The 72,089-nt window shown below is 38.3% G+C and overlaps 4 protein-coding genes and 1 non-coding gene across 5 annotated transcripts; 2 read left to right on the forward strand and 3 right to left on the reverse strand.

Annotated features, from left to right (window-relative positions):
* Nucleotides 1-9,345: 9,345 nt before the first annotated feature.
* LOC136152452 (keratin-associated protein 13-2-like) lies at nucleotides 9,346-9,843 on the reverse strand. Its single transcript, XM_065913754.1, has one exon. The coding sequence runs from the start codon at nucleotides 9,841-9,843 to the stop codon at nucleotides 9,346-9,348; it is 498 nt and encodes a 165-aa protein (XP_065769826.1).
* A 13,741-nt stretch (nucleotides 9,844-23,584) lies between these two features.
* On the reverse strand, nucleotides 23,585-23,691 carry LOC136152559 (U6 spliceosomal RNA). Its single transcript, XR_010660235.1, has one exon. It is a non-coding gene; the product is annotated as a U6 spliceosomal RNA (small nuclear RNA).
* An 8,653-nt stretch (nucleotides 23,692-32,344) lies between these two features.
* On the forward strand, nucleotides 32,345-32,866 carry KRTAP13-1 (keratin associated protein 13-1). The gene has a single exon (XM_065913742.1). The coding sequence runs from the start codon at nucleotides 32,360-32,362 to the stop codon at nucleotides 32,864-32,866; it is 507 nt and encodes a 168-aa protein (XP_065769814.1). The 5' UTR covers nucleotides 32,345-32,359.
* Nucleotides 32,867-65,081: 32,215 nt separating this feature from the next.
* LOC136152427 (keratin-associated protein 13-1-like) lies at nucleotides 65,082-65,552 on the reverse strand. Its single transcript, XM_065913724.1, has one exon. It carries the CDS (start codon nucleotides 65,550-65,552, stop codon nucleotides 65,082-65,084), a length of 471 nt encoding a protein of 156 aa, XP_065769796.1.
* Nucleotides 65,553-69,757: 4,205 nt separating this feature from the next.
* Nucleotides 69,758-70,315, forward strand: LOC136152437 (keratin-associated protein 13-1-like). The gene has a single exon (XM_065913738.1). It carries the CDS (start codon nucleotides 69,806-69,808, stop codon nucleotides 70,313-70,315), a length of 510 nt encoding a protein of 169 aa, XP_065769810.1. The 5' UTR covers nucleotides 69,758-69,805.
* Nucleotides 70,316-72,089: the final 1,774 nt, after the last annotated feature.

Here is a 72,089-nt window from a genome sequence, read left to right on the forward strand (position 1 = left end):
GATCTCGTTATCTGGAGGGTGGTATAGGAGCTCAGACCCAGCTGTCTGACAGAACATTTCTGACTCTTTTGTCTTATTACTGGGCTTGAGCCTGACGACTCTGTACCAGTTCCATTCGCATTTTGGGAAGGAGTCACTGCTGATAATCTAGTCATGACTAACTAAAAACACTCACCGTTCAGGATTCATGTGCCTAATAACAGTCAGGAATCCTTAGGACAGCATCAGTTCTTCATGGTTTTAGCAGCTTGGAGGCAATGAGCCTTCATTCTCTACTCATGTAGGCAGGATTTCAAAGTTAAAGGAACAAAGACAATAACTTACGGTATGCATTTGTTTCAAATTTTAAGACCCTTAGTAAGTAGTTTTCTGTTTGACATCCCCAACAGAATCATGATAGTGGCATAACTGATACTGTTACCCCCAAGAATAGAATCTGGTAAGTTAGAGGGTGCCAGGTGGAACTTGGTTCCCTTTCTTTCATCAGCTACTATAGTGATTTATGTAGAATTATACAAAGTAGTGTCTCAATAGGTAAGAATGCTTTTAAGGAAGGCTTGCACATTTTTAGGCTGTTTTGCTCTCATACAATATAGAAATCAGTGAATATTTAGGCAAAACAATATATTAAATTAGTTACAAGTAAACTTTGGAATGCACATTTATTTTTCTTCATATTTGAGAAAGCAGTAGTTGCTTTGCTTATGCTTGAAATAGTGATGCTCTTTGAATATATTTTGTATCTCAGTAATGCAGACCAAAGTCTACTGTATGCTGCTTCTTGCTAAAAGAGACTGATATGTTGACACAATTAGTGTCAACATATATGATATTTGATAGTGCCAAATATATGATAATCACACCATACATCAAGGAAAATGGGCTTAGAAGACAAAGATGACTGAGACTCAATACCTCTCTTAAAATCAAAACCTAAAGCCTCCTAATTATGCAATTCTCATAGTTGGTACTCATAATAACTCAATGAATTAACTAGTATTGTTTTCACTTTGCAGAAAAATGCATATTGATATGTTAAACAATGTATACAAAGTATTTTAATAAAACACTTTATAAAACTAGGTTAGACAAAATCTCTCTGCCTTCAAATATTTCATTACCCATATCTTATTTGTTGTGGTTCCCAGGCAGCTCAGTGGTAAAGAATCCACCTGTCAATGCAGGAGACACGAGTTCAATCTGTGGGTTGGGAAGATCCCCTGGAGAAGAAAATGGCAACACACTCCAATATTCTTGCCTGGCAGATCCCATGGGCAGAGGGGCCTGCTGGGTTACAGTCCGTGTACATGACTCAGTGACTAAAGTCACTTAGTGACTAGTGTACATGTATACAACTTAGTGACTAGTACACAACTTAGTGACTAGTACACAACTTAGTGACTAGTACACAACTTAGTGACTTGTACATGTCCATGTATAAGTCCATGTACACGACTTAGTGGCTCAAATCACCATCACCAGCACTGTCTGTTGTTAAGTCACAATAACTAGCAATAAGCTAACAAATGCTGAGAATCAAATGCGTGACATAGATGTGTCCAACGTTTATTACTCAGCTCTTTAGCACTTAAGAACCCCTCTAAAGTAGGATTAAAACGCAAAAGAGGACAATGCTATCCCAGGCAAAGTGCTAAACCACACACCAAAAGGTACTGGGTGGAAAAGGAAAAGCAAGCCATTTTAGAAGTCACATCACATACTTGTCTAGAATTTGAAAGTGAAAAACTTGCTGAGTAGAATTCCATCTTGTGACTTCAGTAAAGACAGGCTTGTACAAAGCATTCCTCCCCATGTGTTGACAATTGATTAAGACAACATTTCCACATCACTCTCCCAGAATGAGGCCTGCAGCTCCTGAGGATGTGCTAAATGTGGTTTGACTGTTTGTTTTTCCTGTGTTACCTTGTGCAATAATAGACCGTGAAAAATCACCCTAAAATTGTTGAAGCAAAAGCATTTTTCAAATTTGGTTTATATGCTGGAGAAGATGAACAATCAATGACACTATTTCACCTTGCAATATCATGGGACAGAGAAAGTGTAGTCCCTTGGAATCAATTCTATAGTCAAGACATTAACCTCTGTGGTCATTTGCCCAGCAGGAAGAGTAAACTGTTAAAAACACAGAATCAGCTGCTATTCACTTTTTATGATTATAAGTGTAATATCAGCTTCCTCTTCAATTACACGACTGGAGTTATTTTGCTGGCAAAGTACCAAAAAGGGTGTATATCAAAAGAAAATTTAGTTATTATCCCTTTGCAGAAATTCCCTGGAATAAGAGTAATAGCTCATTCCTTCCCTAGTGGCTCAGATGGTAAAGAATCCACCTGCAATATAAGAGGCCCTAATTTGATCCCTGGGCCAGGAATATCTGGAGAAAGAAATGGTTACCTACTCCATGTTCAGAATCCCATGTTCAGAGGAGCCTGTAGGGCTGCAGTCCACAGAGTCTCAAAGAGTTGGATGCAACTGAGCAACATCATGCACAAGTTTTGATTAAAATTAATTTTGACTAAAAATTACAGTATTATCTGAACCTAAGAACTTAGAAAAACTCATGTTGTGTCTCTTTCGTCTCTGACATGGAGAAGAGAGGGACAGAAACAATAATTCTTCCCTCTTCATTTGGAAATTCAGATATACTTGCACACGTGATTTTGAGCAGACTCCTCTGGCCATGGGATTCTCCAGGCAAGAATACTGGACTGGGTTGCCATGCCCTCCTCCAGGGGATCTTCCTGACCCAGGGATCAAACCCAGATCTGCACTGCATGCAGATTCTTTACCACTGAGCCACCAGGGAAGCCCATATGTGTATCGTTCTATGTAATTATATTTTATGTCTGTGTGCTTAGTCACTCAGTCATGTCCGACTTTGTGTGACCCCATGGACTGTAGCCCACCAGGCTCCTCTGTCTGTGGGGATTCTCCAAGCAAGAATACTGGGATGGGTTGCTGTTTCCTTCTTCAGGAGATCTTCTCAACCCAGGAATCAATTCCAGGTCTCCTCCATTGCAGGCAGATTCTTTACCAACTGAGCCACAAGGGAAGCTCCAAATCTACCTAAAGCAATCCTACATCTAGCCACAGTCTTTTAAGTTGAAAATTTAGTGTATGTTTCACAGGAAAATGAGTATTTTTTAAAACCCAGCATATTCAAAAGACATACCAGAGTATGTACATTAATGGCAATTTTGGTGCCACTGAGTTAAATCTCCACAATCTTTTGTCATTTTCTACTTGCTGTAAGGATCTACTTCATTACAAAAAATCAGCCTTAAAATAAAACATCACTAAGATTTAATAACTTCCAAATTAATTAATCAGATGGAAGAGTTAATGGACAAAGACTACTTTTCTCTAGGTAGATGCTACTTATCCTATTATAGGGGGTGTCTTAGAATAAGTCCAGTTGATCCAGGGAAAATGTCATAGTCCAGTAAGAGACTGTTCATATTTGATGACAGAAGCTTGTGTAGTCTCTGCAGAAAAAAATGAGGTCATGCAGCAGTTTGCTGCCTTCTTGATCTCTTCCTTCTTTATTAGACTGCTAATTGCCACTGAATGAGTCCCCAGTCACATAAATAAGCACATTGATTTTGCAACCCAACAAAAACATAAGCCCCCCCAATGATTTTTGCATATTAAATGTAAAGGTTTATCATTGACATCTCATTACCCCAGACCCAAAGTTCAAGTCTTTTTAAGCATCAGAGTTGCTTCTGTCTCTATTCCTGGACCGGTACGGTTGAGCAATCACACTTTTAATTATTATGCAGTCTCTTACTTCTCACTGCCCCCATTTCACACTTCAATTAAAAAAAAAATATATATATATATATATAGCAGGTTTCCTCCCCAAACCTAACATTATATTCTTTCAAGCAATTGTGTCATTGTTTATGCAGTGGCTCTTCCTGAAGATCTCTTCACATCCACCCTTCCCACCAAGATAATGAGAGACAATCTGTCTCTCTCACGAGATGTGAACTAACTCTTGGAAGGCAAAGGTCATAGTCTTCTCTAAGTTCTCTAGTGCATTTTTCATTGGAGAACTCTAGCGCAAAGTTAAAGTTCAAAACATATTTAGTGAGCTGAGTTCAGAACAAAGACCTGATGTCAGTGTATCAAAGAGCATTAGAGGTGGGACAGTTGTGAATGAGAAGAGTGAGCTGGAAAGGCAAGTGCCCCATGTCACTCTGAGCTTTTATGTTGCCACTGATAGATTGCAATCTTCTCTTACACACTCTGTCACCATCATCCAAGCAAGTCACCCATCCAATGTTACCTGGTACCTAGAGGGGAGATATCACTGGATATCTCTTTCTTCTGTCTTGGGCTGTTCTGAGTTTTAGACAATTCTCTCCACCCAACACTGCTCAGAGGGCCTGATGACTTCTTTACTTGAGGTTAAGTTCAGTTCAGTTGCTGAGTCGTGTCCGACACTTTGTGACCCCATGGACTGCAGCATTCCAGGCTTCCCTGTCCATCACAAACTCCAAGAGCTTGCCCAAATTCATGTCCATCAAGTCACTGATGCCATCAAACCATCTCGTCTTCTGTTGTCTCCTTCACCTCCCGCCTTCAATCTTGCCCAGCATCAGGGTCTTTTCCAATGAGACAGTTTTTCACATCAGATGGCCAAAGTATTGGAGATTCAGTATTGGTATCAGTCCTTCCAATGAATATTCAGGATGATTTCCTTTAGGATTTATCGGCTAGATTTCCTTGCAGTCCAAGGGACTTTCAAGAGTCTTCTCCGATACCACAGTTCACAGGCATCAATTCTTTGGCACTCAGGTTTCTGTACGGTCCAACTCTCACATCCATACATAACTACTGGTAAAACCATAACTTCAACTAGATGGATCTTTGTCGGCAAAGGAATGTCTCTGCTTTTTAATATGCTATATAGGTTGATCATAGCTTTTCTTCCAAGGAGCAAGCATCTTTTAGTTTCATGGCTGCAGTCACCATCTGCAATAATTTTGGAGACCAAAACAAAATAAATAAAGTCTGTCACTGTTTCTATTTTTTCCCCATCTATTTGCCATGAAGTGATGGGACCAGATGCCATGATCTTAGTTTTTTTTAATGTTGGGTTTTAACTGAACATTTACACTCTTCTTTCTCACTTTCATCAAGAGGCTCTTTAGTTCTTCTTCACTCTCTGCCATAAGGGTGGTGTCATCTGCATATCTGAGGTTATTGGAGGTTACTGGTATTTCTCCCAGCAATCTTGACCTCAGTGTATGCTTCATACAGCCCGGCATTTCACATGATGTACCCTGCATACAAGTTAAATAAGCAGGGTGACAATATACAGCCTTGATATACTCCTTTCCCTATTTGGATCCAGTCTGTTGTTCCATGTCCAGTTCTAACTGTTGCTTTCTGATCTGCATACAGATTTCTCAGGAGGCAAGTCAGGTAGTCTGGTATGCCCATTTCTTGAAGAATTTTCCACAGTTTGTTGTGATACACACAGTGAAAGGCTTTGGCATAGTCAATAAAGCAGAAATAGATAGTTTTCTGGAATTATCTTGCTTTTTCTATGATTCAACAGATGTTGGCAATTTGATCTCTGGTTCCTCTACCTTTTCTAAATCCAGCTTGAACATTTGGATGTTCATGGTTCACATACTGTTGAAGCCTGGCTTAGAGAATTTTGAACATTACTTTACTAGTCTGTGAGATGAGTGCAATTGTTCGGTAGTTTGAACATTGCCTTTCTTTGGGATTGGAATGAAAACTGACCTTTTCCAGTTCTGTGGCCACTACTGAGTTTTCCAAATTTGCTGACATATTGAGTGCAGCCCTTTCATAACATCATCTTTTAGGATTTAAAATAGCTCAAGAGGAATTCCATCACCTCCACCAGCTTTGTTTGCAGTGATTCTTCCCAAGGCCCACTTGACTTTGCATTCCAGGATGTCTGGCTCTAGGTGAGTGATCACACCATCATGATTACCTGGGTCATGAAGTTCTCTTTTTATAATTCTTCTGTGTATTTTTGCCACCTCTTCTTAATATCTTCTGCTTCTGTTAGATCCATACCATTTCTGTCCTTTATTGTGCCCATCTTTGCATGAAATGTTCCTTTGGTATCTCTGATTTTCTTGAAGAGATCTCTAGTCTTTCCCATTCTGTTGTTTTCCTCTATATCTTTGCACTGATCACTGAGGAAGACTTTCTTATCTCTCCTGGCTATTCTTTGGAATTCTGCACTCAATGGGTATATCTTTCCTTTTCTCCTTTGCCTTTAGCTTCTCTTCTTTTCTCAGCTATTTGTAAGGCCTCCTCAGACAACCATTTTGCCTTTTTGCATTTCTTTTTCTTGGGGAAGGTCTTGATCACTGCCTCCTGTACAAGGTCCTGAACCTCCATCTATAGTTCTTCAAGCACTCTATCAGATCTAATCCCTTGAATCTCTTTGTCACTTCCACTCTATAAACATAAGGGATTTGACTTGGGTCATACCTGAATAGTCTAGTGGTTTTCCCTACTTTCTTCAGTTTAAGTCTGAATTTTGCAATAAGGAGTTATTGCATGATCTGAGCCACAGTAAGCTCCTGCTTTTCTTTTTACAGACTCTGTAGAGCTTGTCCATCTTTGGCTACAAAGAATATAATCAATCTGATTTCATTATTAACCACCTGGTGATGTCCATTCAATCTGATTTCAGTATCGACCATTTGGTGATACATCACCATTTGGTGATGTCCATTCAATCTGATTTCAGTATCGACCATTTGGTGATACGACCAATGGTGATACCATTTGGTGATGTCCATGTGTAGAGTCTCCTCTTGTGTTGTTGGAAGAAGGTTTTTGCTACAACCAGTGCATTCTCTTGACAAAACTCTGTTAGCCTTTGACCTGCTTCATTTTGTAGTCTAAGGCTCAAGGTATCTCTTGACTTCCTACTTTTGTATTCCAGTCCTCTATGATGAAAAGGACATTTTTTGGGGGGGTGTTAGTTCTAGAATGTCTTGTATGTCTTCACAGAACAGTTCAACTTCAGCTTCTACAACATTACGGGTTGGGGCATAGATTTGGATTACTGTGATATTGAATGACTTTCTCTGGAAACAGACAGAGATCATTATGCCATGTTTGAGATTCTAACCAAGTACTGCATTTTGTACAGTTTTGGGGGCTACACTCCATTTCTTCTAAGGAATTCTTGTCCACAGTAGTAGACAAAATGTTCATCTGAGTTAAATTCTCCCTTTCCAGTCCATTTTAGTTCACTGATTCCTAAAATGTCGATGTTCACTCTTGTCATCTCCTGTTTGACCACTTCCAGTTTACATGGATTCATAGGCCTAACATTCTAGGTTCCTATGCATCATTGCTCTTTACAGCATCAGACTTTACTTCCATCACCAGTCACATCCACAGCTGGGCGTTTTTCATTTTGGCTCTGTCTCTTCATTCTTTCTGGAGTTTTTCCTCCACTTGTCCAGTAGCATACTGGGCACCTACCGATATGGGAGTTCATCTTTCAGTGTCATATCTTTTTGCCTTTTTATACTGTTCATGGGGTTCTCATGCTTGAGGTTAGAAGCTTCTAGTTCAATTAGGTTTGTTGAATGTGTTCCTAAGGCCTTCTCATGGGCCACATGACTGTGATCCCTTTGAATTTGTTTTCTCAGTGGTGTCTTTAGTCCACATGTTACTCATTCCACTTTACTAGAAGAGAAATTCTTTCTCAAGGCCAATGCCAAGAATTCAGACTCACGGGATCTTTTTGTCTTACTAATAAAAAATCTAAATTCCTGTTTATACAAAAGTCAATGAGTAATTCTGCACTTAGATGACACATTGCATTAATTATAACTCTTTGGATGTGAGTAACAGAAATCTTATTTTATTTTAATTAGTTTAAACCAAAAGAAGAATTTATTGGCCAATATAATCAAAGTGCATAAAAGACAAGTAAATCTGACTTAAAGGATGCTGGAAACAGAGGCTTCTGGCTCAGCAGAAACTTTTGTGTCCCCCTTCTCTGGTTTTTCTTTTTCTTTTTTTTTTAATTTTCTGTCTCTTGAGAAGATTCCCCTGCACAGAGGACCTGGTTCCCACATTCCTTTTCTTAACCATGATCATTTTCAGTATAGGAGAAAAGAGGCCCTCTTTTCCCAGATTCACTTAAAAAAAGTTTGAGGAAGAAGGAAAACAAATTAATAAACACTCATAGCACATGATTGGAGCAAATGGCAATGATAGTTATTTTCCCACTCATGATGAGTTATTGCTAAATGTGTTATGAAAAAAGTTGTAACTGAATTCTGACCCTACATTTAAACTCTGAGACAAACAACTTGCTCAAATTAAAATAAATTCAAAGTGTTCCCTGTCTCAGATCCAAGTAGACCTCCCTCCCTCTCTCTTTCACACAAACACACCTAATAATTCATTTCCCGTATATTTAAAGACAACCATAGTGGCAACCCACTCCAGTAATCTTGCCTGGAAAATCCCATGGACAGAGGAGACTGGGGGGCTACGGTCCATGGGGTCACAAAGAGTTGGACACGACTGAAATGACTTTGCACACATGTACATAATGTCCTTCAACCCATGGTACTTTATCTTTTCTCTTTTTCAAACCGATGTATCAGATTTATACAAATATTAGATACAATATATTTTATAAATATTTCATCAGCATGAGTGACATCTTCTGGACAAACTCTAAATCAGTTCTGATTTGAAAATGTAAAATCAAGATCAAATATGGTTGTCAGCACAAGGTGTCCTCCTTGAAAGCACAATGAGAATATTCGCTCCATTATGAGCACACTTTCAATTTAAAAAAGAAAAAAAAAAACCTCTCTACCAGATTTGATAATGGAAGACATGCACACTTATTAGCCCTTAGGCAGTGGAATGCACAAAGAATTTCCCATACAGCAGTCCTGACACCATTTCCTGGGGGAATACAAATCCATTCCTAGGGAAAGGACTTTGAGGGTTTGGAGCCCCAAAGAGATTATAAATCAAACTTAAAACCAATAAAGAACAATGAAAATATCAGATGCAAGAGTGAATGAGTTTATTAGGGGAAGCAAACCTGGATTTCCATGCATTTTGTAAGAAAAGTTTAATTCTGAATCAATCGTTTCAACAAAATTACAGACTTGAACTCAATACTTTGGTCATTAATTTCACTGAAAGAATTAGTCAGTCAGTCAGTGCTTGACACTAGAGAAAAGATGAGATGCTGATGGTGAGAGGGTTTAGCTAGTATTTTTGAAAGAGGCTATGAGAGTTTTAAGTAGAGACTGAAACATTTTGCTCAGAAGTCCTGGAAATTCAACAAGTTGATCTACAGAAGGTTGATCTACAGATTGGCCTATAGTAAGAGGACTGGCAGCTCCTAGAAGCCAAGTAGGCTGGGTGGTAGAACCTGGATCCACAGCTCAGGGAAGGGAAGCCATGAATTCCATAACCCAGCGGTCTGAAGACTATGGATCCACAGCCCGCTGAGGAGGAACTTCTGGATCCATAGCCCAGAGAGCAGCAGCTTCTAGATCCGTAACCCAGGGAGCAGCCTCTAATGGACCCACATCTGGGAGCACCAGAATAAGTTATCTGGAAGGGGCTGCAGAGCATGGGGGTCCTTGGGCGGTAGCAGGACGTTTGACAGGGGTTGAACGCCACACAGGTGGGCCGGCAGGTCCTGGGAGAGCAGAAATCAGTGCTATAGACCAGGTTGCTGGGGAAGGAGGAGCCACGGCAGGAGGCTGGGTAGCACAGGTGGAACCCGAGGGAGCGGGAGGAGAAGTTTCCAGAGCAGCACTTGTAGGACATGTTGACAGGAGATGTGAGATCAGCTGAGTTGCACAGAGGACACTCTCTGAGCTTCAATGTCATGACCTGGACTTCGAGTGTGTATATATATATACTCTTAGACCTGGATGCATCACTGTGAAGATGGTCCCTCCTCCTTGCTCACCGTTTCAGAGAAGCATACCTCCCTAACTTATTGCTTAAATGTATCATGTCTTCACATAATTATGCTTTAATCACACTGATATACTTAGAAAGAAATTACTCAGTTTATTTCCTCTGGAAATTGATGTGACTTGACTTCCAAAATTATAGGTCATCACATCTCCACATAGCCCCTCCCCCTTCTTATCCACTGTGCAGTTATGCCCTGGTCCTACCAGGTAAACTTACACACCTTTTCCTTCACTTCCAGTAGGTTATTGTTCAAAATAGTTTCATGTCTTCTTCAAAGACATATGATAAGGATTTCTCCAAATACTAACTATATTCAATGGTCTTACCAATCTATCAGTTGGAACTTTTTTTCTATTTCTAATTCATATAATTTCTAAAGAATATGAAAAATAATATGTATACATACACATATGTGTATAACTGAATCACTTTTTCTGTACACTTGAAATTAGCAGAACATTTTAAGTTATGCTTCAGTAAAAATCCATGTAATTCTTGATATCCATTAATTTGGCTTAATTAAACCAATTCATTGGCAAAATTCTCATCCTACCTTTTCTGTGATACCCTTGACTTTCTCACATCTGAGTTCATGATCAGAATTAAGGGATATAGACAGCCATCCTTGGTGTTCAGGTTGGTTGGTTTAAAAAGAATGGAAGTTTAAAACATTTCCTTAGATGATATTCTTTTAAGAAACAATAAATATAACTCTTTGGGAGAGGTTTTGAATAGAAGTATTTGCTAGACTTGAACACCTTCATGTACTGTCTGATACATCTGTCTTGTAGTAAAGTTCCAGGGAAGGTTAACATTTTCTGCAACAACTAACTTGAAGTATAAGAGCTACATGAGTCTTTACCATCCTCTGATCAACCTACACATAAAAAAATATTGTCTTAGAGAGGTTTAATAACTTTCCTTTAATAACTCAGTGTCTGAAAAAAAGTTGAGTTTGGACCTTGATCTCCGTATACTGAGTTAAGATTCAAACACTGCAAAGATAAAAGCAAATTCAACTTTAACCTGTCTCATAAATGAATCTACTAAACTTTCTTACATTAAGATATAAATGCCTGATAAAGACGTATTTACTTCTCCTAAGGATACTTGCATTGAATAGTATCCAAGAGTAGAGTTCCATGTATCCCTCGTCTTTATATGTTTAAAGTATATTTGACTTTTCTAGAACAAGAAAGAGAAAAAAATCCTGTGCAATCTATACTTAGATTAATGGGCAAAAAAGAAAGAAAAAGAGCTTTTATAAATCTGGTGTGTTCCCATTTGTCTTCTTTTGAATCTAACATTTTATTTGGTTGAACTAAGGGAAATGGCATTCACAGCTGTCATTGAAAAGAAAGCTCCCTAACTACCTGAAAATTAAGTTGCTTTATTCCAAAGCATGCTGCTTCAGAGCACTTAGTTACTTTGTTTTATGATTATCTCTCCCATGCAGAATCCAAAGTGTGGTATGCATCACATGAAGTGCCCTTGTGCAATACTTAAACCATCACTCTGATTCACAGAAGTAAAATAAGCTATGCTTTATGAATGGATACCTATTAAATTTGTTCAAGATGTATGTGTCACCCTCAACACATGGGATTCCTTATTGTGCCAGCCTTTAACTTCTTTGGGATGGATAATATTTATCTCTTTCTATGAATAGCTGGCTTCTGCTTAAAAAAAGAGATGTTCTAATATGCATATGTTCTTGCTTTTCCAGGCCAACTCTCTGTGTTTGGGAATTAAAATGAAAATGACTCAGGAATAAGTCAATTCCAATTAACATTCCCTCAACCCATTCCTAATAGGTTAACAATTTTCATTAGAGTTATTTGTGTACATTGTACAAGTGCTAATTATTAACTCATAAATGCTAATAAATGTGCCCCTCTGAAAGTCAGAAAAGGCAAAACAAACTAGAGTAGGTTTCATAGTTTGGAAGTACATCCTGGAACTAATAAAATACTCTGGGTGCTTTGTATACACAGGCAAATGTTTAAGAGAAGAAAAAAAATCACCCTCTGGATAAATCAGAGGGAAAATGCAATATTGGAAAACTTTTTTTTGAGAAATACAGAAATAGCAACATTACACAGAATAGAACACATTTTAGAGTACCCACTAGTCATAAGTAGCTTATGATCTGAATGACTTAAATAGTAATGGTTTTTCTAAGTATTAAAAATGACAGTCTCTTTTGCAATGTGTTTTCAGACATTTTTGAATACCTTTCCTCTACTAGGCAGTAGTAGAAAGAATGGAAATCCATGTGCTCCATCCTATACTTTTTTCCTTCCTGTCCACTTTTTCTCTGCATCCTCAGAACTGCTTTTTCTAGACCTAAGGGATCTTTGCACTGCCCCTTTGCCAAAGGCTCTTCTTCCTAACAAATAACATGATGTTTTTAAAAAATTTTATAAAGTTTTTTATTTCTTTGTTTCCAATTTTTGTTCATCTTATTTCTTTTATTTATTTTTTTTTTTTTTATAATTTTTTGGGCCATATCAAGAGGCATATGGGATCTTATTTCCTGACCAGGAGTGGAACCCTGGCCCCCTGCAGTGGAAAGGTAGAGTCTTCACCACTGGACAACCAGGGAAATCCCTTCACTAACATTTTACTTTCCAAACGTTCTTACCAGAGGGTGATTGCCTGTTAGGCACTATTGCTAGGTATGGGCTGAAAGATCATTTCTGGGTAAAGAACTTGAGATAAACCACTTGCTTTTCCAGAGGGCATTCTGCTTCATTGTTAGAATTCTCCTTAGTAATAGTACTCCTCTTGTATGACTACAGTTTTTTACTGCTTTGGATTGACCCAGTTTACATCTTCAGAACTGCACCATCCATAATTTTTAAATGAAATGAAAAGGCCAGGGTAGCTGGTTTCTAAAGGGTTCTGCTTACAGACCTCTCTGATTTTTTACACTTGCATTTACCCACTGAAAAATAACAAAACATCTTTAAAGAAATAAAATAATGCTAATATAACTGCCCTCTTTCAGAGGTTCATTCAAATCAAGTTTTATTGCCTATATTCATTTAAAAAAATTTTTAAAGAGAACAGCATCTTTTGAGTCTTATTAAGCTTGATGGCTTCAAAATAGAATACATGCTCCAGTTGAACAGACACCCTGCTTGACTTACCACCACTTTTTATGGACATGCACGGCCACGGTTCCACCTCACTTCCCCTTCGTGCCACATTGAGCAGTGTGTGACTAACGGGGCAGAAGATGGTGATAGGTTTCACCTTGTATTTGAAGGGAAGATCAATCCCTGGGTGCTGGATGAATCATTTAACTGGTAGAGGTGAGTGGAGGTCTTCCATCTTCAGTTTGCTTGTCAGTTAATAAACACTTCTGACTCTTTTAAGAGGGTCGAAAAATATCTAACTTCTGTTTCCAAAACTTAGTTCTCAAATCCCCATCTTGAAAAATTTTAAAGATGGATGTAATCTGGAAAAAAAATTCTTAAGAGGCCAGAAAAAGAATCCAGTTTCATATTCAACTCTACGTTGTTCTGTTGTTGTTTGTTTTTGTTTGAATTCAGTACCGTGAGCAAAGCAAAAGCAGAGAACAGCAGCTGGAAGCATCCACCTACAGCACAGCAGGGTGGAAACTCAGGCAGGGTTTCTATGCTGCAACCTTGATAATTCTTTCTTAAATAAACCTTGGTCTTTTCTCTTGAGGCCTTCAACTCACTGGCGGAGGCTCACCCATGTTATGAAAGGTAATCTGCTTTACTCAAAACCTACTGATTTACACGTTAATCACAGAAACATCTGGGTTGGTGTTTGGCAAACGACTGGACACCATATCCTAGCCAAATGGAAACCTTAAGGTTAGCCATTACAGATGGCTATTGAGGCATTCAACAATGCTTGCAAATCAAGTGTTACCAGGCATCAAAGTATTTGCAAACAATGCTTTCCTTAGAAAAATGCAATTATTTGTCTCTGTACTATATTCTCTTTTTGTTAATTTAGTATTTGCTTGTTTAAGCAATACTGGTAATATGGACCCTGTGGAAGTCTCCATATCTTTTGGTCATCTGAATCAAGTTATATTTAAAATTTCAAGATTTAAAACCTCAACTGCACTTGAAAAAAATATGAGATTTTTGATACAAATGTGTTACAAAGGTAAAGCACCATATGGGAAAGACAACCATATTGTTTACACATTTAAGAAAGAATGCTTCAAAATATTCACTAATAAGTGCTGCTAACAACATCTCTGACTCGATGGACATGAGTTTGAGCAAGCTCTGGGAGTTGGCGATGGACAGGGAAGCCTGGTGTGCTGCAGTCCATAGGGTCTCAAAGAGCTGGACACGACTGAGTGACCCAACTCAACTGAAATGTAAACTAAATCTACATATACTCTAAACCTCATCATAATAATGAAGCTTGTGTATTTATTTACCAAAAATCACAAATTAATTTCCCATAATTTTGAAATGTTTATTTGAACAGTTTTAAAAACTCATGACTTCGAAACATGAGACTGTAAATCTTTCTTATATAGGAAGACACATTTGTTAGGATACATCAGTACTTCCCTGGTGGCTCAGACGGTAAAGCATCTGCCTACCATGCAGGAGACCTGAGTTCAGTCCCTGGGTCAGGAAGACACCCTGGAGAAGGAAATGGCAACCCACTCCAATATTCTTGCCTGGAAAATCCCATGAATGGAAGAACCTGGTAGGCAGTCCATGGGGTCCCAAAGAGTTGGACACAACTCAGTGACTTCACTTTCACTTAAAGTTGTAAACTGTATTTGCCAATTCCTGTAGGATGTGAATTTTCAGTCACCATACTTGCGATTATTAACCTTTTAACTATGACATCACTGAAATAATTATGCTTAAGTCCTGTAAGCAGTGGGAAAGCCCTGGAGAGTTCTTTGAAACTAGAAATATACAGGTAAGCATTTTTGGTTCTTAAATTAAAAGGCAAGTAAAATAGATTTGATAGTCTAATCAACTTTTTTAACACAATGCAGAATCTCAATTTTCTCTCTTAATGAAATAACACTAGCAAATGATAGCTTTCTAGGAGGTAGTCCATAGGGTCGAAAGTGAATAATACTTAATAAGCACTTTATACAGGTCAGACATTGTTTTAAGCTATTCATCTAATGAATAAGGAATCTTATTTAACACACAGATGAGCAGAGACTATACGCCATCACAGCTTTATCTGAGTCTACACTCTTAACTGTGTACTGTCTCAGTAACAAGGAAGATGAATAAGGGAGGTGGGGAGGGTCAGAAGTAAAAGTTTTGAGGCAAGTTAAAAAGTGAAGAAATATTAGAAGGACATAGTCAGAAATATAAGAATAATTTGCTGGTGGCTCCAATGGTAAAGAATCTGCCTGCAATGCAGGAGACCCAAGTTCGGTCCCTGGGTCAGAAAGATACCCCGGAAAAGGAAAGCGGCAACCCACTCCAATGTTCTTGCCTGAAGAATTCCAAGGACAGAGGAACCTGGAACCCTACAGTCCAAGGTGTCGCAAAGAGCCGGACACTACTGAGTGATTAACACTTTCACTTTCAAGTTTGGGGAATGCTCAGGGTCTATTTTTTGGTTCCTCTTATCCACTCTGTAGAAAGTATATTTTAATTACACTGTAGTCTGTGTGTGATTGAACCAAACCAAAAAAACCACCAACTAAAATCTGCTACAACTTCATGCCACCCTAGACTTCAATGACACCAAAAATGTTGTATATTCCTTAAAAGAAAAAAACAAAATCTTCCATCTGATTCTCTAATCTTTTAGAGATTCTCAAATCTTTCCTGAATGTATTCCTTTTCTTGTGATTCAAATGAACTCCATAGAGTTGAACTTCAGAACCACCTCAAATAATGGTACTCATGAAATCTTTCTAGCTTTTTTCTGACAAGATCTCCTTGGTTCAAATATATTCATCAGCTTCACACGTTTTTTGTGTTGAACCTGAAAATTATTTTAATTTCTAATTTACGTGACATAGACTATGAGCATGCAAAAGTTATAAAAGAGACAAATTCAGGATTACTAATAATCAGAAGCAAGTTCACAGAGGAGAAAGCATAGAAACAAATACTAAGATGTTGAAAAAAAATTAATCCAAAAAGTATTTCTGGGTAAAAAGAGATAAAAAGCAAAAAAAAAAAAAAAAGAAGAAGAAGAAGAAGGGATACAGATTAGCATAGAGATTAGATGGAAAGGAAAGAAAGTAGAAGATTCAAAGTGTAGTAAACGAACAAATCAACAAAAAAAATCAACCACTTGCCAGAAATTCTACATTTTAAAGTAATTTAATCATCCTAAGAAATATATGCCATTATCACTCACATTTTCCAGGTATAGAAGCAGATACAAACAAAATTTAGCAAATTACATAAGTCTGCATCTTATAAGTAAAAGAATTAAGTTTTAAATTCAGGTTTATTTTATTCCAAATTCTACTCTTTTCACTTGTCATTAATTTACTCATTCACTCTATTCATTTCATTTGCTTTCATGAGTTTCTTACCCTGAATAAGTATTTCATAAGCTTTGAGAAAGCTTTGATGTATAGATACATAAACAATAGAGCCAAAGAGTAAAGTCTGGATTTACTCATTTGCTCTATTTACTCATTCTTCAGGCAAGATTACTGGTAGCCATTCCCTTCTCCAAGGGATCTTCCCAATCCAGAGAAGGAACCCAGGTCTCCTGTATTGCAGGCAGGTTCTTTACTTTTCTTTTCCACCAGGAAAGCCCAAAATCTGAGTTATTAGTACCAAATCCATTCCCACATTCTCCCAAACTCTGACTCTGTTAGGAGCCTGCAATATATTTCTGGATGACTTAGGTTAAATCTGGATTCTGCTTCTTTGAGATAACACTTAGGTCTCAAATGGGACAGCTAGTGCAAAAGAAAGGTCTTTCCTCAGCATATTCCTTAAGTTGCAGTCATTGCTTTACCTCACAAGGGATGAGGAAAAGCTAATTATTTTGGGGACTTCTAAAAAATATCTTGCTTGGGGCTCCAAGTTTGGATAGAGACCAAGAGAGGAAAACAGAGAGAAAAGACAGATAATTAAAATCCAGCTATAACAATGACTTCAATATCTGGGGCACCTGGCTTGTAAATTCTGCAGAAACTCTAGGCCTTGAAGCTACAGGATATTCCTTAGAGGAAGCAGGATCACTGTATGTTAATACCAAATAAAACTAAGGACACTCAGAGGCCACTGAAATACCTAAGTAGAAGCCTAATCCTCACTTTTATGCTAATTTAAGCAAATTATCATCAAGCAGGTTTGAATTTTTCTATTCTTTTATTACATCTTAGAAAGAGATGGTTCAGAAAGTGGGTAAAATAAATTGTGTTCTGAGACAGGGAGAGGAAGAAATGGGAGATAGAGGTAGGAGGGAAAATTGTGTGTTGGGGGGGAGAGGGAGAAAGAGTATTTCATAAGAATTAATTTGAAGATTTCTAGTTGCTTAGCTTGAATTACTGGTGAATTAAAAAGCTCTGGTTAGTGATATAAGGTGGATTTTGAAGGTTTAATATCCTGGAAATTGATAAGCAGCTCCTGAGCTAGCAGAACTGAAATTTTCTTAGTAATAAAGTTATAAGAAATTAGTTCTATGAGATCTTGGAAATGTGTCATGCTGACTTGTAGACCTCTGAGCACATACACAGCAGTGGCCACGGGACTGGAAAAGGTCATTTTTCATCCCAATCCCTAAGGACAATGTCAAAGAATGCTCAAACTACCACATAATTGCACTCATCTCACACATAAGTAAAGTAATTCTCAAAATTCTCCAAGCCAGGCTTCAGCAATATGTGAACCATGAACCTCCAGATGCTCAAGTTGGATTTAGAAAAGGCAGAGGAACCAGAGATCAAATTGCCAACATCTGCTGGATCATCAAAAAGCAAGAGAATTCCAGAAAAAATTCTACTTCTGCTTTGTTGACTATGCCAAAGACTTTGACTGTGTGGATCATCACAAACTGTGGAAAATTCTGAAAGAGATGGGAATACCAGACCACCTGACCTGCCTCTTGAGAAACGTGCATGCAGGTCAGGAAACAACAGTTAGAACTGGACATGGAACAACAAGCTGGTTCCAAATCGGGAAAGGAGTACATCAAAGCTGTATATTGTCACCCTGCTTATTTAACTTATTGCAGAATACATCATGAGAAACACTGGGTTGGATGAAGCACAAGTTGGAATCAAGATTGCCAGGAGAAATATCAATAACCTCAGATATGCAGATGACACCACTCTTATGGCAGAAAGTGAAGAGGAACTAAAAAGCCTCTTGATGAAAGTGAAAGAGAAGAGTGAAAAAGCTGGCTTAAAACTCGACATTCAGAAAACTAAGATCATGGCATCTGGTCCCATCACTTCATGGGAAATAGATGGGGAAACAATGGAAACAGTGGCAGACTTTATTTTGGGGGGCTCTAAAATCACTGCAGATTGTGACTACAGCCATGAAATTAAAAGACACTTGCTCCTTGGAAGAAAATTTATGACCAATAGCATATTAAAAAGCAGAGACATTACTTTGTCTACAAAGGTCCATCTAGTCAAGGCTATGGTTTTTCCAATGGTCATGTATGGATATGAGTTGGACTATAAAGAAAGCTGAGCACCAAAGAATTGATGCTTTTGAACTATGGTGCTGGAGAAGACTCTTGAGAGTCCCTTGGACTGCAAGGAGATCCAACCAGTCCTTCCTAAAGGAGATCAGTCCTATATAGTCATTGGAAGGACTGATGTTGAAGCTGAAACTCCAATCCTTTGGCCACCTGATGCAAAGAGCTGACTCATTTGAAAAGACCCTGATGCTGGGAAAGATTGAGGGCACGAGGAGAAAGGGATGACAGAGGATGAGATGGTCGGATGGCATCACCGACTCGATGGATATGAGTTTGGGTAAACTCTGGGAGTTGTAGATGGACAGGGAGGCCTGGTGTGCTGCAGTCCACGGGGACACAAAGAGTTGGACACGACTGTGTGACTGAACTGAACTGAACTCAGCACACACTGGTTGGGAATAGGTGAACCCTCCTCTCCTGGAGAAACAGTAGGACTGTCAAGGAGGCCCTGTCGATCCCTCGAAATGACAATGGTCCCATATCCACAGCCCAGAGACTATAAGCCACAAAGTCTATAGTCACAAGCTCACGGTCTCATCTTCTAGATAGACCAATGAGGAAAGGTGCGCATAAGTGGGCGCAGGATAGCTGGAAGGTTCCCTGTGGACAAAAGAAGCTTGGCAGACACTAGGTATAGATAGTCTACTGTAGTTGCCTAGTTCTTGAGAAGGGGGGACCCCCTCCTTTGATAGTAATTCTAACTTGATCATTTCTGTAAAGACTCTGTCTTCCGACAAGGTCCTATTATGAGGTATCAGAATTTATGACATCACATTATGAATTTTGGGGGGACAAGGCACAATTCAACCCATAAGAAGAGACAAGCAGACATTAAAAATAGAAAAAGAGGCACTTTACAAAGTTGATCAGATATAGTTTCAACTTTCTTGGGGTTTAATGAGAAATTAGAGTGAATTTCTCCCAAAGAACTTTATAGACCTTTAGTACTTACTGGTTACAGTATATGAAGAAAACATTCTGGGAAAGTCCTCTCTGTTCAGTTCAGTCACTCAGTTGTGTCCAACTCTTTGTGATCCCGTGGACTGTAGCACTCCAGGCTTCCCTGTCCATCACAAACTCCCAGAGCTTGCTCAAACTCATGTCCATCAAGTCGGTGATGCCATCCAATCATCTCATCCACTGTCGTGCTCTTCGATTCCTGCACTCAATCTTTCCCAGAATCAGGATCTTTTACAATGAGACAGCTCTTTGCATCAGATGGCCAAAATATTGGAGCTTCAGCTTCAGCATCAGTCCTTCCAATGACTGATTTCCTTTAGGATTCTCACTAATCAGTTATCTAATTAAAATGAAATTAATCTGCACAAACATGGCCGGACATGTTTTATTCATTTATTAAGAAAGATAGATGATTTCCCATTTACAGAATGAAAGTTGCTACTTTCATGGCCAATAACCCATTAATCATCATGGAGCACAGCAAAGCTCCCTATCACTGCCCACTCCCCACCATCTTGCATTGACAAAATACTATGGTCTTTTATTTCTGTTTCCTAAGGAACAAGGCAGCACAACATCAGTCTATGAAGCAATAATCACATATCTTCAATTGTCAGCAAGTAAAACAATAAGGTCAATACTAAGAGGTCTGGTATCTTTCTTTTTAATAAACATTACTGATAATCTATTATGAAACAGAGACTCCAAAAAGAACATTGTCTTTCACGTCTAGATCCTTCTAATCTGATGGATTAAGACATGATGACAAGGGATTAATTTCCAAACTATATAAAAAGGTTAATACAAAAAAAAAAAAAAAAAAAAAAACTCAATCAAAATATGGGCAGAAGACCTAAATAGACATTTCTTCATAAAAGACATACAGATGGCCAACAGGCACATGAAAGAATGCTCAGTATCATTTATTATTAGAGAAATGCAGATCAAAGCTATAATGACGTATCACATCAGAATGCCCAATGTCAGAGAGTCTACAAATAATAAAAACTGGAGGGACTGTGGAGAAAAAGGAACCTCTCTACATTGTTGGTGGGAATGTAAATTTGTCCAGCCAACATGGAGAACAGCATGGAGGATCCTGAAATACTAAAAACAGAGTTACCTTATGATCTGGTGATCCCATTTCTGGGCATATATCTGGAGAAAACTCTAATTTGAAAAAAATATACGCACTCTCATGTTCATAGCAGCATAGCACCACTATTTACAGTGGCCAAGACATAGAAATAGTCTAAATGTCCACTGGATAAAGAAGATGATGTAGCTTATATATACAATGGAATATTACTCAGCCCTAAAAAGAATTTGAGCAATGCCATTTGAAGGGTCATGGATAGGCCTATAAATTATCATACTAAATGAAGTATATCAGAAAGAGAAAGACAGATATCATATAATTTATATGTTAAATCCAAAAAAAGATGATACAAGTGAGTTTATTTACAAAACACAAATAGACTCACACACATGGAAAAACAAACTTAAGGCTTCCAAAGGGGAAAGAGGGAGAGGGACAAACTGGAAATTTGGAATTAACATATACATGCATACAGCTCTTTGCAACTCTATGGACAGTGACCCATCAGTTACTGAACCCTCTGTCCACGGGATTCTCCAAGCAAAAATATTAGAATGGATTGCTATGTCCTCCTCCAGGGGAACTTCCAGACACAGGGATCAAACCTGCTCCTCTTATGTCTCCTGAATTGGCAGCTGGGTTCTTTACCACTAGCAGCACCTGGGAAGCCCAAAATATACATGCTGCTGAATATAAAATAGATGAAGAAAAATACCTGCTGAGTAGCATGGGGAACTATATTTAGTATCAATATACTAAATCTGAAACAGATTATATATGAAAGTGAAAGTCACTCGGTTATGTCTGACTCTTTGCAATGCCATGGACTGTACAGTCCATGGAATTCTCCAGGCCAGGATACTGGAGTGGTAGCTTTTCCCTTCTTCAGGGGATCTTCCCAACCCAGGGATCAAACCCAGGTCTCCCACATTGCAGGCAGTTTCTTTACCAGTTGAGCACAAAGAAAACCCATGTGTGTTTGTGTGTGTGTGTGTGTGTGTGTGTGTGTGTGTGTGTGTAACTTAATGACTTTATTGCACACCTGAAAGTAACACACCTTTTAAACTAACTATACTTCAATTGTTAAAAGTTATTGAAATGAAAAAAATCATGATGTTCAGACCTGAAGCTTCCTAAAGCATTCTGTCAGAAGTGGACCATTGCTTTGAAAACCAGATTATGCACAGTTATGAGCTCAGGTTTTCAGGGCCACAGTTGTAAGTCCTCTTGAAATTGTTTGCCTTTGGAAATACTCTATTAAAAAGGCATTATTACACTGAGATTTCAGCGTTTAAAATGAGTGCTGGAAAATTTTCATTTAATTATTTCTATTCTAAAATTAAATAAAATAGTAATAAAGCTAATTAAACATCAAGCTTTTTAAGAGAAATGAGTAGAAATTCTTAACTCTTCCTGAAAATAAGCATAAAGCATGGTTCTAATCAACCAATGAAATGAATAGATTTCCATGAGAGTATTTGGTTTGCTGTTATTCAGTCCCCAAGTTGTGTCCGACTCTTTGTGACTCCATGGATTTCCCTGTTCTCCATTGTCTCCTGGAGTTTGCTCAAACTCCACTGAGTCAGTGATGTCAAACAACCATCTCGTCCTCTGTCGTCCCCTTCTCCTCCTGCCCTCAATCTTTCCCAGCACCAGGGTCTTTTCCAGTGACTCAGCCCTTCACATCAGGTGGCCACAGTATTTGAAGTTTCAGCATCAGAGTTGAATATTCAGGGTTGATTTCCTTTAGGTTGAATATTCAGGTTGATTAATTTCCTTTAGGGAATGATTTGATATCCTTGCTGAGAGTGTTACCAATATGGAAAGCTAAACCAAGATGAATAGCAAATGAAAAACAAGTAAGGGGAAAAAAGAATGAAAAGAAGGCGAAAGTAAGAGATGGATGGTTGCTGGGGTCCAGCCTCAGCAGGATCCAGGGGTACCCTCAAGGTGAACGGCGTCGGCGAGAAAAAGAGAGAGACCAGACTGGGGGTGTGTAGTAGAGTCTGGCCAATTTTTTTTTTTTACCGTAGCTTTTATATTCTAAGTTAGTACACTTTTAAGGGAAAGATAGTTTAATAATACATCGCTCATCCTTCACGAAACCAGGGTGTTTTCTGCATACTTCTTTGTGAGAGTCTTGTACATTATCTTATGGCCTTGGGGCCTATTGACATTTTATGACCTAGGTGAATGCAAAGCTGTTTTCCGTAATCTATTCTTTTTTTTTTTTCTTTTCTTTTTTCTTTTTCTTTTTTTTTTTTTTTTTTTTTTTTTTTTACTATTATCTGGATTTATTTTTTTTTAATTTTTTTTATTAGTTGGAGGCTAATTACTTCACAATATTTCAGTGGGTTTTGTCATACACTGACATGAATCAGCCATAGAGTTACACGTATTCCCCATCCTGATCCCCCCTCCCACCTCCCTCTCTACCCGACTCCTCTGGGTCTTCCCAGCCCACCAGGCCTGAGCACTTGTCTCATGCATCCCACCTGGGCTGGTGATCTGTTTCATCATAGATAATATACATCTGTTCTTTCGAAACATCCCACCCTCACCTTCTCCCACAGAGTTCAAAAGTCTGTTCTGTACTTCTGTGTCTCTTTTTCTGTTTTGCATATAGGGTTATCATTACCATCTTTCTAAATTCCATATATATGTGTTAGTATGCTGTAATGTTCTTTATCTTTCTGGCTTACTTCACTCTGTATAATGGGCTCCAGTTTCATCCATCTCATTAGAACTGATTCAAATGAATTCTTTTTAACGGCTGAGTAATATTCCATTGTGTATATGTACCACGGTTTCCTTATCCATTCATCTGCTGATGGGCATCTAGGCTGCTTCCATGTCCTAGCTATTAAAAATATGGAAAGCTTCACGAATTTGCATGTCATCCTTGCGCAGGGGCCATCCTAATCTTCTCTGTATCATTCCAATTTTAGTATATATGCTGCCAGGGCGAGCACCGTAATCTATTCTTTAATGAACACAAATGTCAGTCCTTTTGGAGAAGTTATCAGTTAAATTTATCTAAAAGGTTTACCACACAAAGACTGCAGCTCCAGTGAGGCAGCCCCTGTTTAGCATTCCTGGTTAAAATTAACAATTCTAAACTCTTATTTTTCTAAATCTTTAACTATAACCATTTTTAGAATAATATTTTTATGTTCTCTAATAGGGCTTCCTCACTCCCGAAGGGCTCTGTGCCAATTAGGGCCTTTATGTGATCAGGTTCTTTATGCCGTTTATGATTAAGGTGTTGTGAGCAGTTATGTGCATTAGTACGCATTTGCCAAGCAGGCTAGAATGCCAGCAAAGGGGTCTAAATTGAAACACTCCTTTCATTCTGGAAAATCTTATAGGATACCACCGTCCAGCAGACATATTAATTACAGTTCTAAGTTGATTCTGTTTGAAAAGAGATCAGGGAAGGCTTTCTACCCATGTCACAGAAATTAGTCTAATATAGCAAGCATCAGAAAGACAGAGATCATCTTTAAGGTGAGCACCGGGGCAGCTTTTCGAAATCTCTGAAGTCCTGATCTGCCTTGCTTGTCAGGTCTCCTCCTCACGACCTTGTCATGGGTGGGATCTCATGTGCTGGCTCCCAGCAGATGGTGATGAGGAAAAAAAAAAGGGAAACAAGAGAAAAATAATAAAAGAAGCAAAACAGTCTGTGAGTGAAATCCTAACTTAATAAGTTAGGAAGTCATTTATAATGGGTTTTGAACTTCTGATTCATACCATAAAGGTTTAAAATAGTGCTTTCTGCATGGGATTGCAATTGCAGTGAATATTCCAGATTGATTTCCTTTAGAATTGAGTGATTTAATCTCCTTGCTGTCCAAGGGACTCTCAAGAGTCTCCTCCAGGACCACGTTTGAAAGCATCAATTCTTCAGTGCTCAGCCTTCTTTATGGTTCACCTCTCCTATCCATACATGACTACTGGAAAAACCAGAGATTTGACTATATGGACACTTGTTGGCAGTGATTTCTCTGTTTATTATCATGCTGTCTAGGTTTGTCATAGCTTTCCTTCCAAGGAGCAAGTTTCTTTTAACTTCATGGCTGCAGTCATGGTCTGAAGTGATTTTGGAGCCCAAGAAAATAAAGTCTGTAACTGTTTCCATTTTTTCCCCTTTATTTGCCATGAAGTGATGGAACCAGAAGCCATGATCTTCATTTTTTTAATGTTGAATTTTAAGCCAGGTTTTTCACTCTCTCCTCTTTTACCCTCATCAAGAGGCTCTTTAGTTCTTTTTCACTTTCTGCCATTAGAGTGTTATCATCTGCTTATCTGAGGTTATTGATATTTCTCCTGGCAATCTTGATTCCAGCTTGTGAGTCATCCAGTTCATCATTTTGCATGATGTACTCTGCATAGAAGTTAAATAAGTAGGGCGACAATATATAGTGTTTATGTACTTCTTTTCTAAATTTGAAGCAGTCTGTTGTGCCATGTTTGGTTCTGTTGCTTCTTGACTTGCATACAGATTTCTCTGGAGACAGATATGGTAGTCTGTTATTTCCATCTCCTTAAGAATTTGCCACAGTTTGTTGTGATCCACATAGTCAAAGGTTTTAGCATAGTCAATGAAGCAGAAGTAGATGGAATATAACTCTGCCATAAAAATAATGAAATGATGCCTTTTGCAGCAAGATAAGTGGACCTAGAGATTATTACACTAAGTGAAGTAGGCTAGAGAAAGACAAATGTTCCATGATATCACTTATATGTGGAATCTAAGAAATAGTACAAATAAACTTATTTACAAAACATACTTAGACTCACAGACATAGAAAGAAAATGTATGGCTATCAAAGCCCCTTTTGGAGGAATAAATTGGGAATTTGGCATTAACTGATACACATTGCTATATATAAAACAAATAAACAACAAGGGCCTACTCTATAGAACAGATAAGTATATTTAGTTTCTTGTAATAACCTATGATGGAAAAGAATCTGAAAAAATATATACATGCAACTTTGCTGTATACCGGAAACTAACACAACATTGTAAATTAACTATGTTCCAATAATTTAAAAAAAATAAATTCTGAGTGACCAAGCATACTGTATTCCATAATACCTTATATGTTTGTTTGTTTTATTTAAATTTCATATTTTTTTAAATACTCAAATCTTGGTGTTAGGGTAAGTTTAAAAGTCAGTATAAAAAAAGAACAAGAAAGGATGAAGGAACCTTGTGCTTAATTCCAGGACTAAATAGGCTAAATTATGCTTTGCACTGTACTTAGCTCAGTCATGTCTGATTCTTTGTGACCCCATGGAATGTACCCTGCCAGGCTTCTCTGTCCATGGGATTCTCCAGGCAAGAATACTGGAGTGGGTTGCCATGCCCTCCTTCAGGGCATCTTCCCACCCTAGGAATTGAACCCAGGTCTTCCACATTGGAGGCAAAGTCTTTACCATCCGAGCCACCAGGGAAACCCAAACTATGCCTTACAGCTCTTTAATTACTTTTATCAAAACCTCAGTCTGCTTTGTCGAGGACAGAACTCTCCGGGCACCAGCAATGTTGCCAGATGCAACAATTTTTGCATCATAGAACTTGAGCACTGAAATGGGAAAATGAGTGAACAGAATTAAACAGTTTACACTGCAAATTGAGCAAGAAAACAAAAAGAAAGACCCTAAATTAGAGATTTCTCTTTAGTTAGAGTTCTCTCCAGTTGCCTCCAACAGATATTGGGGTACCATAAGGGTGCTCAAGTCATGTCCAACTCTTTATAATTCCATGGATTGTAGCCCTCTGGGCTCCTCTGTCCATGGAATTTTCCAGGCAAGATTACTGGAGCATGTTGCCATTTCCTACTCCAGGGAATCTTCCCAACCCAAGGATCAAACCTCCATCTTGGTCTCTCCTATGTCCACTGCTGTACTTAACCAACCTATCACTACAAGACCAATCCACTCCAGAGAAAATAGGGCTCCATTCTTGTCTAGGCATCTGTCTAGTTAGAAGGGTGGACTGCCTAGGAAACAAAAATCTCAAGTAATCCTCTACTTTTAAACCTTGAAAATCCAGAAACACCTTGGAATAAACTCTTACTCTTCAGCATCCTTTTTTCTGCTCTCCTCACTATTCTATATCCATATTCTCCCCAACCTGCCTACCCCATCTCTGCAGTTGAAGAGGGTTCACGGACAGAAAGCTAATTCAACCCTATGTTTCTTTCCTGAGGTTAGATGAATAAAGACAGAGGAAATATGGAGCTGCCTTTTGTATGCTACTTGTCATGCCTTCAATCAGTAAGGACTTTGGGAAGAAAGAAATGAGGCAGGAGATGGTGATGCCTCTGATCAGGAAGAGGCCAATATCCTCAAAGTGGCAGGAGAGGAAACTTACTCAAACACACATCTTCCAGCATTTTCTCTTTTTGCTATCTCACTACTTTCCAATCCAAAGACTTGGCACCAACTGGATAAATCCAAGCCAAAACTGCCAAATCTGTTAATAGGTACTGTCAAACTTCCCTCAACTACCCAGTCAAAGAAAAACCAAAAAGTAGCTAGTAATTGTACAATCTTTTTGTGCTTTATTTCATTTAAGATATCTGCCATCTGAATTCTCTTTTCAGTCAATCGACATATATTTATGGAGTACTTACTATATGCCATGGACCGTTTCAGTTTCACTCATATACTCAATATGTCAATCATCTGATTTTTAACTAAAACCCCATTTTTATTCTGCCTCCCAAATGTAGCTATGTCTGTGAAAATTGCTGCTTTCTCCCATATTTATAGTGAGTCATTACTAGTCACCATGAGGCCATCTGCTCAAAGCCACTGAGTAGCAACATGCAGCTTTTGTTTAATCCCTAAGATGCTGCATTCTGCAGGAAGGATAGTCATGCTACTAAATCCATCTTCAGCATTCCTAAACAGCAGCATATATAACAGCTATTATATTTCTGCAGTAGCAAGAAGGGAAACAGCATATTATTAGCAGGAACTGTCCATTACAATAGACTTATGATGTTATAAACAGAAAATAGATTTCCTTTTTTTCTCTTTTTAATATTGTGCTTTACGTTCTTGGAAATGCAATTCTTGTACAAAAGTGGTTACACTTGTCAGGCATACTGCACGATTTCACCCAGCGATAAGCATCTCCTATGGGCAGCTGGCTAAATGTTAAACCTTTAACAGTGTTGGTGCATCACGGTCACAAGTGGAGTGGCCGGGAAAGGAGTTCAATCACTTGAGATTCTAAAAAATCATTAGTTTCAGGTTGGTTTGTTGTGTATTCAGCATTAAGATTTAAGTCTTTACCCAGTATGTAAAATCCTGCTGACATATAAAGTCAGAGGATCACAGACATAAGTGAGGCAGTTTAATTGACTTGTGATCTGTTCCATAACTGAATATTCCAGCCCAAGAGCACAGATACATGATATTTTCCTATTAAACACAGGAGAATATCCTTCACAATTTGTTTTCACAAACATTTTTTTTTAATTCTTATTTTATAATAGAGTACAGTTGATTAATAATGTGTTAGTTTCAGGTGTACAAGAGAGTGATTCAGTTATACACACACATGTATATATTCTTTTTCAAATTCTTTTCCCATTTAGGTTATTACAGAGTGTTGACTAGAGTGTCCTGTGCTATAGAGCAGGTCTTTGTTGGCTATCTATTTTACATACAGCTGTGTGTACATGTCAACCCCAAATTCCTAATCTACCCCTCTTTCCCACCTTTCCCACCTTCTCCCCCATACCCTCCCCTCCACCAGTCCTCATATTTAGTCGCTCAGTCATGTGACCCCATGGACTGTAGCCTGGCAGGCTCCTCTGTCCGTGGAATTTTCCAGGCAAGAATACTGGAGCGGGTTGCCATTTCCTACTCCATCCTCCACTTCCAGCCCCCCACAATTGTCCTCTGAAGTCTTGAGTCTGTTTCTGTTTTGAGTTCATTTGTATAATTTTTTAAATCTCTAAGTTATCCCTCATTCTCCTATTTATAATAGCATTAACAGGATAAAAGCAGTGCTGGCTCTATGATTAATGGTAACTGAAACTACTGGGTGTTCAGAGACTTAGAGATCTAGTGGACACATACTCCATATGAATGGAGCAGCTTGTGTTCAGCTCCAGGCAATGGCAAGAAAGGGGACCAGGTAGATCTTCAGAAATTTTGAAAGTCATAAGTCCACATTCCGTGTGATCTTCTGATTTTTAAACATTGACAACTAGTTTGTGCAGTAAACTTGTGCTTGGGCAGTAAACACATTTATGTGGGTTTGTTTATGAAAACTTTGAAACTAGAATACTTGACTAGTATCTGTTTCAAAATGGAATAGGCATTTTCAGACAACTAAAAGTTTAGACAACTTGTCCCCAGCCTTCCAGCTATAAATATATATAATTAATAGCTATACATAGTCAAAACAAAATGATCCTGTGTGTTCAGTGGCTCAGTTGTGTCCAACTCTGTGACCTGATGAACTGTAGCCCTCCAGGTTCCTCTGTCCATGCGATTTGCCAGACAGAAATACTGGAGTGGATTGCCATGTCCTTCTCCAGAGGAACCTTGCCCACACAGGAATCAAAACAGCATCTCCTGCATCGGCAGGCAAATTCTTTACTGCTAAGCCACCAGGGAAGCCCTATAATGCAGCAAAAAGATGTGAGAAGGAATGAAGAGTAAACAAAAAAATATTCCCCGGTGGCTCAGTGGTAAAGAATCTATCTGCGGTGCAGGAGACCCAAGTTCAGTCCCTGTGTTGGGAAGATCCCCTGGAGGAGGAAACAGCAACCCACTCCAGTATTCTTGTCTGGGAGATCCCAATCCATGGAATCTCAAGAGTGAGACTTGACTGCGCAACTAAACAAAACAACAACAAATATATAATCAAATATTGCCTATGGCAACAGAGGGAAACACATACAATATGAATAGAATACGAGTAAGCATACACAAAATGAAAATAGTGAAATCATAACACATGAATTGGGATAAGGATAAATGGGTTTCACACATTTTGTATTGTACAAAAACAGTAAAAGTATTAATTAGCAAATCAACAATTGCCTGTGGTCCCTAAGGTAATACTATTCCATAGAAATTTTCTTGATGCTGAAATATTTTTTACTAGCAATTTCCAATATTAGGTATCCATTAGTCACATATTATCTGTTGTACACTTGAAATGTGATGAATACAACTGAGGAACTGAAATTTAATATAATTTACAGAAATTGAGCTTGAAACATATGACTAGAGGCTACTCTAATGGATAGTGTGCGTTTATGGTAACATTTCAATGACTAATAATGTGTATCATCCTGGAAGTCTGACAGGATGGCTGTCAAGAAATATCTTGCTTAATATATTAAATTTAAAAAAAGGCTTATCATACAGCAAACTTTGAGACTAATAAAGTAGTCCTAGTATTGTTTTTGTTTGTTTGTTTCTTTTCCTGGATATATCTTTTCCTTTTTCCTTTTCTGTTTTATTATAGTTAAGAATATCTAGTTTAGGTAGAAAATAAATTTCATTTTCATTTCAGTTTTATATATGGACTATTTTTTTTTTTGAATTGAATTTTTTACTATTTTGTCACGTGATATTTGAGTATATATACAGTCAGATTTCTACTTATGTATTTACTATTTTGTTGCTATCTGGTCCATCTTTAAATTTCTTTATGTCTCCTTTCATGCTTTTGGGGCATAATAAAATGGTTTAATGCCATAATTTTATTCTTTTGCTATTTTTTCCAAACTTTTAATTTTAAGCAGTATCTTAGATTTTAATGATCATTCTTAAATTTATTACTGTTTAGTCCCACTTATAAATTAAGAATTTTGTTAGATATGTGCACAATGTGTATTTACACATAATTCACTTATATTTAGTCCTCTTTTATGCTCCTGCATGCAATTCCAAATTTTCTTTTGTGATTATTGTCTTTTTAATTTGTTCATTTTGGGTTTACCTGATATAGAAAACTGTGAAAAGAACCTATTTGGTTATTTTACAGTAGAAAAATAATTTTAAAGAAATAGAGTATATAAAAAGTATGTTTTACAGTGAAAAAGAAAATTGTATGAAATCTGAAAGTAAAAATGTTCAGAAAGTATTCCTTGATTGGCGTTGTTCTAGATTTCTTAAAAAACTGGAAATAGAACTGCCATATGACCCAGCAATACCACTTCTGGGCATACACACCGGGGAAACCAGATCTGAAAGAGACACATGCACCCCAATGTTCATCGCAGCACTGTTTATAATAGCCAGGACATGGAAGCAACCTAGATGCCCATCAGCAGATGAAAGGATAAGGAAGCTGTGGTACATATACACCATGGAATATTACTCAGCCGTTAAAAAGAATTCATTTGAATCAGTTCTAATGAAATGGATGAAACTGGAGCCCATTATACAGAGTGAGGTGAGCCAGAAAGATAAAGAACATTACAGTATACTAACACATATATACGGAATTTAGAAAGATGGTAACGATAACCTTATATGTAGGGCAGAAGAAGAGACGCAGAAGCACAGAACAGACTTTTGAACTCTGTGGGAGAAGGGGAGGGTGGGATGTTTCGAAAGAACAGCATGTATATTATCTGTGGTGAAACAGACCACCAGCCCAGGTGGGAGGCATGAGTCAAGTGCTCGGGCCTGTTGGGCTGGGAAGACCCAGAGGAATCGGGTGGAGAGGGAGGTGGGATGGGGGACCGGGATGAGGAATTCGTGTAACTCTATGGCTGATTCATATCAATGTATGACAAAACTCACTGAAAAATTAAAAAAAAATAAAAATAAAAATTAAAAAAAATAAAAAAAATAAAATAAAAATAAAATAAAAGAACCTATTTGGTTATTTTACAGTAGAAAATAATTTTAAAGAAATAGAGTATATAAAAAGTATGTTTTACAGTGAAAAAGAAAATTGTATGAAATCTGAAAGTAAAAATGTTCAGAAAGTATTGCTTGATTGGCGTTGTTCTAGAAGAGAAAGATCTCTAGAAAATTTAAAATACGGAAGACAAGAGGGACAATCTGTATACATGAAAACCCACAAACTATAATGGTATTGAACTTTTCAATTTTCCCTTTCCAAAGAATTTGAGAACCAAATGTATATAAAAATAATTTTAGACAATGAAATAAGTTTAGAGAAAGAAACTTATTGATGGCAAACAGAGTGTCTATACCGCTGACAAAGAAAGACTATTAATATTTACTTCATTTTAATCCCTGCCCTTAGAGTTAAGCATCCCCAGCTGATATACAGTCAAATCCACGGAGGATCTCAAACCATTGAGAAGAGTAGGGTATTTTCTGGCAGTGATGGCATTAAAGGCAGGTAGTCATAGAATTTCTGACTTAGGAACACGTCAACAGCTTAGTCCTTTAACAATGTGGTGAATTTACCCACGAATATGAGATGAAAGGAATTTTTCATCTGCAATTACAGAAAATATTGAATTACACATTTGGAGATGAAAGATTACAAACATGAGAAAGATGACTGTGTAGAATGCCACACCCATGGCTAAGTATAAAAGCACCCCTGTCCGGGAGGTGACGTTAAACCTCAGAATCTTCTCCTAGTCCCTCACCTGAACTCACATCACCTGCGAAGATGTCCTTCACCTGCTGTTCTAGAAACTTCTCCTCCTGCTCCCTAGGGGACCGCCTGCGCTACTCAGGCGCCTCCTGTGGCTCCTCCTTCCCCAGCAACCTGGTCTACAGCGCTGGCCTCTGCCCTCCCAGCTCCTGCCAGCTGAACTCCTCTCTCTGCAGCCAGGAGACCTGCTGTGAGCCCATCAGGACCCAGACGTTCCGTGTGGTGTCCCGTCCCTGCCAGACGTCCTGCTGCCGCCCGAGGACCCCCAGGTTCTTCAGTCCCTGCCAGACGACTCTCCCTGTGTCTCTGGGCTTCAGGTCCAGCAGCTGCAGCTCCCTCAGCTCTGGATCCAGAAGCTGCTATGCAGGGGGCTGTGGATCCCGTGGCTTCAGACGCCTGGGCTATGGCATCTGTGGCTTCCCTTCCCTGGGCTGTGGATCCGGATTCTGCCGTCCAACCTTTGCCTCCAGGAGTTGCCACTCTTCTTGTTACAGGCCAACCTGTGGGTCTGTCTTCTATTGATCAGTTTGTGAAGAGTTCAGATGTTTTGAGTGATGTGTCTAATCTCTGAACAGAGCTTCTCTCATCTTCACAATCTTCAAGAAGATTAAGGGCTCATCGCATTTTTTCCAGTCATAAATTACTGACCAAAAATGGTCTGCCACACATATTTAATGATTAATTTTATTGATTGATTTGCTGAATGCATTAATGGAGTTAGTAAAATGAATGCAATATATTGCTAGATCAATTAATGAAATTTATGTTAAGAAATGAATTAATGTTAATGAGTTAGTGGAATCCTTGTTCATGTATTCACAGAATACATAAAAGCCTAAATAAATATAATAAACTCATTCAATCTGGCTTCTAAATATGCTGCTAATTTCATTGTTAGTTTTAACTGATTAAGTTTTGTGTTTTTTCTTCCTTTTGCTTTTTTATGGAGGGATATTTAGGTCCAAGTTTACTATACCTTTGAAAGCCAACTTTGGAAACCCAGTACTGACAGATTTGAACTAATTTATTGTGAGCTTTGGGGCTTACCCTGTGGCTCAGTGGTAAAAGAATCTGCCTACAATCAGGAGATGCGGGTTTGATCCCTGGGTTAGGAGGATCTCCTGGAGGAGGGCATGGAAACCCATTCCAGTATTCTTGTCTGGAGAAGCCCATGAACAGAGAAGCCTGGAGGCCTAGATCCCATGGGGGTCCCTAAGAGTTGGACACAACTGAAGCAACTGAGCATACACATCATGAGCTTTAAATATTTTCCTTCAAAACTTTTGCTTTCTGGAATCTTTATATTGCATACATAGACTTCATGTGCATAAAATCTCAGGAGTGGCATAAAACACATTTTCTTCAAAAGATGTGGGGCACTGATGTTTGTTGACTGAAGGAGGAAGCAAGGAACTTGGAAAATTCAACCACTGGGGAAAATTTTAGATTATATGGGAAGTTTTGTACATTAATTTAAAGAGCTTTCTTTGATTCCATCCATGTTGGATGGCAAAAAACCCTTATACCTTCATCTCACCGAAACTGTTATATGTAATTGATTTCTTCACAGGTGGGAGGAGGAAGTCAATTACCTTTGTTGAGAATTAATTAGGTTCATGAGATGTAGAGTCTCACCTTCTTGTATCCAAAATCCAACTAAACATGGCTGGAAAACGCAAGCCTTTCGTTTTAGAAATTATTGCTTCATTCATATCTTATCATATATTTACACACTTCTTGACTTTATGTTGCCATTCTGGTATTTTATAGATTAAATGCTTCAGAAAACAACATGACGTAAAAAGAGATAACATGTTGATACGGTCTAAAGCTAATAACAAAAAGACAGTATCTTTATACAGAGATAAAGAGAAATGTTCAATAAATTTTCCCTTTCATTGTTTTTCAGATCTCTATAAGGATCACAAGAAACACATTTTATGAACTAGTAATTTTATACATAAGGAAATGAAGACTCAAAGCAGATCAAGGATTCATTGTAGGTCCCTGTCTTACAATGAAACCAAGATTCAAGACTTTATGATAAATGACTAACTTAAGAAGTAAAGACATAAGCAATTTGGGATGGAATAAGGAGAACTTTGAGAAGATGAAATAAAATGAACAAAGCAGAGAGGTACAAATGTACTTGTGTTTAGGGAATTATTGAAAATCAAGTTACAGTTTGTATGGATTAGTAATGGAAAATCAGGCTACAGATACTTAATAGGTTTGTTTCATGTCATTGTTTTGGACATCTTGAATTTTGGATCACATTAGTCTTAGGATTCCTCTCCTTATTTATACTGTTGAGATAGCTTTCTGCTTGGTCATTTTCATTCTATTTTCCATACTTGTTTAAACATTCTTAAATACTTTAAAAAATAAAGCTTTTGCCAAATAGTATGTATAGTGGTATATTACTATATTTCCTCATTTTATATAAATATGTTCCTATTAATACATAGCACAATATAAAAGTATAAAATACACAATAAACAGCTAAACTCTTAAATCCCATACTGCAAATAGAGTAGCAGAGTTTCTGGTAGAATTTTTTGGATTCTGGAGAAATCAGGCTCACCAAGTAAATCTCTGGACTATATGCACAACTTCCTTTAGGCCAGGAGCAGGATTCTCCAAGTTGAGTTTCAGATGCAAGTAAACCCATCAGTTGGGTCAAACAGTTTGGCAAACCATTTGGTATTGGTGGTATCTGTGGTACTGAAAGATATAAAGTAAACCTGCAACGTGACATTCATGGCAACCTCAATGGAAAAATCACAACATAGGCAAATAAAATTGGAGAAGATGTTATAATCTGTAGTGAAAAATTAACATATCTTTGGAAAATCAAATCCTTTAATAATTGAGCATGGTAGAGGTACAAAACTTGACCATGAACCAAGTGATCATGAGCTGTAGCTATCCATCATGAGCTGCATTCTGATGAAAATTCCAAATCACCAAGTCGGTGGACTCAGTAGGAATCCATGGTAAGATGGAAATAGCTTGAAACTTTCCTGGTGGTCCAGTGGTTAAAACTTCACCTTCCAATGCAGGGGGTGCGGGTTGAATCCCTGGTTGTGGAACTAAGATCTCATGTGCCTTGTGGTCAAAAAACTAAAACATAGAAGAGAAGCAATACTGTAACAAATTCAATAAGGTCTTTAAAACAGGTCCACATCAAAAAAATCTTTTAAACAGAAAGTAGCTTATACAGAAATGAGCACTAGCAAAACAAGAAAGTCGGCCCAGACCACCTGTTATAAGCAGCGTTGTACTACCACTCCTTTCACAGGTCACATGTGTGGTCACACTGGGTGCCTCAAATGACCAGCTGAAGGAGGAAGGAAACAATCCCAGTGACACTTACGGATAAGTTGACCCAACCCTTTCAGTTGCACGTAAAGACCGTGATGAGATAAAAACATTTCCTCTATGGGTAGAATTGTAGGTCTAGATCTGGTTATCCACTTGTGTAAAAGAGAAAAGTAGCCCAAGTTGATAATACATCTAGATTCCTAGACAGTGGTAATTGACCTGCCCAGCTAGTTAGAGAGCTGGAAGGGAGACTATTAGAACAATAAGACAATAAAATCTGGTATACAGACTTGTTGATGGATATACACAAGTGGGTCCAAAGTGTGAAGATCTTTATTATTTCTTTTCAATGCCTACCAGAATGCATCCATCATGGAAGAGAAACTGAAAAATCAAGTTGAAAAAATGACTGTCAATTAATGCCAGCTTGCCTTTGCCAGAAGTCCTAACAACACTGGCAATGTGAGCATGTGAATAAGTGACCACAAGAGACTGTAGATGGGTCCAACAACATAAACTCCCACTTACACATCTGATACAATCAATGCCACAGCAAAGGTCCAATCTGTCAGCAATAGAGGCCTAGGCAAAACTCCCAATGTGGCATGATTCCTCAAGGAAACCAACTGGTCACTAGGGTGCAATTAAACATGCCCCCTTCTGTCATGAAAGGACCAGTGGTGCATCCTCAAACATGTGCCTACCTATTCAGAGCAAGCCTCTGTTTTTTCATGCTTATCTCAGTAGCATCCTTATTCAGGAGCTGATGAAGAATTTGATCCACTTGCATGGATTTCCTCACAAAACAGTGTCCAGTCAAGAAAGCCACTTCACAGTGAGGCAGCAAGAACTGAGGTCCATTAATATATATCAAAAACACCGGACCATGACGCTCTCTGCCTTATGGGGCATGAAATGGTCCCACTGCCAGCAAAAACTGAAGTTTGCTTGGAGCAGGCAAGCAATGCACTCAAACACCCGGTTGCAGATATCTAGTTATTATCGTTCTCAATGACCCATTAAAGTGCTTGGTACTTCCTATTTCTGCAACTGGAATTTCCAAAGATAGAAGCACTGTTCCCAAAGAGAAACTTACTAAAGGACACATCAATCAAGGGTTTCATTAAATTACAAATATGGTTGCTGGCTGAGCAGTTTGGGTTGCTTGTTTCAGGCAAAAAAAAAAAAAAGAGAGAGGGAGAAAGTTAATATCTAATCTAACAGTAGATAATCCTGATTAATAGAAAGTGGTAGCGTTACTGTGGGGATGATGCCCTGGAGGAGTAAATGGCAACCCACTCCAGGATTCTTGCCTGGAGAATTTTCGCGGACAGAGAAGCCTGGAGGGCTGCAGTCCTTGGGGTCACAAAGAATTAGACACAACTGCTGAAGCAGCAGAGCACGCAGGGCTCCTGCGGCACAGTGAGGGCAGGAGGGAACATGTGTGGGGCTCAGTGGACATACTTGGATGGCCCTTGAAGTTTTCTGTCCAATTGTGGATGTAATTTGTCCTATACAGTAACTCTGGCAAGAAAAGGGTATGGCTATCAGAGTTCATGCCAAGTGTACGCAACTATTTGCAACCCCCAAGGGCAGTGAGTAGCCCTCCAGGCTCCTCTGTCCATGGAATTCTCCAGGCAAGAATACTGGAATGGGTTAGCAGTGCCTTCTCATACCTCTCAGGAATAAAGGCAGGGACGATACCACCCAGAAATCCACTGAGACTGACAGAGGTGGTAACTGAGGGCAAGGCAAAGTTATAGTGAGTTGTGAAGGAGAGAGATAATGAATACCCATGGCAGCTCTAGGATCAAATACGGAGACAGAGTCTGTTTCATCAGGCTGAGTCACTCTTGTACATTTCCCTCGGAAGGGAGGCAGACCAGAGCCACGGAGAATCTCTTTCCTGATAGGTTGACTCTCAAGGTGCAAGTGGCAAACTGTGACAGGGACAGATATGCACTGAAACTCACATCACATCTCTTCAAGAAAAGAATAGCTATCCAGCTGTGACAGTGAGGTCACTGGACAGCCTCTCTCTGCTGGCTTCTTTCAGATCTGACTCAGATTTCAAGCCATGGTCAGGTTTCTCTCACGGCAGCCCGTTGTCAATAACTGAACAAGGTGGTCAGCTGGCTTTTTTTCTTTCACATGTCCTGCTCTTTTGCTAACTTTTGCTCCCCCATGCCTATCTCAATGCCTGCTTCCTAGAGAATCCACTGGCACATATTCTGTCTATTCTTTCTTGAAGTTTAATGTTTCCTTTTAAAATTATTTCCTTCAGTCTAAAGGACTTCTATGTTTATTTCAATGCAAATTTATCTGAGATAATTAACCCACTGGAAATTAGGACTCAGTTATTGTGCTATTCAAAGGAAAAAAATAAAATGGAGAACAGGAGTGGCAAAAGAAAAAGGTATTTTTGAAAGAAATTATAGAAAAGGAATTGACTTTGAAAGTGCACAAAAAACAAGTCTGAGGGGAGAAAAGCCTGAGTTGTTCTAGGATGTAGATCTCAGATTATTTTTAAATTTTTATGATGTTAATAAGAGTATATGAAAATACAGTAAGTCTCCTACAGATGAACAAGTTCAGTTCCAAGAATGTGTTTGTAAGCCCAAGAAAGCTAGCCTAGGTACCCAAGGAACACAGTTGGCTATACAGTACTTTACTATAATAAGTTTATAATACATGACACACAAATAATACATAAAAGACAAACACAAAAATAAATAAAATATTTTAACCTTATGGGACAACACCTTGAAAAGTACAGTGGTACAGTACAACTGCTGGCATACAGGGGCTGGCATCGAGTGAATAGGCAACAGTTAGTTACTAGAGGAGAGAGAGGAGGTGGGAGATGGGAGATCTGAAGGGTCATCAGCAACAGGAGGTGGAGGGAAAGCTGTAATTTCACCCATGCCTGACACTGATGGAATGTGTGTTTGCATCTTTGAAAGTTTGCAGCTTGAAAGTTGCATGTTTAAGCGGCCTACTGTACATATTTGCTTTCTATATTTTTCTACTCTGTTAATTTTTCTTAATGGCATTTAGATCCATAGTCTCAAGGTGAGTAGAAGAGACACCTGACTTCCCTCTCTTCATCCCTTTCCCCAGCTTCTCACACTAACGTCATTATCCCCACTCCCTCTCCATACGCCCCGTATCAATTTTTCCTGTGACTCCATCCCAGTTCAGTCTTCTGAAGTCACTTTGTCTTTGAATATTTGCCTGCTTCCTTTCTGTTTCCAGCCACTTCTCATTATGTGCCATTTTTCTTCCCTCCGTTGGATGTGAGCAGCAGTATATAATAATGTGTGACAGATGGAAAATAAATTTGAAGCATGTGAATCAGTAGTGACAAGGAGAATCAATCATGAAAAGCATCCTTATAAGAAGCAACACTATGCCACTGATCTCTTGACAGCCTAGAGAAGTGACAACATTGCAGAGCAAAACAGGAAGAGATGTACGTGGCATCACAGGCGGGGAACAGCAAGAAAGCGGGGGTGGGGGTGCTTTCCTGGCCTTAATAGAATGAAGATAACTGACAAATTGTGCTAGAATTTCTGTATAGGAATAGTCATTAGCTTTGAAATATAATAAATCATGGCAGTAGTCATCATTCTCCAGTAGTCATGTATGGATGTGAGAGTTGGATTATAAAGAAAGCTGAGCGCTGAAGAATTGACACTTTTGAACTGTGGTGTTGGAGAAGACTCTTGAGAGTCCCATGGACTGCAAGGAGATCCAACCAGTCCATCCTAAAGGAGATCAGTCCTGGGTGTTCATTGGAATGACTAATGTTGAAGCTGAAACTCCAATTGTTGGCCACCTGAAGTGAAGAACTGACTCGTTTGAAAAAACCCTGATGCTGGGAGGGATTGAAGGCAGGAGGAGAAGGGGACGACAGAGGATGAGATGGTTGGATGGCATCACCAACTCAATGGACATGAGTTTGTGTAAACTCCGGGAGTTGGTGATGGACAGAGAGGCCTGGTGTACTGCGGTTCATGGGGTCACAAAGAGTTGGACACGACTGAGTGACTGAACTGAACTGAACTGAAATCTTGGCATCAATAAATACAGTAGGTAGGAAGCTAGTAATTTACATGTAATTACAGATTACAGAACAACACATTTTTAATGAATTACACACATGCAGAAGAGGGGTGCAAATGGGAGAGGATTGCACTAGTCCTGTGCCATTCCAACTGAAAAGAAGGGTATAATTACCTAGTCCACAAGATGACCTTAGACCTCAGAATATTTTCAGTGTAATTCTGCTGAACTCACACCTCCCAGCATTATGTCTTATAACTGCTGCTCTGCAAACTTCTCCGCAAACTCCCTTGGGTCTACTGATGCTACCTAGGTTTCTCCTGATAGCTTACAGTGAACAGTGTCGTATTCTTGGTCTCCAAAGAAGATTTAGCTTTGGGACCAGGGCCCAGGCTTGATCACTAAAGAGCTTTTGTGTAGCAGAGTTTTATTAAAGTAAAAGGGACAGCGAAAGCTTCTGACACAGACATCAGAAGGAGGATGGAGAGTGCCCCCTCACTAGTGTTAGGAAGGGAGTTATGTACTTTTTAAATTAGTTAATATATTTTAAATATATTTTAAATTTATATTTAAATTAGTTATATATTAGTTGCAATAAACCAAAAGAACGTCTCAAGGTTGTAAAAATTTTACCAGACCCACTCCCTCAATTTACATTTCAAGGTAACAGGATTAGAATTTAACAATAGAAAGATCCTACCAGACCCACTCCCATAATTTACATTCTAAGGTATCTCGATTAGTCAGAAGGTTTTCAGGAAAGAGAAACTCTCCTCAAGCAGGATACACTGTTATTATATAACCCCTAGTAATTGAAAGAGGAGAGTGAAAAAGTTGGCTTAAAATTCAACATTCAGAAAACCAAGATCATGGCATCTGGTTCCATCACTTCATGGCAAATAGATGGGGAAACAATGGAAACAGTGACAGACCTTTTTTTTGGGGGGGGGGCTGCAAAATCACTGCAAATGTTGACTGCAGCCATGAAATTAAAAGATGCTTACTCCTTGGAATGTTATGACCAATCTAGACAGCATATTAAAAAGCAGAGACATTACTTTGCCAACAAAGGCTATGGTTTATCCAATAATCACGTAAGGATGTGAGAATTGGACTATAAAGAAAGCTGAGTGCCAAAGAATTGATGCTTTTGAACTGTGGTGTTAGAGAAGACTCTTGAGAGTCCCTTGGACTGCAAGGAGATCCAACCAGTCCATCCTAAAGGAAATCAGTCCTGAATGTTCATTGGAAGGACTTGTAGTGAAGCTGAAACTCCAATACTTTGGCCACCTGATGCGAAGAACTGACTCATTTGAAAGGACTCTGATGCTGGGAAAGATTGAAGGCGGAAGAAGGGGATGGCAGAGGATGACATGGCTGGATGGCATCACTGACTCAATGGACATGGGTTTGGGTGCACTCCAGGAGTTGGTGATGGGCAGGGAGGCGTGACGTGCTGCGGTTCATGGGGTCAGAAAGAGTCGGACACGACAGAGCGACTGAACTGAATTGAACTGAATTGAATCGTTAGCACAGAGTTTAAGCTGAGTTGTTTGTTGTATAATCATCAGTTCTGGGCTTAAAGAAAAAAGCCATTTTATGCAACTCAGACTAAGGAATGTAGAGAGAAAAAAAAAAAAGAAAGAAAGTTTGTGCTTTCCTCCTCCTTGAGAATTCCAGACCCCTATCGAAAGCCCCAGATCCCTCTCTCCTCCTCGGGAACCCCGGACATTTTATCAACCTGCCTAAGAATTGATTCTCTCACTCCTGTGGCTCCTCCTTCCCCAGCAACCTGGTCTACAGCACTGACCTCTGCTCTCCCAGCTCCTGCCAGCTGGGCTCCTCTCTCTACAGCCAGGAGACCTGTTGTGAGCCCATCAGGACCCTGGGTCTCTGGGGTTTAGGTCCTTGAGTTCTGGATCCAGAGCTACTACTTCCTGGGCTGTGGATCCCTTGGCTTCAGAGCCCTGATGTATGGAGTCTGGGACTTCCCTACTTTGGACTTTGTACCCAGGTTCTGCCATCCAACATACTTGTCTTCCAGGAGCCTCTAGCTATTTTGCAACCAACCTATCTATCTATTTGCCTTCTACTGGTCAATTTGTTGAGTTCTGCACTTTCTGAGTCAATTCATCAAACTGCCTGCTCTAGTTCCATCGTGCTCATTATTCCCATTGACACCTATCTTCTTCCTCCTTGGTCACCAATGCCTTACTCCATCCCTTTCTGTCAAATGCAGGCTAACAGACTGATTTCTGAATCCTATGAATCTAAAGACATAAGCCCCCAAATAAGTATAATATCAACATTCCTAATGGAATTTATGTTAATTTACTTTCTGCCCCAAATGGATACAAAGTTAAAGATTATAACCTATAAATTAATTCATCCTGGTAATGAAATATTTTTATGTTATTGTTTATACATTTTGACCAGAATTTGTGCTGATTTGATTTATCAGCTAAGCAAAAGCTCAACATACTTGTGGAAGACATTTTGGAAGCCTAAATTGTTGTAGGGTATATCCTGGGGGCTTAGTGGTAAATATTTTGCCTGGCAATGCAGGAGTCGGAGGAGACTCGAATTTGATTCCTGGATCAGGAAGATTCCCTACAGAAGGAAATGGCAACCTACTCCCATATTCTTGCCTGGGAAATCCCATGGACAAAGGAGCGTGGCAGGCTACAGTCCATGGGGTTGACAAAGTGTTGAACGTGACTTAGTGACTAAACAACAAAAACAACAACAAAAAAGTTGTAGATTTGATCTAATTTCTTTGAACAATGGATATTTTTCTCATTCAGACTACAGTTACTAAATATTCATGTTTTGAAGTTCTGGAGCTTTATTGAATAAAACTCTCAGAATCAGGATAAATTTTGATTCTATCAAAGAATATGAGTCTTATCTATATGGACAGAGGGAATATAATTGTGAAGCTGACAGATTCAAGGGGAATTTCATGAATAGATTTACCTTGTTAGATTTATTTGGCTAGTGTAAAAAATGAATGAAAAACTAGAGAAAAGACCAATTTAAAGGTCCACATGAACACTGAATAAATTCTGAGTTTACCAAATATTTGTTAAAATTGACCAGATTCATATTTCTAATGCTGAATTTCTAATTTAATTCACTTTTTCATATGTATGAGAAGATATAGACAATGATTTTAGTGGGAAGGATACAGCTTCAGAATCACAGATACAGCCTGCAATTTCACATCAGTGCTTTCTTAAAGCCCAAATGAAATTTAAATGAAAACAAAAGCCTTTATATCAGCCAATTTGACTATTTCATTCTGATCTCAAGATAAAGTTGGAGACACTCCTTGTTTACTTATTTATTTATTTAGGTAACATGCTCAGTGTTTACAGGTCAAGTATTTAATGAAACCTTAAGAGATCAAGATAAATAGATTTTTGAGTAATGAAAGTGGTTTGCACAGGAGATGTGGCTTGAATCCCTGAGTCAGGGAGATCCTGTGGAGCAGGCAATGGTGACCCACTCCAGTATTGTTGCCTGGAAATTCTCATTGACAGAGGAGCCTGGCTACAGAGGGCTACAGTCCATGGGGTCACAAAGAACCAGACATGACTGAACCGGAGCACACCAACACAAAAAGACATTATCCCTAAATAGTGCTTTAATCAATGTTCAAAGAATGACATATTCAATGTATGTTTAGCTCCTTGAATAGATTTATGGCAAAGATATATATTTAAAATTCAAGCTATTTTTAAAAAGAAGCAATGGATACCTAAAGCAGATCAGAGAATTCCTGAGCCATTGCAAACAAAATTGTCTCTCCAGATATTGTCAGATAATCCCTAGTGGACTAAAAGGAAATTATCTTCTGATTGAGAATCATTTATCTAAACTAATGCACAGAGAAAAGAGGAGATAAAAAATAGAGAACAAAGTTTAAGAAGATATGGATCATAGTGAAAAGATTTAGCATATTTGTGTTTGAAGTTCTAAAATAGAAAATAGAGAGAATGGAGAAGGAAATATATCCAGGGATAAAATGCTATGAATTTTCTCAAACAAATTCAAATAAGTGTTGCCAACTGAAATTTGGAAAAATACAGAGAATACACCTACACACACCTAAATCAGTGACAAGAAAAATATTTCTAAGTTATGTGGGGAAGAAAGCTGGTTACCTTCAAAAAGTAACAATAGGACTGAAATATAAATTATTTTAAGAGAAAATTGACTGAAATATTAGAAAGTAGGACAAAATGAAGATTTCATATCTGAAAACCAGGAACAGAAAATATGTGCTTCAAAACTGAAGAGAACTGCAGGCAACAAAAGACTGAGAAAATGTCTCACCAGCAGACTGGCTGAATGCATAGACTGAGTTGACTATTAGTGAGGAAGGAAAACACATTTGTTTGCCAATGGAAGAAAATGACATTAAGATATGGGTTGAATTGTTTTCCCATTCTAAAGATTCTTTCTTAGTTCTGGTAGCCTGACCAGTGACTACTTACCATTTTGTGGGATGCAAAATGACTCCTAGTCTCCACTGGGTAAATATATATAATAGAAATATTCTCTAGAACTGGACATGGAACAACAGACTGGTTTAAAATTGGGAAAGGACTCTATCAAGGCTGTATATTGTCACCCTGCTTATTTAACCTAAATGCAGAGTGAAGTGAGTGAAAGTTCATCGCTTGTGTCAGACTCTTTGTGACCCCCATGGCCTAGAGAGTCCATGGAATTCTCCAGGCAAGAATACTGGAGTGGGTAGCCTTTCCCTTCCTCAGGGGATCTCCCCAACCCAGGGATTGAACCCAGGTCTCCTGCAGTGCAGGCAGATTCTTTACCAGCTGAGCCACAAGGGAAGCCCTATATTCAGAGTACATTATGCAAAATGCCAGGCTGGATGAAGCACAAGCTGGAATCAAGATTTCCAGAAGAAATATCAACAGCCTCAGATATGCATATGATATCACTCTAACTGCAGAAAGCAAAGAGGAACTAGAGTCTCTTGATGAGGGTGAAAGAGGAGAGTGCAAAAGCTGGTTTAAAACTCAGCATTCAAAAAATGAAGATGATGGCATCAGGTCCTATCACTTTATGGCAAATAGATGGGGAAAAATTGGAAACAGCATCATATTTCATATTCTTGGGCTTCAAAATCACTGTGGACAATGACTGCACCTATGAAATTAAAAGACACTTTCTCCTTGGAAGAAAATCTGTGACAAACCTAGGCAACATGTTAAAAAGCAGAGACATCACTGTGCCGACAAATGTCCATATAGTCAAAGCTATGGCTTTTCCAGTAGTCATGTATGGATGTGAGAGTTGAACCATGTAGAAGGCTGAGCTTTGAAGAACTGATGCTTTTGAATTGTGATGCTAGAGAGGACCCTTGAGAGGCCCTAGGACCACAAGGAGATCAAACCAACCAATTCAAAGGAAATAAACCCTGAGTATTCATTGGAAGGACTGATGCTGAAGCTGAAACTCCAATAATTTGGCCACCTGATGTGAAGAGCTGACTCATTGGGAAAAACCTTGATGATGGAAAAGATTGAGGGCAGGTGGAGAAGAGGATGACAGAGGATGAGATGGTTGGATGGCATCACCGACTCAATGGACATGAGTCTGAGAAAACTCCAGGAAATACTGAAGGACAGAGAATCCTGGAGTGCCACTGCCCATGGAGTTGCAAAGAGTTGGGCCTGACTTAGTGACTGAACAACAGTAATAATTTTCTAGATAATAAGTGTACAAGACACCATCTGGTGGCATCAATCTTAATACTCCAAGTCATGACTTATGATACCTGCCTACTTATTAAGATGATTAATCAAAGTTGAATACTCTGGATGGCTAGTAAGTTAGGTGAAAGTCACTCAGTTGTGTTCAACTCTTTGCGACCCCATGGACTGTACAGCCCTTGGAATTCGCCAGGCCAGAATACTGGAGTAGGTAGTTGTTCCTTTCTCCAGGGGATCTTCCCAACTAAGGGATTGAACCTGGGTCTCCAGCATTGCAGGCAGATTATTTATCAGCTGAAACACCAGGGAGTTTTTGTCTTTTAAACAATTGAGCTGAAAAAATTGGATCTACACAATATAATGGTCCCATAAACCACAAATTTGAAAAAAAATAGAAATCAGATATGAAAACAATTTTTAGAGGCCATTATTTCCATAATTTGGAACCAACATTTTAATTTAAAACTCTTCAATATTTTAAAATATGGATAAATAAATATCCTTTAGGGAAAAAAAAAAACCTATCTTCAGAAACATAATTTGTACCAATATAACATGTGATCTCCATTCAGTAACTGCTGAGAGTTAGCAGTTTCACTGAAATATTTGCTACTTATATCTTATTATTAAGGAATGGCTAGAGGGGAGAAAATGCAGGGAACTATTGGACTTATGCATTAGTGTGGTAAAATATATTCTTACAGAAGAAATAGTTCCTAAGGAAAATGCACTTACTTCAAGGTTTTGTTTGAGAATGACCTTGCTCTTCATTCATCAACTCTGAATTTGTTCCATCAAAGCTACTTTGGGAAAAAAAGAGAAAGTTTGGCAATAAAAGGAAATGGAAAATATAGACGCACAAGATATTACTAAGCGGAAAATTTTCCCTGCTTGGTTGGCAGGAAAGAATAAGATTGAAATTCTAATTTGGGATATCTGAAAATAAAAGATGTGCAAAAGAGTTATTTACATTTGGAACAGTTATTTCCTCACTTTGCTCTCTCTTGTAGGAGTCTTGTATAATGTTTCTTTTTCAATTTGAATGCTACTCTTGTTATTAATTTTGAAGAACCAACTTTGGACCTGGTTATATTCTACACAAATAATTTTTTACTCTTATATTGATTTCTACCTTTAATTTGTTTCTTCTTTTTGTTTTCTTTTGTCTTGATTTGTTATTCCTTATTCTAACTTCTTGATCTTCAGCCTTTCTTCTTTTCAAACATACCCATTTAGTATATAAAATACTCTCAAAGAACTGAATTGGCCAAAACCTGTTAAGTTTTAGTGTTTTATCTTCAATGTCATTCTGATCAAGGAATTTTCTATTGTCCATATTGATATATTTTCTTTGAATCATAGGTTACACAATGTCTTGAACTGTCATTTGCCCCCAAAACCTAAATGCTAACTTTTAATTCTGAACACAGTGGTTATCAGAGATGGGAATCTTTTGAATAGGATTAGTGCCCTTGAAAGAAGAAACCGCAGAGAACTCCTGGTTCTTCTGATATTGAGGTTACAGTGCAAAGATGGTCATCAAGGAAAGGGTCTCATCAGACATTCAGACATCTCATGGTGCCTTGAACTTGAACTTCTTAGCCTCCAGAACATAAGAAATCAATGTTTTGATAAAGCATCCATTCCATGATAATCTGTAATAGCAGCTGAAAAGAACCAAGACAGATTATTTACAAGTGTACTTTCAAATAGACATTTAGCGATTTTCTTTTCTAGCTATCATGTTTCACAGCCTTATAATTATTTCCCCGATGACAAGAGCAATACTAAGAGTTATTATAATCATGTGAGTTGGTGGAGGTTTGCTTTATGATTAGAGTATTTTCAGTTAAACTCCCTGTGTGCTTCAAATGAATGTGCTTGTTGAACTTGAGTGTAATGCATCCACCCTTTGATTTGATCAGTTCTCTTAAATGTGTTGGTCAAGTGTTCTACACTCTAACTAGTTTTTGTCTTCCTTTTTCATATCCTTAAGCATTTTGAGTGTGATATCCATGGAGAAAACTCACACCTTTTTAAAAATTATAATCATTCCTCTTTATCATCAATTAAGTTTCTATGACTGAGATTAATAAATTAATAGTTCCCTTTTGTTTTTTAGATAATTTATATCATTTCTTTCTTTCTGTATGCTTTTTTTTATTGATTACTCTTGAAAGCAGAATATTGTGGTATTCTTTCAAAATTGAATCTGAACCTTTGTATTAGACTCTTTTTCCTTTTATGTGTCATATTGATATATGGATAAAGATATGTCTAAATATATGCACATATGGGGCTTCCCCGGGGGCAAAGTGTAAAGAATGCACCTGCCAGTGCAGGAGATGTAGGAGACTCGGGTTCTATCCCTGGGCTGGGAAGATCCCCTGGAGGAGGGCACGGCAACCCATTCCAGTATTCTTGCCTGGAGAATCCTCATGGACAGAAGGGTCTGGTGGGCTACAATCCATGGAGTTGCAAAGAGTTGGACATGACTAAGTGATTAAGCACAGGAAATAGCAACCTATTCCAGTATTCATGCCTAGAAAAGTTCCATGGACCCAGGAGCCTGGAGGGCTGCAGTCCATGTGGTCACAAAGAATCTGACAGGACTGACTGAATATGCACATATGTATATGTACATATAAAATTATATATCTAAAATTTTAGAATTGTTTTATTATTTAATCTTTTATATTACTTTTTTCCTTTTCTTGATTAGCAAAACTTTTAATATTATCATTTCCCATTTTTAATGTAATATCTGTGGTGTTTTACTGATTTTAGATTTCTTTTAGAAATTTCAATGTACCTTCCTTATTTACTTCTTGTTAACATAAATTATTATTTTAATAATTCCACAATCATGCTAAAACTTTGGAAAACCTTATTCCAATTGTTCTCTTTTTTGATATTGTTGTCCTCATGCATTTTAATGCTATATATATTTTTTAAAACCAAAAATCTTTTCAATTATTGATTTATAAAGTTTTTACTGAAACATAATTTGTGTTTATCTATACATTCACATTTCTTCTTACATTTCCATGTTGCTCCCTGGTAATATTTTCTTTGTACCTGAAGAAAGTCCTTTATCTTTGTGTGTGTGTGTTAATAGCTTCAAACATTTCCGACTCTTTGCGATCCCGTGAACTGTAGCCCACCAGGCTACACAGACCACAATGGGGTGGTCATGAATACAAAAGGGACATACCTTCGTGACATGAGTAGTTTACTGGCTTTGTGTTGTAATGAAAATTATTACAGCACGCATAACTACAATGTGTAGGAAAGTAGGCTGCCGCTCTTAGAGAAATGATGATTGAGAGAACATCATGCAAATGAGGGGGTAGAAATGTGGAAATGATGACCTCGCAGTTGTTAATACCTATTGCTAAGAGTGTATAAATGCCACCGTCCAGGAGGTAGAAACTGTCCTTGCATCTCCTGTCAATGTGTCCTACAACTGCTGCTCTGGAAACTTCTCCTCCCGCTCCCTCCGGAACCACCTGCGCTCCTCAGGCGCCTCCCGTGGCCCCTCCTTCCCCAGCAACCTGGTCTACAGGGCTGACCTCTGCTCTCCCAGCCCCTGCCAGCTGGACTCCTCTCTCTACAGCCAGGAGACCCGCTGTGAGCCCAGCAGAACCCGGACTGTGGTGTCCAGTCCCTGCCAGACGTCCTGCTCCCGCCCGAGGACCTCCACGTTCTTCAGTCCCTGCCAGACGACTCTCCCTGGGTCTCTGGGCTTCAGGTCCAGCAAGGACTGCCCCCTGAACCCTGGATCCAAAGGCTGCTCCTCCCTGGGTTGTGGATCCAGTGGCTTCAGACCCCTGGGTTATGGAGTCTGGGGTTCCCCTACCTTGGGCTGTGGACCAAGATCCTGCTACCCAAGCTATCTTTATTTTTGGCCAATCTGCGGATCTGGCTTCTAGACATTAACTTATAGAATATACACATATTTTTGAAAAATGTCAACTCTTAAATCTCATAAGAAACAACCCTTTTTGTGATCTCAAAAACTTGTTCACCCATCTGTAGACCACTTGGCCTCACTTAGAAATTGGTTCTTGCATAATGTAAAAATAAGTAATAGACCTAAACTTTAAATCGCATAGCTGCACTGGTGATGGAACTCACCCAATTATTAAATATGCTTCATAATTCAACATTATTTAATTATCTTAAGTAAATAAATAAAGGAGCCTTGTGCGCTACCGTCCACAGGGTCACCAAGAGTCAGACATGACTGAGCAACTAACATACATATAAATAAACACACTTATTCTGGTATATCCATATACAGTATTGTTATCATTATTATTAGTCAATTATTGACCAGGAGTTTCTTTTACTGCTTATTGGATTTATAAATGTAAAAGATTTATTTGTTTTATAATGAAAACTTTGGGACAATAAAGATTGAAGAATCTGAGATAAAATTTTTGTTATTTAGATTTCTTCTAACCTTTTTATATGAATCAGTATGAATAAGCATCTCAAAAGTTGTGTGCCATGTGCTAAATCATTTCAGTCATGTCTAATTCTTTGTGACCCTATGGACGATAGCCTGCCAGGCTCCTCCTCTGTCCTTGGGATTCTCTAGGCAAGAATACTGGAGTGGGTTGCCACTCTTTCCTCCAGGGGATCTTCCTGACTCAGGAATCGAACCTGTGTCTCTTATGTCTCCTGCACTGGCAAGTGGGTTCTTTACCACTAGCGCCATCAGGGAAGTCCCTCAAAAGCTATAAAAGCCTCATTATTTAAATCACATGAGGCCTTAGATCTCTCTTCACAGGAAAAGAAAGGAACAAAAGTTAGTGGATATATATGGAATGCAGAGAGAAAGAATAAAATTTAGATATACTGCTAGATTTGTACATAAAACAAAAATATACGTCTAACTTCTGGCAGTATATTTTCAGAAAATACTAAATTTAAATTTTAAGTAACTTCCATTAAGTTCATCCAAGGTTGGTTGGTAAAAGTGATCAAAATCGTGAATCTTGGTGAGTATTTTTCCATAAAATTCATTTCTTTACAGCATGTAAGAAGGAAGCCAATTATTCTTCTTGTGAAGAATTTTGATTCAGGATGTGTGGGTTTTTATTTCTATGCTTTCCAATGGCTCAAACTATAAATGGCTGAGAATCATCACAACCTTTATGTCAGCAGAAGTGGATATTCTTTACTTTTTTATAGTCACGTGCTAATCTTTTTAACAAGACACAGATTTCAGAAAATGATACACTGCTGTCAGTTTGAAAAGGAGGTAAATCTAATAATAAAAGAGCATTATCTTTGTGTTGAGGTAAATAAATGTTCAAAGAGATTTTCAAGTCATTATTTCTTCAGAATTTTAAATAGTACTCAGAGGAAGGTAAATTTTGTGTGATACTTTTTTTTCTAAACATGAGGCAATGGAAGTTCAAAGGGAGTCAAGATCTGGTCAAACATCCCAGTCTCATAGCGAAACTGTTGTTCACAATTTTCCTAAAAGAGGGAGACTGTTATGAAAAAATAAAACAGAAGTAGTATAGAATTGAGTATAGAAAATTTGGAAAAATAAAATTAAATGGATGAAACACAGAGATAGAAATTGTCTGGTATATTCCAGGAACATTTGGGCAATTGATTTACAATGGGCCTATTAATTAATTTGGTAAATAGGTTTAGACAACAATTCTAATGGCTTCATGTTAGTCCATCATTTTGAAGTTTGTGTTTTGAAAGACATTAATCCTAGGTTTCCTTTCCACCTAGTCAATTTACTGGAACAGATTTCTGGTGATAATCTTCACTAGATTGCTTGTCTATTCTAAATGATTTTGCATGCATTGTAAAATAAGTATTTTTTACCAACCACCTTTGTATTTAATATGAGGAAGTGTAACATGTTGAAGGGCTTCCCTGGTGGCTCAGCAGGGAAAGAATCCACCCACAATGCAGGAGACCTGACTTAATCCCTGGGTCAGGAAGATCCACAGGAGAAGTGAATGGCAACCCACTCCAGTAATCTTGCCTGGGGAATCCCACTGTAGCCCAAAAGGTTCCTCTGTCCACGGGATTCTTTACACACAAGGGAAGCCCTTTACCAAATACAACTATTGTCATCATCAGATTGGGTGCTTCAACTTAGACAAGGTCAGACACGTTCAGGGTGGTTTGGCCATAGACAGAATTACTTTAATGTTGATGATATGATGTTAGCAATCTTACAACATTTTGGTACATCCAAAGTAAATTCCTCTACAGATAGATCCATTAGGAGCCTCAAATTACCTATAGTAATTGATTTAAAATGATCAGTGCTACAAAAGGGCCAGAAAAGAACAAACCAAGAGACAACACAGAGTACAAACAAGTCTACAAGAGGTCCAGATGATGGACATATTAGAAATACACACAGTAATAATAGTCGCTATTATTCTGGAGAAATTAATGATAAGTTTAAGAATTTTGACACAGTGCAAGAATATACAAAAATGAAAATTTAAAAACTGTAAAACACAGTAAAAAAATGAGAAAATGCAAATGAATTCAAAGGTAAACTAAATCATTCTCAAGCTATCAGCCAATATATCTCCCATCTGAAATAAAATATAATAGTGGCTCAGATCAGGGAGTGGCAGCATATCCAGTGTAAGTGTAGGCAAACTAGAAGTTCAATCAACCAGATTTAAATTGGAGACTGTGCCTACATAATCTAATTATTTGCGGAAACTTATTGATAAGCCCTTTACTTTTCTATGGAGAAAGCAATGACACCCCACTCCAGTACTCTTGCTGGGAAAATCCCATGGACGGAGGAGCCTGGTGGACTGCAGTCCATGGGGTCGCGAAGAGTCGGACATGACTGAGCGACTTCACTTTCACTTTTCACTTTTATGCATTGGAGAAGAAAATGGCAACCCACTCCAGTGTTCTTGCCTGGAGAATCCCAGGGATGGGATCACACAGAGTCGGACATGACTGAAATGACTTAGCATTTACTTTTCTAACACGAAGAAGAAAGGGCTTACAATCTCTGGAAAACATTACATTAAAATATTTTCATATGTATATTTGCGTGTATATATGCACTCATTTCACATGCTAGCAAAGTAATGCTCAAAATCCTTCAACGTGTGAACTGAGAACTTCCAGATTTTCAAGCTGGATTTGGAAAAGACAGAGGTGCCAGAGATCAAATTGCCAATATTCATTGGATCATGGAAAAAGCAAGAAAATTCCAGAAAAAGCATCTACTTATGCTTCACTGACTACACTAAAGCCTTTGACTGTATGGATCACAACAAACTGTGGAAAATTCTTGAAGAGATGGGAATACCAGACCACCTGATCTGCCTCCTGAGAAACCTGTATGCAGGTCAAGAAGCAACAGTCAGAACCAGACATGGAACAATGAACTGGTTCAAAATTCGGAAAGGAGTACATCAAGACTGTGTACTGTCACCCTGCTTATTTAACTAACATGCAGAGTACATCATGAGAAATACCAGGCTGGGTGAAGCACAAGCTGAAATTAAGATTGCCTGGAGAAATATCAGTAACCTCAGGTACGCAGATGACATCTTCATAATGTGAGAAAGCAAGGAGGAACTAAAGAGCCTCTTGACGAAGGTGAGAGTAAAAAACTGGTTTAGAACTCAACATTGAAAAAACTAAGATCATGGCATCCATTCCCACCATTTCATGGCAAATAAATGGGGGAAAAAATGGAAATAGTGACAGACTTTATTTTCTTTAGCTCCAAAATTACTGTGGATGGTGACTGAAGCCATGAAATTAGAAGACATTTGCTGCTTGGAAGAAATGCTATGACAAACTTAGATAGCATATTAAACAGCAGAAATATCACTTTGCTGATAAAGGTCCATACAGTCAAAGCTATGGTTTTTCCAGTAGTCATGGATGGATGTGAGAGTTGGACCATAAAGAAGGCCGAAGGCCAAAGAACTCGTGTTGGAGAAGACTCTTGAGAGTCCCTTGGAGAGCAAGGAGATCCAACCAGTGAATCTTAAAGGACATCAACCCTGAATATTCATTGCAACAACCGATGCTGAAGCTGAAGCTCCAGTATTCTGGCCACCTGATGTGAAGAGCCGACTCATGATAAATGACCATGATGCTGGGAAATATTTAGGGCAGAAGGAGGAGAGAGGTGACAGAGGATGAGAAGGTTTGATGGCGTCATTGACTCAATGGACATGAGTTTAAGCAAACCCTGGGAGATATTGAAGGACACTGAAGCCTGGGGTGGAACTGAGCAGCTGAAAACAATGCATCAAAGCACGTAATTACATAGCCATGGTGTATGAAAGTAACCATATGTATATAAAAAGATAAATATTTACATTACAGAATACACTGTTCTTCTATATGCGATGCTTGTAATGCAATAAAATATTACCAAAAATACAAAAAAGCATGTAAATGTTATTCCTCCCCCCAAAAAAAGAATAACAGTCAATAGGAACAAATTCACTTTAAACACAAATATTATAATTAGTTGGCATAGACTGAAATGTTGGTGATGGACAGGTGAGTTATTTAAGAAAACTATGGACATAATTAATAAATATATGAGAAATTTTAAGAGATATGGACATAAAAAACTTAATAGATATTTCAAACAGCAAGTTAAGGATTTAAAATTGTAAAAAGTCAACCTAGGATTTTACTTCAGTACAAAATATCCCTCAAAAATAAAGGAGAAATGAAAATATTTTTAGAAAAATTTTATTGTCAAAAATTATTTATAAAATAATTAATTTGATGGCTAATTTGATTAACAGTTTCTAGAAGTGGGTGTAGTTGAAAGATAGTATAACCTATGGATAACACTTCTTATATCAAATAATTGTATCCATATCTAAGGAAGGCAGAGTCACAGACTAAACATTGCAAATCAGTATTTCTATAGTAAAGAGCACATATATTTTGAGCTCATTCATTCAGTTTTATGATACTGACAAATAATTCAGTTTTTTTCCTTGAGAAAATAATCTTCTCCTGGAAGCCCACTGTGTACAGTAATAATCAGTACAAGATTGGAGCTGGCTTGGCCAGGATCCAAATGTCTGGGAAGTCTCCTTTATTATTCACTGTAATATAAATGTATAATTAGATACGAAAATAAACCGGAAGGGAAAGAGGCTAAAAGCCTCTTTGATTGGTACACGGGATATGTGTACCAATATTCTGCACCTTTTTAAAACAAATTTATTTATTTTTCATCTTGTCCAAGAATAGTTCTGTGCCTTACTCACTGTTTGATTACTCAAGTTTGACAAGAGGGCTATTTTGAAGAAGTGTTAACATACAGTGAGGAAGGTTAAGATTACCTCAGTTACTGCAGAAAATGAAAAAAGAATTAATTCTGCTTTGAAATATAGGAAAATAAGTAGTTTCTTAAATAATTATGTAAATTCTGTGAAGCTATTGGTCACTTCTTTTTTTTATATGATGCTTCTTTTAAAAAATGAAATAATTGATTTTGTTGATATTCTCAAAATCTAAATTTTGACCTTGGTTTTCTCTATTTTATGTTTGACTTCTATTTCATTGATTTCTGTTCTTATCTCTGTAATTTGTATCATAAACTTACTTCTTGCTGAAATTGCTATTTTGTCTAACTGCCTCAGTATAAAGTACTAAATTTTCAAGTTTTCTTGAACTGTGAAAGTGTTAGTGGCTCAGTCATGTCTGGCTCTTTGCGACCTTATGTACTGTATCTTGCCAGGCTCCTGTGTCCATGGATTTCTCTAGGCAAGAATATTGGAGTGGGTAGCTATTCTCTTCTCCAGGGGCTCTTCTCCACCCAGGGATCAAACCCTGGACTCTTGCATTGCAGGTAGATTCTTTAGTATCTAAGCCATACCCCAGGTACAAGAATATGAATTATCATGTGTGCATTACCATCTAAAATTTTCCTTTTACACAGCTATATCTTTAAATTTTACTGGGTTGTACCATCATTATCATGCATTTTAAAATATTTTCAATTTCCATTGTGTTTTTTTCTTTGATGTTTAAATTTTTATGAATAGTATTGACTAGTTTCTAGTCATATGAGGTTTTTTTATTTAAAAGTTTGTAGTTTACTTTTATCATATATCTACTGATTTTTTACCTTTTAAAAATTTATTGCTGGCAGTAAGTTGACCAATAAACCGAAGTTAAAGTCTAATGCCAGCATGTGTGATAGAATTTTCTCCTCCAAATGAAATTCACACGAATTAAATGTAATAAACCCCCTAATCCAAAAATAATGTGGTGGTTTGTTATCTGTTGATTTTCTAATTTTGTTCTCTTTTCTATTTGAAGTGATTAAAACGAAAGATCAATATTCCCTTGTGAATGGGCTTTGAAATTCTAAGTGTGTCCAAGTCCTTAACTAATGTCTTCAGAATTTTAAGTGTGTTAATGTAGTAATTTCCTGGAAGTTCATAGTTTGAAGTCATAACTTTCTCTGGCTATAAATCTCAGAAGCAGAGGAGAGCAGAATTCACTCATGAGCAATTTACTGTGTGTCTGTTTCTGCAGAAGTACAGAATTAAGAAAGTAAGGAAATAACTTAGTTCACATGATTTTGGTTCACATTTAAAAAAAGTAAATAAAGGACTAGTACACATTTGTAAGCATGAAAAAAGAATGTCTAAGAGCTTTCAATAACTAAAATTGATTTACTCCATTTTGGTTGGCAAAAGTTTCTGCATTTAGCATTTCAACAACCAGTTTCTGGTGTAATTTCTCTAGCATATACGTAAGGAGGTTATCACTCAACCTAGGTACATGCTGTGTGCTAAGTCGCTGCAGTCGTTTCTGACTACCTCCAGCCGGCCAGGCTCCTCTATCCACATGACCCTCCAGGAAGGGATACTGGAGTGGGTTGCCATGCCCTCCTCCAGGGCCTTTCCCTGAATCAGAGACTGAACTTGTGTCTTTCATGTCTACCATATTGGCAGGTGTGTTCTTTATCACTAGTCCCCCCAAACAGATATATGGACAGCTCTGAAAGGGTTTGGGTTCAGAAGGCATGGGTTTCATCTTGATGCCCTCCCAAGGCTTAAACTCAAAGCAAAGCAGCTGAAAATGAGCTTCTAGAGCTGCCCATATGTCTGTTTTGGTTGCACCTCACCATGAAATTTGATTTTTTATAGTTCCTTTCTATGCTTTTATAAATATATAAAAATACAACTTGTTGTAAATGAGCCAAACATAAAAATAAGTGCTTATCTTTGTCCAGAGCCAAGGAATCTAAAGAAATTTCTATGCCTTATTTCATTATACCTTCAAACGGATCTGTGAGGAATTCACTCATTACATTTAAGGTCCTTTTAGCATAAGAGAAAAGGGAGGCTCAAAGAGAATCAGACTTGCCAAAGATGACATTTCTTCAAGGACATGAAAATGCTCTACTCTCTTCCCAAGGTGCATTAAATATAAGAGACACAAATCACTGTATAGATCCCCAAGTAGATCTTACTTATTGTATAGGTGTAAAACTTGAGAACTAGAATTATTTGTTTCTAGATCTCAAAGAGAAGTTAATGGTAAGGCTAACAACAGAACATCTAACTCCCAAGCTTCATTTTAATGCATTTTCATTTCTGCCACATGATCTCATTCTTTCTCCTATTCAGTCATCTCTCTCTCTTCTTCTCCTCCCCATTATCATCACCATCATTACTGCTATCAGAATGCTTGGGAGATTTTCAGGGTTCTTAAACTGCTACTGGGAAATCTAAAGGGAAAAAAATAATGAAAGAAAACAGAAAATTTAATTTGGCATCGGCTGACAGAAACTGAAATAGTAATGTCACGTTGCTCCCCTGTGAATACAGTCTTATTTTGTCTATAGCATCCATAATTTTTGAAAATGTAATAATTCAAGTTATCCCCACATGCAATTCCCCTCTTTGGCTTCGGGCAGTCTCTGATGATTAGAAATCAGCTGCATATTTCAGATGTGAAAGTGTTTCTCTGACCTCTGGAAATACTCTAGTTAAAAAGCAAGCTTCCTTTTATTTTTTTTAATTTTTTTTTTGCAAGCTTCCTTTTGAAAAACAATCAGGGATATATTCAAAAATAATTATACAGCAATAAAGTTTTGTGGTAGGGCTTCCGTGGTGGCTCAGATGGTAAAGAATCTGCCTGCAATGCGAGAGACCCAGGTTCAATCGCTGGGTCAGGAATATTAGGAAATGGCAACCCACTCCAGGATTCTTGCCTGGAGAATTCCAAGGACAGAGGAGCCTGATGGGCTACAGTCCGTGGGATTGCAAAGAGTCAGACACGATTGAGCTACTAACAGTGATGTACTAACACACAGTTAGAAATTACAATGTTGGGAAGAGTACATCTGTAATATCACAACTGGTGCTAAAGTTAAATATACTACTCTTTACATCCTTAAAGATGTAAGAAGCAAAGTGTAAAAATTGTATCATTATTTCTCCAGAAACTGGTGCAATCCCATACAAAGGGTGCTCTAGAAACAGCCGGTTCACATCCCTGAAAGCAAGCAGGACCCTGGGGGGTTCTGGCCACAGAAGTCTTTCTGTGTCCCCTTCTTTGAGTTCCAGGGAGCAAGTTCAAACATTTGCTAGTCAGGAAAGGGAGGGGGAAGGCAGAGACAGGTGAGGAGAAGCCAGGAAACAATAGTGCAGGCTTGGGGCAAAGTCCTGCTATGTGTATCCCCTCCTTGAGGGATACATAGAACAGTATCTTTGAACGTCTCTGCAGAGTACTTTTGCCTGGAAAATCCCATGGATGGAGGAGCCTGGTATGCTGTGGTCCATGGAGTTGCGAAGAGTGGGACACGACTGAGCGACTTCACTTTCACGCATTGGAGAAGGAAATGGCAACCCACTCCAGTGTTCTTGCCTGGAGAGTCCCAGGGATGGGTGAGCCTGGTGGGCTGACGCCTATGGGGTCACACAGTGTCAGACACTACTGAAGTGACTTAGCCACAGCAGAGTTAAAAACCTCATCAAATGGAAGATATCACCTACTTGATGAAGCACTCTTCATTCCAGAGGTTCGTCTCATCATCACCTTATGCCAGATGATCTCTGGATTGAAGGAATGAGGGATATGCAGGCACCCTGAGCCTTTTCAGCCACCCTGCTCCTTGACTACAAAACGCCTTCTGACCCTCCTCCGCCTGTAGTTGGATACAGTTTTGAAGGCATTAGCTGGCTGTGGCCCTCTTTGCCTGACAAAGCAATAAAGCTATTCTTTTTCTACTTCACCCAAAACTCTAGGAGTTTGGGTGAGATTGAAAGCAGTGTTGGACTACAAAGGCCAGATTCAAGTCTTTGGTAACATTCTGAATTTATCAGGATCAAGGTAAGGGTCTCTGTCCCAGCAACAGTGATTCTGGGTATTCAGTTCCCTGCAAAAGCAGCCTTCTCTCTACCAGATTCCCATTATATCTCTTGTAGACCCTGCCCCTACTAAGCTGATGTCCTCCTGCTGTATTCCTTGTCCAAATGTTATACTCAGTGGCTCTAAGAAATTTGAATTCAGTTCTGTTCCCAAACTCCTGCTGCCTAAGCTGCTTTATTTCCAGGAATTGTCAGTCATCTTTTTACCAGTCAGCATGTGGTTCCTACTTCTAGGGATTAATTTATTCAGTTTCCCAGGAAACTCATCATGAGTCATTTCCATGCAATTGATTTCACCAATTTCTTTTTATTTACTCTTGTCACTTTGGTGATTATAGATAACAGCTTTGTTCTCTCCCAACCTTAATTCCTGTATTTTTTTATTAGTCATGCATCAGTATACCCTGTCAAACATCTTATCAGCACCAGTGAGTCCACAAAATAATATTCTTTCAACTCTGTTCTTATAGAATACTTGATGAACAACTTGTGTGATAAACAAATGCTTTATTACATTCTTTTTCAGGGAGAACACATTCATTCATATTATTCTCTATGTTAAGAAAACTTTAAAATTATTTAAAAATGGGTTTCCATTTCTCTGAACTTACCAACTATCAAGGTTAATCAAATAAGGATTTAATTGCAATGGTAATTAAAGCTGTAAATGAGCATCTTATATAAGTACATTTAACAACAAGATCTTAATAACAATCTGAGATGTCAGAGATGCCAACAAAGTTTCCCAGAGAAAGTATTTGGTAAACTCAGTCTGGAGAATGAGATAAACAGTTTTATTCAGATGGAAACTGGAGCCACAGTACCCAATTAGATAAATGCATCAATTTGAACAGAAATAATAAAACCTTAAGTAATGAAGTCGGCATACCTACACATACCCATCATATATTGCTACCTCTGTCTCTCATTTCTGCATAAACTTCTCCTTTTACTGTAAACCAACTAAACTTCTGTTCTCCCCTGAACACAATTGTGTATTTTTACCCTCTGCTTGGTCATTTCATTTCAGCTTCATCTATTTTCCTTAATCTATTCTCATGGCTCTTTGTTTTTGATATTTAAGACAATTCCAACTTTTAGATGCATTTTAAATGCCCTTTCCTTTATAATTATTCCACCACCAAATAAAAATTTTCTTTTCATCTTTTGAAATTGGAGCTAAAATGAATTACAGTGAAATTTAAAGAGTGGAGCGATAAAGATAGTATGGTGCAGTGAGTATGGCAGTTTAAAATTAGAAGACATTTAGTTAGCAAAATGCTATATGCAAAGGTCCCATTTCCTAATCTAAAGAGTTTGAAAGCGGAGATCCCAGGCTTATGAGGATAAGCGAGCAGGCACTCTGCTGCAGATGCCTCCTAAGTGAACTAGGTTAGTAGTTATCAGTCAGTTTTCATTCACTCCCCTGCTCAGATACAATCTGGTACTATAAACCACAGACTTTTAAAGGCAAAAAAATACATATTTATTAACTGCTGCTAATAGAGAAGGTAGGACACTACTCAGACATATAAACACACAAAAATTCAGCTACAGTAACTTATTTCCACATTTCTAGTCATCATTGTACTATATGTCTTAGCCAGAACAGTAAGGCAAGAAAAAAAATAAGGGCATAAATATCACCAAGAGAATAAGAAAGTTGTCTTTATTCACAGAAGAATGATTGTCTACATAAAACATCCTAAGGAATGTATGAAATTGCTATAGAAAGCTATTTTATTTCTATATATAAAATCAACATTACTTGAACAATTAAGTCTAAAATATGTTTTAAAAACAAAATATATAATCTAGAAATACATTTCATAATTCCAGATTCCCATATTGATACTTATAAAATATTTCAGAAAGAAATTAAATAAGACTCAAATAGAGATACGTATCATAGGTTGAAAGCTGTCGTTATATCTTAATGTATATTGATAGATTCAATACATTCTGACCAAAAATGCCAGGAGGCATTTTATAGAATCAGAAAAATCGATTCTGAAATTTATATGGGAGAGTAAGAATAGCCAATACAACTTTCAAAAAGAGAATTAAATTGGGAAGACTTTTATTATAACATTTCAGGGCCTAATATAAAGATATGTCAATGTATTTTGGTACTGAGAAAATTATAGGTGATTATTCAGTGGAACAGAATAGAGATCTGAAATAGACTCACAGGTATACTATCGATTTCTTTTTACAAAATTTCAAATAATTCGAATGTGGAAAATGTATTTTCAATAAATGGCATTAAAATCTCTGGATATATAAAAGTGATTTTTAAAAAGGGGGCAAAGATGTGTTGTGCAACACTATTATACCTCTGCTGAAAACCGTTAAACAGTTCTTGTTGCTTTTAGAAGTAAGTGCTCCAGAATCAGACACCTAAGACCTAGAGAAAAGAGCTCCTAAATCTTTCTGGCCTAATTTCAAATCATTCTTCACTTTTCCCTCAATGACCAGACAAAATGGCTTTCCATCTCATAGTGCACATATCAAAGCTTTGGTGCTAAAACACTTGTTCTCCATGTCCCACGTATCTATCCTCTACTTTTTTTTTATTTTTAACATTTTTTCTCTGTGCTTATTCTTTAGACTCATTTCAAATGCTCTTTCTCTGGGAATTCTTTCTTTATTATAAGGTATATGTTGCTTAACATATATTACTGTATCATCAAGGACTTATTCACAGCTCATTATTTATATAGTATTTGCTTTCTCTGTTAGACTTTCACTCCAGTTAGAATAAATAGCATACATTTCTCACTCTGTTTTCCATTTTTTATTATGGAGTAATACACAAAATAATTTTATTAAAGAAATATATTCAACAGTATATTTTCATAGCACAGATTTTGGCTCACAGTGAAGGTTTAATGAAAATATTGTGAAAAATAGTAATACTGGCCAAACGTTTGGCTATGTGTTCGGAGGTGTGACTAATTTAAAAAAAGGGCACACGGGGTTTGGGGAGGATACAGTTGTTCATTGTAATCACTAACGAGGTAACTATTAATAAATGGAAATTGTTGAAATGGAAATTGATGTCTGAAAATGACTCATGAGAAAATTTCCTGGGAGAATGGATATATTTATTCTCAGACATCAGAACTGGAAACAAGTTGGTAGACAGATAATCAGCAGTTTCTGGAACTTTAGTTGTGTGGGCAGCAGCTTGGGACACAAAACCCTGTGTTCGCATCTCCACGGTGTCAGGCATCTGTGAAAGCACGCAGCAGGAGGCATCAGGAAGCTGGAAGCCAGACAAGTGCCAGCCGGTCTGCGCCTAGCTGTGTAGAGTAGGTTATTGAGTTAGTGAAATCTGAATGGACACTATGCTATTCACTATCCTACAATTAACTGATGAAATATAGAAAGAATAAAATCTGTACTCCAGGAAGTTTATAATGCCAGAGATTTGGAACAGAGGATGATGCAGCTTCCCAAGTGGAAATGGTTAAATACCAGCTCAGGAGTTATGCGTTTCCTGTTGTAAAATAATACCGTTTTCTTGACTATCAACCTGAAATGGGATACTATATTTAACTTCAGGCATAATTGTAACGTTATAAATTCATTGTCTCCACCATTGAATTTTAGTGATTGCTTATGATCTCATCGTATCACTATTTACACTCAATCAATCTTTGAGTTATTTTTATAAATTTGCTCACCAGTTTTGGTAGGGAGAATAATGGCCCCTTAAATATATTCATATATCTTGTGAATATGGTATGTTATATAGCAAGAGTAATGAAAGTAGTAATGGAATTAAAGTTGCTAACAGTTGATACTAAATAGAGATATCACCAGGTGAACCCAATATGTTTATAAGCATTCTTGAAAATGGAGGAGAAAGGCAGAATAGACCAGAGCCATGTCAATACAAGGAGGATTTTACCCACCATTGCTGACTTTGGAGGAAGTACTTCGGAGGAAGTGGGGCACAGGCTAAAGAATTTGGGTGGCCTCTAGAAAACAAACAAACGAAAAGAAGACAAGTAAATAGGCTTTCCCCTAGATCCTCTGGAAAGAAATGAAGCCCTGCTAGCACCATGATTTTAGTCTAGTGAGACTGTCTGACATTTGTCCTACAGAATTATAATAAAATGTTATTAAGCCTTATATTATATACAGTATATGGCTTATTTGAAATAATTTGCTATAGCAATTATAAAACAACTAAGATATTAGTATATTCCTAAAGTCAGAAAACTTTCCACTCCTGCGTCTCAAATTTGGAGACATTAACAAAGAATCATCGGCTTGGCCAAAAATCTGCAGCTGTTTCCCATGAGTGCTCTGCTATTGCTTATGTTCTGAGATATGAAATTTGACTATTTCTTTTGATTGGAGATTAGGCACATGAGACCAACTTGGATTATTAAAATTCATGAGCAAGACTGTTTATAGAAGTTTATTGTTTGTTATTTAAATTTTCATATTTCAATGGCTGATGACGTTTTCCCCTTTTTTTTCATTATTCCTTCATGTTTTTAGTTATACAAACACTGTAGCTATTTGTAAACATAGGGTGGGAGAAAGAAGAAGGATAAGAAGATGAGAAAGAGAAGGAGCATATGAAGGAGGAAATAAGAGAGAATGGTACAGTTGGGATAAAGTCATTCTGCTTCCATGACTCTACAATAACTTGCTCTGTAATCTTGTAAAAAGATATTTAACTATTCTATATTTCAATTTCCACCTTTGTCGTATGAGTAGCTTGGATATAATAAACACTACAACTCATTTCTTATTTTATATTTTATCATGTTAGTAGTAAAAAAAGTAAACAGAATATGATGAGAAGACTGAGAAATGTTTATAAGACTAGATTTTTGATGAACCTCTCATATTCTGCATATAATTTCTTAATTTCAGGAATGTTTGAAAATCTTACAAAGAATAGGAAAATATTTATTTTTCCTAGATAGAATGCTACTTGTCCTGCATAAAGATTAAATTTTCAGTTCTCATTGTACTATCTCTGTTACTACTTTACTTTCTATAACACTTGTATGTAAGATAGAAGAATGATACTTTAAAAAGAATATCCAATTTTATTTCAATATATAATTGAAACATTCATTTTTGATGATATTAAAGCTTTCTTGTGTGCAGTTAGATTCTGTTTCTCTGTTGCTTAAGAACCCAGGTGCAACCTCACACCTGCTGAGCCTAGTTCCTTCTCATTTAAGTTTGTTGCCTGTCTTCTTATACAAATGGTGATAATTTGAGCAGATTGAAAACAGTAATTGGGGTACAGGGATTTAGTCAATTAAAAAAAAGAGAGAGAAAATTTCCTGCAAGGTGATTATCTAAAGCTCAGAGGTGTTCTTTTCTCTAAAAATGTACAGCCACACATTAGTCTTCCATTTTAATTCCCTTCATGCCCAGGTCTCATCACAGAAGCCTTAATTTTATTCCTGTATTCTTTAAACCACTCTTGTACATGATGCCTTTCAAGCTGTATGGTCTGTGTTTACCGTGTGAATAAAGGTATTCAAATCTCTTGAGATTTTCTTTTAGAGTAAGGCTGTATATACAAGCTGCGGGCATCCAGGGAAAATTCTTGGTTAAAGAAAGAAAAATGTCTGGAGTAGGAGATGGCAACCTACTCTGTTGGACACGACTGAGTGACTGAACAGTAACAAAAGCCAGTATTCTTATCTGGAAAATTCCGTGGACAAAGGAGACTGGTACATGGAACAAAGGAGACTGCAGTCCATGGGGTTGAAAAGAGTTGGACACGACTGAATGACTGAGCACCACCAAAATTACGCATAGTCCCCTAAATCTGAGCTTTCCAAAGCCCACTAACAGAAGCAATGACAATACAAATCTTAGTTGACACATTGCTAATAAATAACAACATTCACAGCATATTTGGATGGCAGAATAAAGAGTTTATTAAAATCAAATTATTTGACCTTCCATCTATCTTTGGGAGGAGTGCAAAACCATAAACTCTATCTACCATTCAATTTAAATTTCTCATTAACTTTGTAGGTTGATAGAGTTAATTTATCACCTCCAGTCTGAGGATTAGAGAGGTCAAGAATTGCCAGTGATCAGGAAATATTAGAATCCTCTTCAATGGAGCAGATTAAGATAACAGATAATCAGGGCACAGAATCTAAATTTCTAAATGAATTTGGCTCTTCTACAAGTTAATCAGAAGAAGCCAGATCTACAGGTTGGTCAGTAGCAAGATGAATGGAAACTTCTGCAGGGAAAATTAATTGGGTGCCAGAATCTGGGTCCACAGCCCAGGGAAGGGAAGCCACAGATGCCATAGCCCAGGCGTCTGAAGCCGCTGGGTCCACAGCCCCCTGAGTAGCAGCTTCTGGATCCAGAGCTGAGGGAGCTGCAGCTGCTGGACCTGAAGCCCAGAGACCCCCGGAGAGTCGTCTGGCAGGGACTGAAGAACCTGAGGGTCTTTGGGCGGCAGCAGGACGTCTGGCAGGGACGGGACACCACACGGAACATTTGAGTCTTGATGGGCTCACAGCAGGTCTTCTGGCTGTAGAGAGAGGACCCCAGCTGGCAGGAGCTGGGAGGGCAGAGGTCAGCGCTGTAGACCAGGTTGCTGGGGAAGGAGGAACATGGGTAGCGCCGGTAGCTCCCAAGGGAGCAAGAAGAGAAGTTTCCAGAGCAGCAGCTGTAGGACATGTTGACAGGAGATGTGTGTTCAGCTGAGCTACAACGAGAAGATTCTGAGTTTGAATGTAGCCTTCTGGACAGATGTGCTTATATATACTCTCAGCAGGAGGTGTGGTAACCTACGGGGTCATTTTTTCCATGTTTGTGTTCCCTTGTTTACATGCGTGTTACTTAGCAATCTTCTCTATAATTGCAGTTGGAATGGTTCTCCCCATATTGTATTTATGAGTGCTATAATTTTGGTGTTATAGCCAAGGCCAGTGAACTACACCTATGTTAGAAATGCTATGACTGTTTCACACTAATGCTTATTCCATCATAGTCAAGAAAGGCTCCTTTTCCTCTTGGCATAATCTTAGGGTGTTTTGCTTCTGTCAATGATGAGAAAATGCTTTTCTCAAATTGCCGTTTCATAAGATAAAATTATTTTTCTTCTTTGTCAATGGATCAGAGGTGTAACTTTGGCTTGAATGAAGAACCTACTAAATACTGACTTTACTTGTTCCCATGTCTTCTCAGAGGATGAGATGATTGGATGGCATCACCGACTCAATGGACATGAGTTTGGGTAAACTCCAGGAGTTGGTGGTTCATGGGGTCACAAAGAGTCAGACACGACTGAGTGACTGAACTGAACTGATGTCTTCTCATCCTCCATTATTGTCCATCTATTGCATTCTATTATGCATGTGTCTCGGATACAATGGAGAGGAAAAATTATCAGCCAGAACATTTTTTTGAGTACCATTGATGGTTAGAACCAGAGAGAAACCTGTGTATCTATTTGGAGACTTGGTGACATTGAGGGACAGAACCAAGACAGAGTCACAAGGAAAGGTCAGTTTGGACCCTTATGAAAAACATCAAAGAGCTAAGAAATATTGAGATGAGGAAAGGAAACAATTGAGTTTCAGATTCAGTGGACCTGATATGAGACCTGCAGTCTTAACAGATTGGCATCTGTACATGTAGAAGCCCTAAGAATTTCCTTTTCAGATCTCCATCTACAAGAGGCTTGATTGACCAAGGACATCCTCCAGCTCCCTGCCCCTGCAACTCCATGCTATGGTCCAAAATCTAATACTGCACTGGTAGGAAAGCCTCTCTCTCTATAGGGCTGCTCCTAGGCAATGATAGGAGAGATATTAGAAGGCATTCTTCTTAGGACACATTCGATCCTTTGCTGGCCAACAATTGAGGATCTCCAATGGTCTTGAGAAACTGTCCACAATCTGTGGCTGCCTGGAGCATGCCTGTCAATCTTCTTTACCCTGATGAGACTCTCAAGGAAGCCTGACAAGTCTCCTAGCCTTCTTCCCCTCTTCCCAACACTCTTCTCTCACAGCCGTTTCCCCATAAGTCTTTGTACCTTTAGGTCCATCTCAGGGTCATTTCTGCCAAAGTCCATCTTTCAGTCACCTCAACCTTAGGCCAGTTCTACTCATTTCTTGAGTACCATTTCACACATCAGATGGTGCATCAACTTTGATAAATCCTAAACTATTGTTTAGATATGTTAGATAGTAACATAGAATCTGAGCAAACTCCAGAAAATAGTGGAGGGCAGAGGAGCTTGGCACGCTGTAGTCCTTGGGGTCACAGAGTCAGACACAACTTAGTGACTGAACAACAATAACAGTGAAACAATTATCTCTTCAAATACTGTTTCCATCCCATTTTTATCTCCTTTTTTCCTGAGATTCCAATTATAAGCAAAATACACTATAAATTCTATATATATATGCCTCTCATAGTCTTCTCTATTTTCAGTCTTTTTGTCTTTTTTACCCTATGGTTTGGGATTTCCCTCTATTCCATCTTCTAATTCACTAACTGTCTATTCAGTTTAGTCACTCAGTCATGTCCGACTCTTTGCAACACCATGGACTGCAGCACACCAGGCCTCCCTGTCCATCACCAACTCCTGGATGTTGCTCAAATTCATGTCCATTGAGTAGGTGATACCATCCAGCCATTTTATCCTCTGTGGTACCCTCTTCCTCCTGCCTTCAGTCTTTCCCAATGAACCCATCAGGGTCTTCCCAGTGAATCAGTGCTTTGCATCAGGTGGCCAAAGTAATGGAGCTTCAGCTTCAGCATCAGTCCTTCCAATGAATATTCAGGACTGATTTCCTTTAGGATGGACTGGTTAGATCTCCTTGTAGTCCGAGTGACTCTCAAGAGTCTTCTCCAACACCACAGTTCAAAAGCATGATCTATTAGGCAATGTTTAATCTACTGATAAAACATTTCAATAGTTTTTCCAAATCAGTTATTATTTTATAAATTTCTAAACTTTCAGTAAGATTCTGTTGTCTAGTTTTCATTTTCTGCCCCAAATCCTCAAATTATCTTCAATTCTGAAACACAATTCTTCCTTGATAGCAATATTTCCCTGTTTCCTATTACTAAATTCATAACAAGTAGTTTACTGTTGAATTTTCCCAAGATTATTATATGGATTATGGATTTCAGATTGTATTTTCTGGTGCTATATTTTGTTCCAGTTTTATTTTGTTATATTCAGTATTTTTAATGTTACTATTTTTGGAAAGTTTATAATAGCTTTATTAGAAAATAAAATAATAAAATATTGCTATCAACCATAACATTGCATTTGCTTGAGTCTGGAATATAGTTTATTTAATATATAGTCTGGAATATAGTTTTATTTTAACACTAAATATTTTGTGAATGAACTTTGAAAGTATCTATTTATACATTCAGAATGTGATAAGATTTAGTCAACCTTGTTTTTAATCTTTGATTCTATAGTTAAAGAGAAACTATATATATGTGTGTGTGTGTGTGTGTGTGTGTGTGTATATATGTGTGTACATATATATATATATATATATATGAAAAACAGAAGAGAGAGAAAATCTAAGTTAAATACATTAAAAGGAGGAAGGCAAAACAGTAGGGTGAGAGCAGGAAGAGGAGAGAAAGAGAGAGATTTATACCCCCTCCAGAAGAAAAGAGAACCGGAAAAAAAATCTTCACATATAGGCAGAAAACTACAGCTCTGCAAATGCCAGGAAGTCAAAGCCTATGCAGAGAAAAACTAGAGCTATTCTAAGACAATAGAAACCCCACATTGCTGTTCAATTGCTAAGTCATGTTCTACTCCTTGCGACCCCATAGATTGCGGCATACCAGGCTCCTCTGTCCTTCACTATCTCCTGGAGCTTGCTCAAAGTCATGTCCCTTGAGTCAGTGATACCATCCAACCATCTCACCCTCTGCCATCCCTTTCTCCTGCTGCCTTCTATCTTTCCCAGCATCAGGATCTTTTCCAATAAGTTGGCCTTCACATCAGGTGGCCAAAGTATTGGAGCTGCAGCTTCAGCAGATGATAAAAGGAACAATATATTAAAATTCATAAAATATACTAATTTTTATATTTTAAATTATAAAGACATTAGGGAATAGGTAATAATATCAGTGTAATAGGATACACCTAAGCCTTTTCTGTGTTTCACTTTCAATTGTTTCCTTCTCTCACCATACCAGTGTCTCCGTCTTAACTAAATAGACATGGGCCAGATTGATCTCCCCTGGATACTATTTCAGCTGAGCCTCTTTTTTTGGCCATCTTATCTTTACATACACAGAAAGCTGCCTTTATGTTCCTAGCCATTTCTCTCTCAGTCTCTTATTTTATCTATTTTTGGTCTCCATTGGATTAGAGACATAGTGTATAACTGTGATCTTTGGTGTATTTTCTATTGCTGCCATAACAGATTACTGCCGAGTGACTTTGGAGAATGGGAGTAAATGGTGACAAAGTGGATCATTTCAGGAAAGCTTCAAAACTGTGCCTCTGATCCATTGCACCAGAGGAAAATCCATCTTATTCCACACTCTTAGGAGGAAAACAGTCACCAGCAAAACCAGATGTAGATACATAGGAAGCGGGTTAGCGTTAATCAGAGGAAAGCTTTCCTGGACACGAGGGGATGTGCATTAGCAGGACACAGTCATAGCCTTTCTGACATAGCAGCAGTTCATTGGCTTTGGCTATAACAACAGAATTACAGCATCCATAAAAGCAAATTCGAGAAACTATTCGTATGCAACTGCAATTACCGAGAAGTCTACTGAATTACACATATGCAAAAGAGGAAATCTCATGTAGGCATCATGATCTCTCGGTGCGCCACACCCATTACTGGAAGTATAAAAACGCCACAGTGCGGGAGAGACGTTCAAACTCAGAATCTTCTCACTGTAGCTCAACTGAACTCACATCTCCTGTCAACATGCCCTACAGCTGCTGCTCTGGAAACTTCTCTTCTTGCTCCCTTGGGAGCTACCGGCGCTACCCATGCTCCTCCTTCCCCAGCAACCTGGTCTACAGCGCTGACCTCTGCTCTCCCACCTCCCGCCGGCTGGGCTCCTCTCTCTGCAGCCAGGAGACCTGCTGTGAGCCCGTCAGAACCCAGACATTCCGTGTGGTGTCCCGTCCCTGCCAGACGTCCTGCTGCCGCCCGAAGACCCTCAGGTTCTTCAGTCCCTGCCAGACGACTCTCCCTGTGTCTCTGGGCTTCAGGTCCAGTAGCTGCAGCTCCCTCAGCTCTGGATCCAGAAGCTGCTACGCAGGGGGCTGTGGATCCCGTGGCTTCAGACGCCTGGGCTATGGCATCTGTGGCTTCCCTTCCCTGAGCCGTGGATCCGGATTCTGCCGTCCAACCTACTTTTCGTCCAGTAGCTGCCATTCATCATGTTACAGACCAACCTGTGGATCTGGCTTCTATCGTTCAATTTGTTGAGGGTCTAAATCCTTTTGCATATTGAGATCAAAGTCTCTCTCAATATAGCCACCGTTTTCCTTCTCACACTTAGCACCAATCTTTTATTCTTAACTCATCATTTCCTTGCATCACCAACTCTTGAGGGACCCTAAACTTAGTGAGTAAACCAATATGAAGTCCTAATACCTGTACTATTGGATGGAAAATATACTATTGGATTTTCATGGAAAAGCATTTGAAAATGAAAATTTTAATCTAATAAATTTACATCATCTGGCATTGAAATCTGTTATTGTTTGTCTTATTATCTTGCCTATAGTTTAATCAAGATTTGGGAATTTTAAATAAAGATCAATGTGTCTCTGAAACTGGATGTGAAAACACACATTTGAAAGATTTTAGCAAATTTCTGTTGTCATTGCATATGTTTCCTAGTGGGAGTAATTATTTCCTGGAGGTCCACATTTTATTTGCCTCAATATCAGTGATATTTGCCTGAAGATGGAGGCATGGATTTCTGCTAATAGTGGAAAACAGAGAAACGTGTTTAACTAGAAATGCAGGCAGTAAGAATCCAGTATAATTTACAAGATGAGATAATATGTAGACCAAAAACATACTGAAAGTCTAGTATCTGAATGTAGATTTTCAGCTATGAGAAAAAATAAGCCTTTAAACAACTCCGAGGATAGATGCTTTGCTCTGTTGGTTGGTGTAGGTGCCGTAATCCTTCCCTGAGCCTGGTCCCAGAGCATGATCCATTAACTGAGCCGCACCCATGAACATTCGTAAAGAGATTCACAATGATTTTAATGGGGGAGTAACGGGGTTAAGGAGTGGGTGCTAATTCTCTCCAGTCGTATCTCACTCTTTGCAACCCGTGGATTGTATCCCACCAGGCTCCTCTGTCCGTGGGATTTTCCAGGCAAGAATACTGAAGTGGGTTTCCATTTCTTTCTCCAGGGGATCTTCCTGACCCAGGGATCGAACCAGTGTCTCTTATGTCCTCTGCACGAACAGTGCCACCTGGGAAAAGGAGATGTGGGGTAACCTCCCGATGCTTCCTCAAGGCTCAACCTGAATTACTAACAGCAACACACATGGAGCAGTGTTGAATAAACACCTGTATCCTCTAGTCTTAGGCTGTATCCTTTTCCCCCTAAAGCAGAGCTGAAGTCAAAATCTTGAGTACAGACTGTGTATTTGTCACAAGATACCAGGCAACTGGGGCTTCCCAGGTGAGGCTAGTGGTATAGAACTGCCTGCCAGTGCAAGAGACATAAGAGATATGGGTTCAATACTTAGGTCAGGAAGTCCCCCAGAGAAGGGCATGGCAACCCACTCCAGAGTTCTTGCCTGGAGAATCCCACAGACAGAGGAGACTGGTGGGCTACTGTCCAGTAGATTGCACAGACGGCTGAAGCAACTTAGCACGCACGCATGCACAGCATGCATCAGGCAAATGGTATGGGAGACTATGGAAGGTGAAAGAATCAAAGAGAAAAAATCCTACAAAGAAACATATTTTTTGTTGTTGTTGTTGCTGATTTTGTGATGGTCAGTGAGGACTCAGCCTTTCAAGGTATTTTTAGAAACATAGTATGATTTTGGAGTTGTCCACCCCTGGATCTGATCAACAAACAGGGAGAATCATTTATCCATCAACTTGTGCCTCCCATTGCTGGAATTTTGCCTGGCTGTGTATTAATTTTCCGGAACCTCATTAAACATGTGAGAGGATTCACAGTGTGTTCCTTTTGTATCCCCAACTGTGACCTCTGGGAACCCAGGT

The sequence above is a fragment of the Muntiacus reevesi genome, chromosome 21 (genome assembly GCF_963930625.1).
Source record: "Muntiacus reevesi chromosome 21, mMunRee1.1, whole genome shotgun sequence".
Taxonomy (NCBI): domain Eukaryota; kingdom Metazoa; phylum Chordata; class Mammalia; order Artiodactyla; family Cervidae; genus Muntiacus; species Muntiacus reevesi.

What these genes read in the sequence shown, in the direction of transcription:
- KRTAP13-1 (XM_065913742.1), top strand. Translation starts at nt 32,360, where the DNA reads ATGTCCTTCACCTGCTGTTCTAGAAACTTCTCCTCCTGCTCCCTAGGG.
- LOC136152452 (XM_065913754.1), bottom strand. Translation starts at nt 9,843, where the DNA reads ATGTCCTACAAGTGCTGCTCTGGAAACTTCTCCTCCCGCTCCCTCGGG.
- LOC136152427 (XM_065913724.1), bottom strand. Translation starts at nt 65,552, where the DNA reads ATGTCCTACAGCTGCTGCTCTGGAAACTTCTCTTCTTGCTCCCTTGGG.
- LOC136152437 (XM_065913738.1), top strand. Translation starts at nt 69,806, where the DNA reads ATGCCCTACAGCTGCTGCTCTGGAAACTTCTCTTCTTGCTCCCTTGGG.